This window comes from Colossoma macropomum, unplaced genomic scaffold (assembly GCF_904425465.1).
Source record: "Colossoma macropomum unplaced genomic scaffold, Colossoma_macropomum, whole genome shotgun sequence".
Taxonomy (NCBI): Eukaryota; Metazoa; Chordata; class Actinopteri; order Characiformes; family Serrasalmidae; genus Colossoma; species Colossoma macropomum.
Window position 1 is genome coordinate 45,338,346 of NW_023494787.1, and position 72,089 is coordinate 45,410,434.

General features: G+C 39.6%; 2 protein-coding genes across 2 annotated transcripts; one reads left to right on the forward strand and one right to left on the reverse strand.

The window, feature by feature from the left end:
* Positions 1–4,936: 4,936 nt before the first annotated feature.
* On the forward strand, positions 4,937–8,721 carry sp8a (sp8 transcription factor a). Its single transcript, XM_036567552.1, has 2 exons — positions 4,937–5,058; positions 5,247–8,721. Exons 1-2 carry the CDS (start codon positions 5,038–5,040, stop codon positions 6,588–6,590), a joined length of 1,365 nt encoding a protein of 454 aa, XP_036423445.1. The 5' UTR covers positions 4,937–5,037; the 3' UTR covers positions 6,591–8,721.
* A 5,868-nt stretch (positions 8,722–14,589) lies between these two features.
* itgb8 (integrin, beta 8) lies at positions 14,590–53,979 on the reverse strand. Its single transcript, XM_036567553.1, has 16 exons — positions 53,558–53,979; positions 51,511–51,596; positions 47,605–47,776; positions 44,813–45,059; positions 38,351–38,516; positions 33,686–33,844; positions 31,714–31,809; positions 31,502–31,591; positions 30,287–30,430; positions 26,468–26,663; positions 25,102–25,302; positions 23,174–23,396; positions 22,944–23,047; positions 22,592–22,702; positions 18,087–18,247; positions 14,590–16,545 (listed from the first exon to the last, which is right to left on the reverse strand). The coding sequence occupies exons 1-16, from the start codon at positions 53,646–53,648 to the stop codon at positions 16,420–16,422; spliced, it is 2,373 nt and encodes a 790-aa protein (XP_036423446.1). The 5' UTR covers positions 53,649–53,979; the 3' UTR covers positions 14,590–16,419.
* Between the last annotated feature and the right edge of the window lie 18,110 nt (positions 53,980–72,089).

Genomic DNA, 72,089 nt, shown 5'->3' on the forward strand with positions numbered 1-72,089 from the left:
AAGAGAAAATCTCCTTAAAAGAATGGAAGCTGTAATGAAGGTAAAGAGTGGACACACTAAATACTGCTATTATATTTAGTTGTTAAATATGTTTCTACTTCCTGAAACTCAAAATGAATAATTTGTATTTTTGGCTGTTTTGATTAGAAATGTAATAAATAAAGGGGTGGTCTCTGACTTTTGCACAGTACAGTATGAAGTAAAATATTATGAAAATGTCTTCAAAAAACTAAATGTACAATACTGTGCAACCAAAAATTCTATTGATATTGTCAGTAATTGTGTGTGTTTGCCTGTAAAACACTATACAACAGTAGAGTAATTATAAATAAACATAAATAAGGCAAAACAGAACAAGTTTGATTTGTTTTTAGTAAAGTTATTAATACATTGGTTGAATACAGTTTACAGAACGCAGGTTTGGTTCCTGACGTCTCGCTGCTCTCCAGCCATTGCATGGATTTATTACATCATCATCTGAATTAATGTAATGAAGGACTAATTAGATAAACTAGGTACTGGATGTTCACTGTAAATAAGGGACTTCTTCTAGGTGAGCTTTGGAAACTGTTAAGCTTAAACAATCACACATTAAATCACAACTGATTGTTTACTCATTTATTTTGAATGTTAGTGTCTTTTCTACACAGTAATGCATGTTTCATATACAATATAATCACATCCCATATTTGAGAGGTAACTATTTGTTTCTAATGAAAAGCTCTAACATACAAGTGCAGCGTTTCTGCCCGAACATAACTATGACATTTCTAACATATGAGAGAGTGGAGAATTCAAATAACTACATACATATAATTGTACTTGTTGACATTTATCTGCTCTTTAAACCTGCTTTCACCAAAATTGTTGTTTTGTTATTTTTTTTCTATCATAATAAAACTATTTCTTTTTAACTCTCCCTGTTCTCCTGGAGTCTCTTAAGGAAAAATCAAGTTGGTGCATCACTGCTGTCAATTCTGACACTACATGTCGAGGATCATCAGCAATAAATCACATTAAGAGCTCATCCCATTATATCTGATTATGTGTAAAAGTTTTAATACCCCAGCTGAACGACAGATTTTGTTGATTTTCTTTTTCTTTTATTTATTTATTTATTTTTGGCAAATAAACAGTAATTTTACATTAGTAAATCAACAATCAACAAAATATGTTACATATAATTTTACCAGGGGATGCCCAAACTTTTACTTTTATATATATATATATATATATATATATATATATATATATATATAGGAACTTTATGTTTATATAAATATATGTAAATACATAGACATATGTAAATCTAATATATATTAGATATACATATGTTTGGGTATCTAATATATATATATACAAACATGAAGTATCTATATTTATGTTCATATATATATATATATAGGTAAATAAATTAGGATATATTAGAATTTTTTACATCAGACATTAAAGCCCATATATATATATATATATATATATATATATATATATATATATATATATATATTAGTAAAACAGAGGTAACAATGCATTTTTTAAATAATAATAATAACAATAACAATTAACATTGTTTACTATACACAACGTTTAAAAGCCACTTATAGTTTCTATAAATGGGACTTAATCATTTCAATGAGGGTCATTATGCATTAATATTACTTTTCCCTGCCCGCTGGTGCACGGTGACGTAATCAAAAGTCAGAAGGCGTTTAAGAGGCGGGTGCGAGTCATAACATTTTAATGAGAAAGCAGGAATGTTGTCTTTTGAATGACGATGATTCGGGTTAATAAGTCGAGGGAGATGAACTGAGAAGGTAAATCGGGTAAAACGTCTAGCGTTAAATAAGCTTTAGTTTGAGTTCGCCTTTAAAAGCTCACACTCTGATGCTGGTCAGATGAGCAGGAATGCTCACAGGTTTCTTCGGTCAGGCTTTTCAGCTGGAGTGAACACAGTGTCAGCAGAGCGCTGCACTCTCACGGGCTCCGCGCGAGACCTCCAACAACCGCGTTCAGCTCCTCGAGAACAATTTCCGCAATTAAAGAAATGCGAGAGTGAATAAAAGAAAAAGTTTAATACACGAGAATCACGACTAACGCGCTCATGGAGAGTGTAAGCAGTGGCATGTGCTGTCTGCCGCTCACAGGCTCCATGAGCCCCTTTCTGCTGAAGGGGCTGCGTGTGATATTGTATTCGCACCCCGCCATTTCACAGATTTCACTATTTTTCACCATTTCACGCAACATCGCCTCGGCTAATTTCTTTATGACGGGCAGCTAATTGCACGGCTGCGCGTGATGGAGCAGCTACAAGTGCCTTCACAGAGCGCGCATGGAAGGAGTTTAAAAAAATACCATCGCGTTTGGTTGAGATGTATTAAAAGACAAACAAAACAGACAAACAATAAATAAATAAATAAATAAATAAATAGACAAAACAACGTGCGAGGTTTGAGAGAAATATTTATGATATATATGTTTTTTAGGCAAAAGTATGCATATAAATATAAATAATAAATAAATAAATAAATAAATAAACATGGAATTGCTTCAGATGTATAAACAAATTAATAAAAAAATAAAAATAAACAAATAGGTAAAAATAGAATGTTTTTAACTGCATGTATTTAAATGTGTTTGACTAATTTTAAGGTGTAGCTGAAAAACAATTGTTTCTGATTTATTTTTAAAATTATATTATAAATAATAACCTGAAAACAACAAGTCACGGCAGCAGAGGCGCGCGGGGTAGCTGTGCTGTTGCTGGTGTGCGCGGGTGAGCGCGGAGCTGCACGCGATGCCCGGTGCGCTTTGTCCGTGTCCGCTGGTCCGCGTTAATGCGCTTATTATGGAGGTCAATGGAACAGGTTTGAAACGGGATTTCACACACACACACACACACACACACACGCACACACACACGCACACACACACACACACAGCATACGTGTGGGAAAGGAGCGCGTGAAAAGAAGACCATCTGCTGTGAGGAGCGCACAGACCTGTGGAGCAGAGACTGAGAGTCTGAGAGAGGCTGAGACTCTGTTTATTTACAGAGACTGAACTCACTTTAACAGGCATGTAAACCAGTGAAGGGAAGCTTCAGCTCAAATCCGAAAAGATCAAAGTTTCACCTCATCTGAAAGTCATGCAATCAAACGCACGCGGCTCGATTAAGAGCAGAAATGAAGTTGCCAGCGGCGTCAATGGCCACACAGCATTCAACACTAAGACACAGAAACATACAACACTATTCAACCTGTAGCTGCAGAGTCCTGCAGGCCTGACCCCTACAGAGCAGGGCTGAGACAGATGACCCTCACTGCCCTTTCACCATAAACAATTCAATACAGAAGTATTCCGCATTTTCAGTGCATCATTAGCAGCTAGTATTATTAATAAAAGCCCAGAAGCTCGTTTGGGTTCTGACGATACAAACTACTGTGAAACGTTGTCAGGCCTAAAAAAGCTGGAGCGCCATCCGATAAAGATGTGACGATGTATTCTCGCGCGCTGACTCCAGCAGCGGGACGCGGGAGCGCGCTTTCTCGTTCGCTTTAACTTCGCCTCCTCCTCCGTCCTGCGAACAGCACCGCGCGCGCCACATCAGACAAATAAAAACTAGGCGCGATTAAAAGTCCCCCACTTTATTAAATCTGAATTTCAAATGAAATGTACTGCGTGCGCGTGCACAGCATGCTAATGCGCGCGAGGAGAGAGAGATTCATCAGTCAGTTGTCATTCATCAGTGTAAAGAATATATATATATATATATATATATATATATATATATATATATAATTTGTATATATAATTATATTATATACACTATATTATATATGAAAATATATATTGGAAATATATTGAAACAGACAATTCAGACGTCACAACTACATGAAAGCATTAGATAAATAACACAGTAATAAATACATGACATTATAATAATAATAATAATAATAATAATAATAATAATAATAGGCATAGGCTCGCAAGTCAAATAAGGTCCATTTATTGCTCAATAGCTTTAAAACAAACATAAATAATACATAAATAAACAAGGCATTGCTTCCCACAAGGTCTCTGGCCAAAGAGTCCTGTAAAAGAATGGCAAATGGACAGCGGTCACCTTTGCTGCTGTGAATGAAGTGAAAGCAGAGGGGCAGTGAGGATGAAGTTAATTCCTTCTTTATTTGTGAAGCGCTTGTCCCAGCACGTGCACACCCACTTCCGCCCCTTGGGCTGGTCTACCACGCCCTCGCGACACACGGGCCCTCACTTCTCTGCCCCAGTGTACACTCTGCCCGCAAACATTTATGTCCGCATGAGCACTGGCGCAAAAAAAAAAAAAAAACGGATGTGGAAAAGCAGAGGAGCTGCCAGCCTCTGCGAAGGGCATTTTAGCATCTTTAGCAGACGACTGGGCTCATAATCACTCAGTCTGAGAGGAATCCCTGCATTAGTGTCGCAACAGAACACAAAAGACATCTCACTGGAATATCAGCTTTGATCTATTCACGCATTAATCGTGCGTTATAACAGCTGTGAGGGGTCTTCACAGGCGGGCATCCCCGTCAGGAAAGTGATGAAGAGTTCAGCCCCTCCCACCTGTAGCCTATCTGCGTTACGTCACAGTAGAAAGTAGTTCCGACCGATCCGGTTGGTCCGCGGACGATGGCGTCACAGTAGACTTTATTGGTTAAGAGCGATCCTGAGAAGTGGGGACTTCAAGACGGAGAGGAAGTTTCGTTCAATCTGATTGGTTGAGCCACAGCCTGTGGGTGATGACCTCACGAGTAGCAGCTTGGGCGAATCTGATTGGCTCCAACGGACCTCCCGGGTGATGACGTCACGGCGGAATCTAACCCCAGGGAGCTCCGGCGAACGTGATTGGCCAAGCCTGAGCCTGCGGAACTTCAAAGCCAGAGTGGAGCTACAACTGTGGCGAGGTGGGCGGCAAACATCAGTGCAGCGTGTAGAGCTGAAAAACAGGCGAGTTAACTCATAAATGCAAAGCTATTCTCAAACGCGGACACGTCTGGGATGGCAACTTCACTTCTAGGGGTGAGTGAGAGTTGTTTACTTCGCTCTGCTTGAAGGGTTTAGACGAGGCTGTGCATGTTAAAAAGTTGGAAGCGAAGACGTTTATCATTTAAGGAAGAAGCGACTTCTGCTCTTATCCCAACGAGTTCCTTAGGAAAATAAACGATACTAACACAAGTGACACTCGTTTTCTCCTGCCTTCCCTCCAGGAAGAGCCAAAGTTTGGATCCACTCCTCTAGCCATGCTGGCCGCCACCTGTAACAAAATCGGGAGCGCGAGCCCCTCGCCGGCGCTCTCGGACGGCACGGCGTTCGCCAAAGGCTTCCATCCGTGGAGACGCAGCGGCGCTGGAGGCGGCTGCGGTGCTGGAGGCGTCGGCCTCGCGGCTGGCTTGGTGCGCGCGGACTCCTCTTCCTCCTCCTCCTCGTCGCCGTTCATCGCGAGCGGCTCTCCCGCCGCGTCCAGCGCCTTCTCCCTGACCGCGAGCACCGGCGGCGTCGTCGGAGGCGCGTCGGCGAGCCCCTTCGCCAACGACTACTCGGCGTTCCAGACGTCGTCAGTGTCTTCGAGCGCGAGCTCGCCGGAACCCGCCTTCCACCTCTCCAAGGTGCACGCGCCTGTGGACGGCCTGCAGGGGATCTACCCGCGCATGAGCGTGGCGCACCCGTACGACTCTTGGTTCAAGTCGGCGCAGATGGGGGACGCGGTCGGCGGCGCGTGCGCTGGAGCGAGCGCGGCCGGAGCGGCGGCGTGGTGGGACGTGGGTCCGGCGACGTGGATCGACGTGCAGGGCGCGAGCGGCGCCGCCTCGGCGCTCCAGACGTCGCTGCACCATTCGCCGCTGGGCGCCTACGGCTCGGACTACACGGCCTTGGGTCACGCGGCATTCGGCACCGGCCCGTCGCCGCCGCCGCACCTTCTGGCCGGCGGGCAGCACGTGATGGACGGATTCAAAACTGTGCTTCCGGCCTCGTACCCAGACACGAGCGCCGCTGCCGCGAGCGCGTCGCCCGCGCTCCCGCTGGCCGGTTCGCCGCGCTCGTCCGCGCGCCGCTACTCGGGCCGGGCCACGTGCGACTGCCCTAACTGCCAGGAGGCCGAGCGGCTGGGGCCGGCAGGCGCGAGCCTGCGCCGCAAGGGCCTGCACAGCTGCCACATCCCGGGCTGTGGCAAAGTCTACGGCAAGACGTCGCACCTCAAGGCGCACCTGCGCTGGCACACGGGCGAGCGGCCCTTCGTGTGCAACTGGCTGTTCTGCGGCAAACGCTTCACGCGCTCCGACGAGCTGCAGCGGCACCTGCGCACGCACACCGGCGAGAAGCGCTTCGCGTGCCCCGTGTGCGGCAAGCGCTTCATGCGCAGCGACCACCTCAGCAAGCACGTGAAGACGCACAGCGCGGGCGGCGCCGAGGCCGGAGCTCAGGGCGGCGCGTGCAAGAAGGGCAGCGACAGCGAGAGCGAGCAGAGCGCGCCGGGCAGCCCCGCGTGCCGCAGCCCCGAGCACGCGGGCACCGTGAACGGCCACGGCTCCACCATCAGCAGGACTGCGTAAAGAGAGAGAGAGAGAGAGAGAGAGAGAGAGAGAGAGAGAGAGAGAAACATTGCACATGGAAAACGGACACGAGCGCCGGGAGACGCGCAGCAAAACCCACACTGATGAATCCCGCGGTGCTGAACGGACAATATCGGAGTGAATGGTGTTAAATTCACTACAGTTCAGATTGCTGGACTTGACTGAATTCATTCTTTAAGTGCTGAATTCGCTCTAAAAGTGTTCAGTATTTCCGTTTAATGTGTTGCATCAACAATTCAAAGTGCTAAATTAACTCAGACAGAGCTGTACAAACAAAAGTGCTATTAATCTTTAAATGTTTAATGTTGGACTTAACGCACAAAAATGGGTTGCATAAACTCTTAACGTGCTGAATTATCCCTCAAATACTGAATTAATACTTAAAATGTTGAATAAACACAAACAGTCGAGTTGTATAAACTCTTAAAGTGCTGAATTGTCTTTTAAAGTTTTAAATTAATACTTAAAACCTTTAATTTACGCTTAAAATGCTAAATAAACAGCCCCTAAAGTGCTGAATTATCACTTAGATATTTAATTAATACTTAAAATGTTTAATTTAGGCTTCAAATGTTGAATAAACACAAACAGTCGAATTGTATAAACTCTTAAAGTGCTGAATTAATACTTAAAATGTTTAATTTACGCTTAAGATGTTGAATAAACACAAACAGTCCAGTTGTATAAACTCAGTGTTATTATCCCGTACAGTGCTGAGTTGATCCTTAAAATGTTTAATTTTACGCTTAAAATATTAAAATTAACCCACAAAATGGGTAGCATAAACTCTTAAAGTGCTGAACTATCACTCAGATACTAAATTACTACTTAAAATGTTTAATTTACCTTTAAAATGTTTAATAAATACAAACAATCGAGTTGTGCAAACCCTTAAAGTGCTGAATTATCACTGAGTTAATGCTTAAATGTTTCATTTTATGCTTAAAACGTTGAATTAATACAAACGGAGTTACCTAAAGGCCTGAATGTTCAGTCACAGTACTGATATAATATTTAAAATGTTTAATTTTACGCTTAACATTTGAGTTGCATAAACTCTTAAAGTGCTGAATTATGACTTACAGTGCTGAATTAATACGTAAACACTTTAATGTGACGCGCAAAATATTGAACTAACACACAAAACACGAGTTGCATAAACCTTTACAGTGTTGAATTATGACTCACAGTGCCGAATGAACACAAACGGAGTTGGATCAACTCCTGAATTATCACTTTCAGTGATTATTTTAAGCTTAAAGCGTTGCATTCACTCAGCGTGTTCGTAACTGGGGCGACTATGAAGGCTGTAGATATTAGTTCAGCACTTTCAGCGCTTTCAGAGCGAATTCAGCGCTGCCGGTTCTCATGAATCCACAGTGTACGTGTTAATGCAACACGGCGAGTGTTCACTCCGCTCTGTGCAGTGAAAGAGGGACAATTTGTAACATTCCTACATAAACGAGCTCCTACAGTCCGTCTCCAGCTGTGGAGTGAACTTTGGGGATTTGTCTGCGCGCTGGAACAAAGGAAAAGTGGTTTGGGACTCTCTCCGCGTTAAAGCAAAGGCTGTGGTCAGTTCCTGTGGAAAGGTACGAAACGTGTGACGTGACTAGGGAAAGAAAGTTCACGTTAAAGGGCAATTCCACCATTTTTTTTTAAGTTTCTGTATAGTTAATTCACTGAGATGTAAACAAAGTTATTCAAAGTACTTTGGACTGTGGAGAAACTTTTCTTTACAGTGGTGCTGATGGGAACCAGGGGTCGCCATGACTACAACACAAACATAGCTATTTATTTACTATCCAAAACCATCAGTGAGCCTACACGTGAGTTTTTTTAATGTTGGTGATGATAAAAGGGTATTAAATCCGGAAAGATTTCATTTCTTTGGGGACTATTTTACCTCACAGTGTATCCCTCCGCCACGAACGGCTTTTAAAAATATGCCTTTTAGGCTAAATCTTTACTATCTGAAAACAGTGTCTTAGGCATCAAGCATACAATGTAGGGACTTTCTATGAGGGAGCTTTTAGAGGTGGACGTCTGGTTCCTATCACGACCGGTGTGGGCAGTTCTGACTCAGTTTCTCTAGACCAGAGCATTTCACGCTAAACCACTCTGAATGACTTGTCTTCGTCTTAGCCATTTAATTATGCACGAAATTTGCAAAATTGGGTGGAGTTCCCCTTTAAATTAGCCAGTACGTCTCAGGTGTATTCAGAAACGAAAAGTGTGGATCAGAGACTCTGAGCAGTGGCCACTTCTACGGAGCCATACAGCCTAAGACGCTTCACTAAAATAATGATGATGATGATGTTTTTATGTTTACACTGTATTTCGGAGTTTACCATGAAATGTCTTAATTGATTGAGTTCTATTGAGGCACTTTACTCTCCCTGTGTGCGCGCGAGCAGCGGGTTCCCCAAAAGCAGGGGGAGTCCACTTTCAGACGACGCTGAAGTGATGGTGGGCCCTGTCAACGTCCTCTTACTGTTCTAAAGGGTCCAGTCGTTCCCGGTGTGGTCCTGTACTGTAGTTTAATCCTCTCCGTGGATGGACGTAGTTGACTGTGTGTGAGAGCGCGGCGGACTCAACACGTGTACATACTCGCGCTCTCTCCGCTTTATTTATCCACCAGTTTGTGCTTTGAAGTCTATCAGAGTCGCACTTTGAATTTATATTTATGATTTTAGCATAGAGGCATTTCGATCAGGTTCTTAATCTTTATTGTTTTTGTTATTGTTTTTTTTTTCCTCTCTCTTTTTTTTAATTTAATCTTTTGGTTTTATTTAATTGCGCATGCGTGTTTGCATTTACTGACTATTGATTTTAAGGTTTAATTCCTCACAATAAAGTCAGATTGGGTTTGACTACGAGCACAACTGTTTTTATTTTTTGACTCCTGAAGGAAATGTGTTTCTATACATTTTTCAAAATATGTGTCAACTTTGTGAGTGAGATATTTCCATAAAATAAATCCGTAAATGTTACTATTGCATACACTTCATATACATCTATGTCTTTCAACATATGTATATATATATATATATATATATATATATATATATATATATATATATGTTGAAAGACATCTGTAGATGAAATGTATTTCCACATATCTATCTATCTATCTATCTATCTATCTATCTATCTATCTATCTATCGCTGTTGTCGGAAGAAAACCTCGTATCTCCAAAATAGTAACTTTACAGGAGAAGGAAAAAATCTACTTTACTTTTAATGTAAGTCAGTGGAACCAGACATTTTTCCAAGTCACTTCTTTTAGTCCATTCATCATGAAATTCACACACAATGTAAAGAGCAACTCACAAACTTTCAAAGTGCTTTCAAATTATATCAAAAACTGAAAAACAACAAAAATGGAGATACGTCCGCGCGTTTTTCTTCCTAAAACAGCGATATATATATATATATATATATATATATATATATATATATATATATATATATATATATATATATAACACACACACACACACACATGTATATATATATATATATATATATATATATATATATATATATATATATATATCTAACATAAATTTTACTATTGCATACACTTTATTTCTTTATTTACATGCGTGCATATCGTTCAATATTAAGGTACCGTTAAATATATTTAGCACATATAGTTATATATATATATAAGGGGCCAAAGGACGAGCTCAGCTAATAAACATCTATTAAATTTAATTAAACCAAAATAAATTAAATTCTTCCATATAGCTGCATAACATTGAACCGTTTTATTCTGAAAAACTTATTTTAAGACTTTTCCGCATGTTTACATAGAAATAGTCGTGTAGTTCGTACTATATGCGTCGTAATGAAGCAAAGGTTTCTTTATAATGCTGATCTTTCTTCTGACGCAGAAATTAATTTGAGGCGTAAATATAGTAAATTTCAAAATAAGAGTCTATGAAGCAGCCCATGCAATTTGTTTGTCATATTTCATTTAATATAACAAAGACACGATACAAACCCAAAACATCCACAAGCGTTTGATGATTGACTCTAAAAGTGGTCGATCAGCCAAAGACGTGTTCGGTGTCTGAAGTTGGCTTCTTTAGTTTTATACCAGGCTAATGTAGCTGATGCAGATTTAATATAATAAGATCGTTTATCATATCAAATCTTCTATTAATTTAGCCTCATAGCTCCGATGCAAAACTACAGTCTTTAAAAGGAGGGTTCTTCAAGAGTTCTTTAATAAAGACAATGGTCCTGTAAAGAACCAAGAATACTCAAAGAACCATTTGATGCTTTGCATGGTGAAATAGTTCATGGATATTGTGTTGTGGTTCTTTATAGAACCTTTTTGAAAATGGTCCTATATAGAACCAAAAGGGATCTTCTGTTGTCAGAAGCTTGGCATAAGCTTAAACAATAGCAGAACTCTTCTTGGTGGTATATAGAACCATTTTCAAAAAGGTTCTATATAGAACCACAACACGTTCTCCATCAATCTGAAAAGCAATTTCATCATCCAAAGAATCATTTAAGCATGGAACTCATGGTTCTAAAAAGAAGAACCATCTTTTTTTAAGAGTGTAAAAACATTTATACACCAATAACAATGTCTTTGCTGAAGACTACATTTGAGGTAAAGAGGGAGATTATGTAAATTAGAGTTTTATGCTGGACCATTTCCTCACTGAGGACAGTTGTCTGCTGGAACTGATGGAAAAAAGTCAAAACGCAAACTTTTCTGAGGCGTCCTCTTCCTTTCCATGTGCATTTAGTGCCCCCTAGTGGCGCAGCAATCTGGCCACAATACCTAGCAGTCCGGAGGTATGAAGAGTTCAAATCCATACAGAAGCAAAAGTGAATTAATGACTCAAGCCACTAAAAGCTAACGCGAGAAATACAGTGTCACGTAAGCCCCCCATCCCCTCCTCCCCTGGGGTCTCTATATAACTGAAGTGGAACTTTGCAGGCTCTGTACATCTCTTTGGGGGATCCCTTTGGGCTAAAACTATAGGCCTAATGCTAAACTGAGAGGCAGCACCACAATAGTCCAGAAAGAAATTAAACCAAAAACTAAGTATGATGGACTTAATGTAACCAAAAGCAAAACTACTTGTCTTAAAAATGCACTTGTTTAGAGTAAAGGATGAAATTAATGATATAAAAGTAAACATATTATCATTTAAAAATGCTCAGTCCAAAGTCAGAGTGGTCTGATGTGAAACGCTCCAAACTTACCGAGCTGAAATTGTACACAGTGGTGTTGATGGGAACCAGACATCTGCAGAGTTAAATGGCTTTAATAGCACTCTTTCAGAAAGATATTACACAAAATGAATTACATTATGAATACGCTGCCTGATGTCTGAGACGTTATTTTGTGATGGGTTTGAAATTAAGATTTGAGATTCTTGAGAAAGAAACTTTTGGCCTAACACATAAAAAGCCATCTGGAGCAGAGAGGTACATGTAGGGCATTAAAGGCAAAATAGTCCCCAAAGAAATCATTATTTTACCATCGTCAACATTACATATCAAACTCAGAAGACACATGTATGTTTACTTGTGTTTTTTGATGGTAAATAAAATGGCTATATTGGGCACCAGAAGGTTGCTAATAAGCATTGTTGTGTAATGGTTGAGATATATATAAGGGCAGCACGGTGGCGCAGTGGGTAGCGCTCTTGCCTCACAGTGAGAATGGCCAGGGTTCGATTCCCAGCTGGGCGACCACGGTCATTTCTGTGTGGAGTTTGCATGTTGTCTGCTTGGGTTTCCTCTGGGTACTCCGGTTTCCTCCCACAGTCCAAAAACATGCAGTTAAGCTAAATGGACATGCTAAAATTGCCCCTAGGTGTGAATGTGTCTGTCTGTCTGCCCTGCAATGGACTGGTGACCTGTCCAGGGTGTATCCTGCCTTCTGCCCAACGACAGCTGGGATAGGCTCCAGCACCCCACTGTGACCCAGAAGAATTAGCGGTTAAGATGATGTATGTGTTTATATATATGTTTGTGTGTGTGTGTGTATATATATATATATACACACACAGCTGTCATGAGTCTGTGATGTACATGATCATACGTTTCATCCCTCAACATTCTACAGTCATTGTGCTCTTAAGCAAGGAAGTTAAGCCATTGTCCAGATAAGGTGGCCTTTTTTTTGGCTTCTGTTTGATGCTTTGGGTTCAAGTTTGCACTAATTCACAATATAATAATACATTGAAATAATAATAACAATTGCTTAGATGTAAATAAATGAAAATGTTTTTCTAACATAAACCAGATTTGCTGAAAGTCTAAATGGCTTATTTAAACAATAAATTCTGTGTTAACGACAGACTTGCTATTGTCATATGCTATTTTTAAAGGAATTTTCCGCCCTTTTTTGAAATTAAAGAGTTTAATGTAGTATGTAAGCATCATTAAAGTTTCAGAATGTACCGTTCACTCCAACAGTTTGATTCTTCTATATGTATGTATATATATATATATATATATATATATATATATATGTGTGTACAGGTCATGTACTTATACATGTATATATGTATACATGTACACACACACACACACACACACACACACACACACACACACACACATATATATATATATATATATATATATATATATATATATACATATATGTATAAGACATGATATATGTTAATGAAAATGAACTATAATTGTTGCTGATACGTAAAACCACACAAATAAATGAGGAAAAGATAACAAGAGGCATTAGACAGTATTGAGATTTTTATTGAAAACAATCGCTTTTCACATCAAATGCTGACAGAAAAACAAAAGTGCCATTATTGAATGTAATGCCCAATTGTTCGATGATTTGGCTGCCAAAGATTATCACTGGTTCTGTAGATTATTTAATGGAAAACAATAATCACAGACAGCAGTAAATCCACATTGAGCTGAATTAGTGCTTAAGGCCTATATCTACAATTATTACCACAGCGTATCAAATAGCCCCTCTGGGGTTCTCAGTAACATTCTACAGGACAGCAACGAAACCTCTTCCACCATCAGCGACAAAGAAAAGCAAAAACACAAACTGAAACACTAAGAAACAGAAAGAAATAAATAAACTTTTTTAGTGTTTGGAAGAATGTTTGATGTAAACAGTGGTAAAACTGGTCTACAAGCCACAGGAATGACTGGACTCTCCAGCAGGCCTACGAGGCGCCACTAATATGACAAAGCAGGCCAATGACAGTCTCTATAGTCCATATCTTCGGTTCTGAATCAACTCCTGCTTCGCCTTCTTTCCAGTAAATGGGTCAGTACCATTGCTGGATTTCAGTAGTTTGACATACACAAGTGCAGCTAGCTAGCGTGGTAGTTCACATTGGCAAACAGTCAACACGCTTCTCAAAAATTACACCCAAAGAAAAAAAAAGTACAGTAACCCAGGAGAGGAACACAGGTGCGAGTAACCACAGTAAAATTCCAGTTTCTGGCAGTGCACCTCAGAGTGAAAACGTCATTATTAAGATGGGCAGATTACAGTATGTAACTGCTGTATTTATGACCCATTGTACTTCATACTTTAAGTTCATATGTTTATAAGGAAACTGAGGCAATCTCTGCTGAATGAGGCTTGCTGAAGACCAAAGATATAGTACAGTGCAAAATTCAAAAACCACCCTTCATCTACTTAATTTCCAAACAGTACAGCAAGTTATTCATAATTCAGGAGATATTTGATCAGAGATTTGAATCATATAAGATAATCGACTTGCATAAAGAAGGAGGAAGTTAAATGAAAATTAGAAAAAAATAGGAGTTTCCAAAACAAACTCAAAAAATTAATAAAGCTACAGAGAAAATGGGACTCCTGACAACCACCCGGAAGACCTGGTAGACACCAAAACTACCCCCATCAGATAAACAGCACTGAAAGATTTCATCTTTGAGAGAGAGGAGAAAATCAAGCTGCTTCAGATCTGAAACAATCCATATCCATCCTTCCACTGTGAGAAGACAACTCAGCGCTATGGGTCTGAAAGGATGTGTAGCTGTTCAAGAAGTCCTCACTGAGAAAACGAGACAGACACCTCAAACAAAGATGCTGCTGGTGTTCTCAGGACTGACCACCCCAGAGTCCAGACCTCAACACCACTGAATTTGGGATTATTCAGATGATGAGAAGCAGTGTAACTAACTTCCATCAATTGTTGATACTGTTTTTAGTTTAGTGCGTTTCTGCTTTTATAAAGTAACTTAAAAGCTGTTCTGACAGTATATCACGTAAACAAGGGTGGTCTCTGACTCACATAGCACTGTGCAAAAAATTCTTGGATAACTTTTCTAGGTCATGCCCAAACTGGCAACTAGATGGCAGCAGAATCCCAAGCAAGAAGGGAGTGGTTCCAAGTTGAGGTCTTTCATGGCTACGGCAGAGTAGTGTGGGCTCTTCAACAAAAACGTAGTGTTCCATTTCATTAAACTGAGGCTAAATAAAACATAAATAAAACGTACCAAACACTCAGACACTCGCACATAAATAAAAACTACAGTACCTTCACCTACCACACAGAGGCCAAACAGAACAGGACGCAGAGGTGAACTGTCCACTTTCAGTTCGCTTAACCAACCTAACCTGGAGAGGTTAAAGCTGCTGTCAGGAGAGGCTGCAAACGGCTGACCAGGTTTTTGGTCAAGCTACAAACTCATGCTTCAAGACAAAGCATAAACTATGTTTACTGCGCTTTGTGTTAGTAGAGTCAGCTAGTTCTGGGACAGCCGCAGCACTGTTTCAGCATTCCTGACCGAGGGCTTGGGGTGTGTTCGGACAGTCCTCGTAAACTGGTACATTTGTGAATTTCCGAGCATGCCACAGATTGTGTTCCAAGAGCTGATAAAGTAAACGCAAGTAAACGCATGGAACTTGCTTAAGTTGACTAGTTGCAAAGTGCACCAGCACATTTAATGTATTTTTACAAAAAAATACATGATTGTATGATTGTAAAATTGAAGGGAATTTCTGCCAATTAAAAAAAAATGTCTATGTAACTCCATCATTAAGATACTGGCTTATATCAAGGGGAAGTCCACCATTTTTTCAAAATTCGTGTATAATTAAATGGTTGAGACAAAGTCATTCAGAGTGGTTTGGTGTGAAATGCTCTGTTGTAGAGAAACTTGCCAAGTCTGAATTGTTCACAGTGGTGGAGACGGGAACCAGATGTCCAAAGAGATTAATGCCTCTAAAAGCTCCCTCAAAGAAATCTACTGCATGAAATATATGAATGAATATATGAATGGTGTATGAATATGATCGCAATAGTTGTGACATTAGCTTTTGGCTTAAAATGCAATTTTTCAAATATTATTTATTCAAAACGTATTTCAGTTTAACATTAGCAACTTTACTATATTTGTGTTGTAGACATCATGACCCCTGGTTCCCATTCGGTTGTGTGCATTTTGTTATAAGGACCATCCAAACACACTATTACCCCACATGAACCATATTAGCGAAGATTAAAAAGGATGGACATGAAAGGTTCTCCAGACTTAATGCCTAATATCTACTGAGCATGGATTTACGTTACTATGGTCCACTGTCCAAGCATGTTAGCCCTGTAAATAATATCATTCCTCTTCTCACCCGAGTGGCCGCAGGAGAGAAGAGCTGAAATGCCGTCCGATGCAACAGAACATAACCCAAAATTAAATTACCCTATCAGAAGAAGAAAACGACATCCACAGAAGAATGAAGTGTGCTTGTGAAAACATATGTGCATTAATTCACTTATTGCTCTCGCTCGTCCTTCTCTTCTCATTCATCCTTTCATGGCCAGATGTCGTTCAGAGGCATCTTGGGAACGTGGACATGCATCTCCATGGGGAGCTCGGGGAGGCAGTCCCGTCTGTAGGTTATCGTCTTCTCGTTGGCGGTGGGTGCGTATGATGAATTCTGTTAAAAATACAGTGGATATGATAACAAAGCACATACATAAAACTAAGAGCAAAAAGCATGCAGTGTCAAATACATGCTGCCTGTCAAACACTTAGGGACACAGCTTTTTAAAATGTCTCTAAAAAATGTTTTCATTGTGGTTTTGCAAAAAAAAAATTGACATATTACATAGAAAGTTGTTTAAATCTTGCTATTTTTGTCGCACATCCCTCCGGCTCTAATGCTTCTATGAACTCCATCTCCCAGAATCCTCTGGGAGATCACATGCCTACTGACCTTCCACAGCACTCCAATCATCATTTTCACTCACTCCAATACTAATCTGGTTTACCTGTTCTTGATGTCACATAACTAGAGGTAGTTAGTATAAAGCCCAGGCTTTCAGACTACTTTCCTTGTGAGGTATTGTTTCTGCTGGTGAGAACTACTGAGCATTTTTCTGATAGCCTTTTGTGATATTCTGACCTTTTCTTTGATCCTCTGACTTTGTCTTTTTGTCTTTGCCCTTTTGGATCTGGTTGCCTGGTTATGTTTGTCCTTTGTTGTATTTCGACCTTAGACCTTGATTTGACTATTGCCTGTTCGCCGATGCTGAGTTGAGCCAAACCCCACAACAATAAAGCCTTATTTTTCATTTTTATCATGAGCGTCTGACTGGTTCGGTTTCGTTACAACTTTGAAGTGTTTAAATAGTTATTATTCATAGAAAATAATAATAATTATTATTATATAAAAAAACAATTGATTGGATGAAATCTGTATTTCATACTAAGGAAGACGTTTTGATGAACAAGGAGCTGAGGGCTGAAGCTAAACATACCCAAAAAATTCCCACATAGCTGCAAAACATACAACATTTTTGTATACTTTTTCACTTAATTGAAAAGCAATACTGAAAACTACATCAGATAGAAAGCAATGTGTCCCCAAACTTTTGACAGGCAGTGTGCCCAGAGAGTGAGAGTTTTTTATGGATATTTATCAACATCCAAACTTTATATCAACTTTTTTGAAACAAAAGAGTTTGATGTGAACATACTATACAATCCCCAGTCCAGACACTCCATACAGTGAAAATAAGCTGCATAAATCCAGCTGTTCTGGATTACTTATTTTTATGATGTCACAACATCCACATCTACATTTGTCCGCCTAATCAGCCAACAGCGGTTTAGCCCTGCTCATTCACGCTGAAGGAGTGCACTTTTTGAACGATGCCCAATACAGCGCAGCCAATCAGCACAGAGATCATTTACATGTATCAGCCTTAAAGGCACAGTAACAAAACCAGCCTGTTAAATTCTATGGCTGGAAAATGACCATGTAAAAATGAATAACAACTGTTTTGGTGCATAAAACCAGACAAATGTAATGAGTTGAAAAAATGTAAATACAACAAAGATATACGATATCAGCCCTTTAAGATTAATAGTCGAATAATAATCCCAGAGTTTATGGGGTTAAAAGAAACCGCAGACATGAACTCATGCTAACTGTTCCCATCACTCACTCACACATACATACACAGAATAAATTACCTTATTGTTGTCTTCATACTGCTCACTGTCTTTTACCCTCCGTGACCAGCCTTTGTTCCAGAGGAGCAGACGGATGACAGCCAGGATGCCCAGGCCCAGCACCACAGTGAGGAGGAAGACGCTGAGAAAGGTCTTAAAGTACCGCTGGCTCGACATACACTCTGAAGAAATGTAGAGAACCAAAACCAGAGTCAGACCTAACAGAGTCATATCAAATGTACACGCTAACATGGCAAAACAAAAGTGAAATCTAGCAGGCTCAGTTGTTATTAGCACGTTAGCATTTTGATCAGCTATTCCAGGGGTGCTTAAACCTGGTCCTGGAGATCTACCACCCTGAAGAGTTTAGCTCCAACCCTAATCTAACACACCTTATCCATGTAATGAAGGTCTTCAAGGACATCTGACCACTAGAGCCAGGTGTGCTGGATCTGAACTCTCCAGGGTGGTAGATCGCCAGAACCAGGATTGAGCACCCCTGAGCTATTCCTTTCAATTCCTTCTTTCTTTCTCCTCAAATTTAATTACAGTCTGTGCAAAAGTCAGAGACCACTGTTTTATTTAATTTCCTGTCAAAACAGCAATGAAGTACAAATAATCCATTTTTCAGTGTAAGAAAAAGCCTCAGCTAAATAAAATGTCTATTTTTTTCAGTATTTATTATGTCCGCTCTGTCTTTGTTTCCATTGTATTCAGATGACTCACTTTCAGTTTTTCAAAGAAATCTGCAGGAATATTTTTCCACACCTCCAAAGTTCAGTCTTAGAAGCTGGTTGAATTTTCTGCTTTTTGTGATTCAAGTAATCCCAAACACATTCAGTGAGGCTGAAGTCTGGACTAGGCTTCAGCCTCACTGAATGCTTTGTTGTATAGTTGTATAACACACCCTTTATTTTCTGTTTGTCTGATGGGGACAGTTTTGGTGTTCTACCTGGTCTGTCTACACTGATTAAAAAGCCACAATGGGCGCAGAAAATGGACAAACAGACTGATTCCAGAGAGGCAAATGAGTTAGCCAAGGCTGCATACTATCACCAGAACATATAATGAGAGAAGCAGGACTGGAGGAATCATGAACAAGCCATTCAGATGCTTAAAGACCCAATCTATCCATGCGATTGCCAGGAGTCAGAAATTATTTAGTGGTGCTTAATAATAATAATAATAATAATAATAATAATAATAATAATAATAATAATAACCAGGTTTTGCATGGTTGTTAAGAGTCCCATCTTCTTTGTATCTTTGTAACTCCAGTCCTGCTTCTCTCATTATATGTTCTGATGATATTATGCAGCCTTGGCTAACTCCTTTGCCACTGGGGAATCAGTCTGTTTGTCCATTTTCTGTCCCGACTGCGGCTTGTTGATCAGTGTAGACAAGACCTGGTAGACCACCGAAACTGTCCCCATGAGATAAACAGAAACTAAAAGGTGCGTACCCGTTAAGAAGCAGGACTGGAGGAATCATGAACAAGTCATTCAGATGCTTGAAGACCCAAAGAGAAGAGAGGATATTCTAGAGAAGCACTATATGATCGCAAGGAGTCAGAAATGACTTGATGGTGGTTAACCCTTGTGTGATGTTCAGGTCTGTGGGACCCGTTTTCAATGTTTACCAAAAGAAAAAATGATGTGATTTATTATTATTTCAACCTCAGATTCTTTGGCTTTTGCTCATTTTCTGTGAAGAACACATAAAATAACACATTTATAATGACGTCACACTGTTCACCCCCCACACATTTTTATTACACGTGGTGTTGGGTGAACCCTCGGGGAATAACAGTGTGGAGGTGCTGTGTCTCTTCACTCTGTTCTCCTCCTACATGGCCTGCTGTTAGTGTGTGTGTGTGTGTGTGTGTTTGTATATGTGTGCGAGTGTGTGAGGATGGACAACATGGACAGGCTGCTGACTGGCTACAGCTGCTACAGGTGCTGCGCTGGACACTTGTGATATTTTGAACATCTGGTATTTTTACATAAATCGTTATGGCTGTAATGATTAAAAAAACAATAATGCAGTGGATCCACCAGACCACTGAGTAACAAACACACCAACACCACACAAGTGTTAATAATAATAATAATAATAATAATAATAATAATAATAACAACAACAACAACAACAACAACAACCAGGTTTTGCACGGTTGTTAAGAGTCCCATTTTCTCTTTATCTTTTAAACTCCAGTTTTTCACTTTTTTCACTTTAACTTTCACCTCCATTATGCAAGTGTATTATCTAATGTCCTCAGAAATACCTCCCGAAAAATTAATAACTTAACCATTTTGACTGGAAATTAAACAAATGAAGGGTGGTCTCTGCACAGTACTGGGGATAACATACCACATCTGAAACTAAGGAGATGATTTAGTTACAGTGACCCATCTTGGTACAGATGAGTTTCAAATAAAATCATTCAACTGAAGTCAATAAAGGACAAATGAGCGCCAGAACTGAAAAAAATCCATTCACAAACACATTAATCAAGCAGATGTTTACATTAGCTTCAGTGAAGACATCAGCAACAGCTGGAGAGCGAAGCCCCGCGGGCTTAGCGCCGACATGAAAGCTGGCTGGATAGGCCTTAAATACAGCTGTAAACCAGAGCAAGGTGAGATCCAGCCATTTTTTAGATCTGAAGCCTCTGTTCCCTGCACATTCCCGATTGTGAAATCCAGTAGGCTTGGCACCGGGCCACCAATCCAAGTACAAAGAGGCTAAAGTACTGTATTGACATTTCAGCGTGTTGCCATGGCGATCTGGCAGTGGAGACAGGGAGAAGGACGCTGAGGAAGGCAAGGGGAGCGAGGAAGAGGGGAACAGGGATGCACACATGCACACAATGGCCTACACTGTTTCCAAAACTCAAACCGGGGGTGTGGGGTGCGGTCGCTATGACATTTGCGAGAAGTGAGTTTGTGGGTGAAGAGAGAACATGAGTGACACCAAGAAAGAAGAATAAGCATAACAGCTAAAGAAGTGATGCTAAACTAGAACAATTAACTCCTTAAAAGTGACGGTTCAAACAAAAATCTGTCACACTTTCCCCCAAACTGTGATGTAGCTGATCAGCCAAGACATGTTTGGTGTCAGAAGTTTGCTTACAGCACTTAGTCACCCATTTAGCACTGAGCAACTACAGCCACGCAGTCAGGGGAAGATTGAAAGAGTGTCTTGAAATCTGATTGGCCACCCCAGTGGCCCCATGTCGTTTTTCAGTTTAAATGTTCTGGTCAGACGCAGCTGTGCTCTGCCCACACATACATAGTCAGAAGTTTCACTTGCAAGACTAAACGCAGCTCAACTGTGATGGCGTTTTCAAGTATGACTGATATAAAAACCACCACAACAATGTTTGATCAGTACCATTGTTTTTCAAAGGGCAATTCCACCAATTTGTCAAATTTTCTGCATAATTCAGTCATTCAGATGTTATTCAGAGTGGTTTGATGTGAAAGGGTTCATTGGGGTGTGATAGGAGGACCATGAGTTGTGATGTGTACAATGCAAATACAGCCATTTTATGCATCACCAGTGAACCTACATGTGTCATCAATGACTTGGAAAAAGTCTGGTTCCACTGACTTAAATTAAAAGTAAAGTAGGTTGATCATGATAAAATAGTGGTATATCTGAGATTTATTTTGCCTCAAAGCACCTTGCTTGTACCTCTCTGCCAGTGAAGCTTTTAAAATATATGTTTTAGTCCAAAAGCTTATCTCAAACAATGTCTCTTTCATAACCACTGCATCTGATGATGTTCTGCGAGGAGCTTTTAGAGGTGGACATCAGAACAATTCTGACTCAATAAGTTTCTCTAGAATTGAGCATTTCCAACCAAACCACTTTGAATGACTTTGTTTACATCTTAATTTAATTACGCAGAAATCTTTCTTTTGCTTCATGGTTTATTGTACATATGAATGTATGAAACAAATGAACAAAATATATATTTCATGTTAAAAAATGGTTAATGTTGTAGACCAGATAAAGAGAAATGGCTGGTACAAAAAGGTTTAGCCAATCTTAAACACTGTTACTTACTGAAAATACACATTTAAATAATAATTAAATGATAGTAAAATCAAATTCACTACTGTATCCTTGCATTAAATTGTAAAATAACACTATAAACATGACTCTGGTTGTAACCATGATATTGGAATGGATTCATGATGTATTTGTGCTTTGGCTGAATCGTGAAATGTGTCAAACTATTGTGTTTACACACTTTTGATCACCTGACATTCATTAAGTCTTATTATATCATGGCCACATCACCTTCATGTCCCACTTCTGCCCCCCAAGTCATACTGTAAACAGAAACATTAGCTTCATTGAGTATTGTACAGGAAAAATAGGTCTAATAACTGAACAATAACCCATATAGCAGCATATGAAGAGAAAGAGAATGAAAAAGCAGCTCAGTGTCAGCGGCCTGTGGGCTTGACAATGTGTGTGGGAGGACAGAGGACAGTGTGTGGAGCTCCGAGCCTCACCGGCATGCCTGCTAATGTGCAGCTGGGGTCCGTGTGTTGCCAGCTCCATGTGGAATCTGAAGAAGCACTGGTCTCTGCTGTGGTACAAACAGTACTTCCCTCTGATTAGCTCTGAACAACACAAAGCACAACAGCAATGGTCAAAAGCTCTCTTCAGAACAAGGGTCAGCAGCTCTGAGTGCAGTACGGTTCATATACATGGGTAATAAAACCTGTGTTAGGATGGCTGTGGATCTTTTACATGTTATAAATGAATTGATCCATTTAACATTGACCCTCACTAGTCTTGCACATGCTTAAACATGACTCAGCCAATCAGATTTCAGAACTGGATCCATCCTCATCAACATACCAGTGATGTCATCGACATATGCCACCAGCGAGGTGCAGCTTTTATTGCATTGCTGCTCATCGTCCCGTCCAAAGCCTTTAGACAGGTGGCAGGCCACGCAGCTCCTAAAGGCAATGAGAGGAACAATAAAGAGGGAGAGAGGGAGAGAAAGAGAGAGAGAGCTTTAGTTAGAATAGGAGTAAATGTATGACCAGTGAACCAATGTATCAAAGAAAGTTAAATTTGTTTACCAGTGTGACTGACAGGAGTTTGAGCAGGTGGGACATTTCTCACAGAACGCTCCAGAATGCCGGGGGTCATCACACACACACTTGCCGCACACACATTTTCCTTGGCCGCTGCACACCAAGCCGTCTGCAGACAAGCAGCTCTCTGTGGACACCGGGCAGCCACAGTTTTCTCCTGTCCAGCCAGGCTGACACAAGCACTCCCCTGAGACACACTGACCATGACCTATTATCATACACATACATGCAAGAGATGAGGTTTATGTGGAGAACTGTGGCTCACACTTTATTATGATGGTCCCTTATGCATTTAAAAGGCCCATATCATACATTATTCTTGCACTTTTACATTTTCCCTACACTTTTGTGCTGTTTTATGTACCAAAAACAATCATAATTCATGTTTACTTCATTTTCGAATGTCTTTTAACCTTTACAATGAAAGGGGCTATTTTTGTTTCTGCGCCTTTAAGACTAATTTATCACCATCATAAAGACTAAATACTGTATCCCCATTTTTGTCGTTTTTCTTTTTTTTTCTGCATTTAATTTAATAATTCCAGCTGCCCTTTACTGTGAGTGAAATTAAATTACATTAAATTGGCAGGAATGTAGCATTAGAAGCCCAAAAAGTGCTTGAAAAGTGCTCCTTCATGTAGAGAACGTTCATCTAAAATCCAGCAAAATCTAGCTCAACAATTACTTTATCCTGAACTACTAGTCTAAAAATGCTCAAAATGTGATCAATATTTTCAGTCTACGTGTATGAAAGATGTATTAAACAGTAATAGCTACTTGCAGTTCTGTTATTTTTATTTTGCACAGTAGTCAATGGTGTGTTCGTAATTTCGTATTATTTGCTTAATGGAGAGATTAATTAGATTTCTGTTTATACAGCACATCCAGTCAGAGGCAAACCATTTTATTTATCATTTTTCACTTCTCATTTTGTCATTGTGACATACACTCACTGAGCACATTATTAGGAACACCTCCTTGTATCTACATTCATCAGCTCCACTTACTATATAGGAGCACTTTGTAGTTCTACAGTTACAGACTGTAGTCCATCTGTTTCTCTGCATACTTTGTTAGCCTCCTTTTACCCTGTTCTTCAATGGTCAGGACCCCACAGGACCCCTGCAGAGCAGTACTTCAGCAGCACTGCTGTGTCTGATCCACTCGTACCAGCACAACACACACTAACACACCACTACTATGTCAATGTCACTGCAGTGCTGAGAATGATCCACCACTCAAATAGTACCTGCTCTGTGAGGGTCCATGGGGGCCTGACCACTGAAGAATAGGGTAAAAGGGGGCTAACAAAGTATGCAGAGAAACAGATGGACTACAGTCTGTAACTGTAGAACTACAAAGTGCACCTATATAGTAAGTGGAGCTGATAAAATGGACAATGAGTGTAGAAACAAGGAGTTGGTCATAATGAAGCGCTCAATGAGTGAACAACAGCTTTATAGGGCATCTTTTTTATACATTCTATGCTGTGTAGCTCTTTGCATGTATTATTCATTGATGGGAGGTAATGCTGATTTGTCCAATAGTAATCAGCACAGGGGCCGTAAAAATGCACCAGTGCATTAGCCTGAGGGTGGCAATTCAACTGCATTGATTGTGGAATGTTGATTACAATCAGTTATAACAATATTCAATAAAGCATGTGCTCAAATTGTTGCTAAAAAGCAAAGAAGAATGCTATAAATAAACAATCTATATTGAAGTCACATTTGTGCATTCTTTGCATATTCACTGCACCAAAAGAATTTAATTAATATTTGATTATTAGATTTATCTCCTTACTCATTACAGTAATAAGTGCTGATTTTAGCTGAGACTGTGCAGCTTTGGTATTTATATTATATCAATATAAAATAACAACAAATTCTAAATGATTTATATTATATTAGTACCTCCACACACTACACCCCTGTCATAAGGGCATGAGAAGTCGTCCTTCTCGCAGAATCTTCCGTAGATGGTCCCGAGTTTGCTTTCGTCACATACACATGCCCCACACACACAGGCTCCCCTGCCGCTGCACACCAGGCCACTGCTTTCCTCTCGACAGCTGTTCATCACCCTCCGCTCGGCCACAGGACTGGCTGCAGGAACTAGGGATGGGCGTGGTTATTCAAATAAATGGATATTCAACCTCATTTTAGCATTTGTTTGATTACTGCAATATTTTATTGCAGTTGTGTGTAAAAAGTTGTAATAATGTAACACTTTCTCTACAGGGAACGAACTTAAATCTGTTATTTTTCTGCACAATTGCTGTTTATTTAAGTTACAGAATAGACTTAAGATACTATTACTGGTCTATAAATCGCTCAGTGGTGCAGGACCAGCATATTTATTTTGCAGCGATATGATTTGAACAGAACTCTCTGATCATTAGGAACTAGTCAGTCAGTCCTGCCGAAGGTGAAGACTAAACATGGAGAAGCAGCGTTTAGCTACTATGCTGCTCTTAAAAGGAACCAGTTGACAAAGAGCATTAAAAGAGCCCCGACACTGGACACTTTTAAATCCGGGGTTAAAGTGTTCCTATCTGAGCAGCTTTCAGCTCCATTTAAAACACTGTTAGTGTTTCTAGCCCTTCTCCTCTGTAACGGCACCTTATTAATTTGATTAATTTTTAACTATCCTAATTTAATTTCTAATTGAATTTTTAATTGAACGATTTTCTCTTTTAAATCTATTGCTTTTTGATTATGTTTTATTCATGTTTTTAATTTCTATTCCCTTTCCTCTACTTTTTTAAACGACTCTGTATTTTCTCATTTGTACAGCACTTTGAATGACAGCAGTGTAAGTGTTGTGTGAAAGGTGCTATATGAATAAACTTGCCTTGCCTTATTTGCAAAAGCTATGGTGCATTTTATTTTTTATATTCTACACTAAAAAGTGTAGAAAGACGTCATGTTTAAGTTCCCTGTAGAGGATGTGTAAACCTATTTTCACTTACAAAGTCAACAAAATAAGTAATTTGACCAGAAGTGTTTAATGTCTGCATACAACTGTAGCTACAGATGACCTCTAATTCTAGCTGCATGCATTAAACGAACACATTTCTTCTTTTAACCTAATTCTCCTAGTGATTAATGGGGGAGACAAAGGGTCATCCTGCCCACCAGACTTCAAGCCAACTCTCAGACTATCACACCAACCAGAGGCCCCTTTTCTTCATTGTATTCTACAGCTTAACAGTTTAAAGAATGTGTAAAAGTGCATAGTCTATTAAAATAACAAAACAGCTGAAATGCCATTCTCTACCAGGTGTGCAGATGGTATGTTCTGGATCCTCATGGCAGAGTCCTGCCTCACCACAGCTACAACCACAGGCCTGCTGGACACGCACGGTCACCGACTCATTAAAGCCCACAGGCTTCACCACCACGAGAACCTCCTTCCCTTTCTGCAGGCCCTCCGCCGGACATGACCGCATTCCCACTGTGATGTTGAAGAAGACCTTGGAGAGGGGCAGATCAGATAAGTGTGGAATCTTTCTGAAGGAAGTGCAGCACAATCAGTTTATACAAAGCATTTTCCAGTCACACTTCTGGAGAACCCCTGCACAGTCCAGCCTGGTGGTTTCACATGTTGTAACAAACGTGATTTGACTCATGAGTCAGACTCATGTGAGTTAGAGAAGAGAAACAGTAACAGATCAGAAGTACTTCATATTACTGCCAAGCCATTCATGGTGAGAACATAAAACAAAAATCTATTTACTGGCCACTTTATTAGAAACCCCCTTTCTTGTAGCTCCACCTTGCACTGGGCTTGGCTTTATGGTACAGTTATAAACCCTTGATCATGCATTTTGTCATCCTTTCTACTGCCAAATGAGCTGTACTATATCTGAGTGCCCTGTGCTGAATTTAGCTACTCTTCTTGCTGGGGTACCAGGAGAGCAGAGCCAGAATGTATTCTGATTGGTCAAACCCACTTGTCACGGAATCCTCACTGGAATTAGATGACCCCAATAAAAAAAGCAAAAAAAAAATCCACTAACTAGCCAGAATTCCTGTCTCACATAAAACCAAATGGAAAGTACAACGTCCATCAGAGCTTGAAGAAATCATACCAGCCAAAGAGAGCCAACTTTCACACTTCGGTTGTGCTATGACTCGGACTGATGACTGTGCGGTACTGCCCCATAGAAAACATCAGAGACTGTTGCTCGTCTGCTGATGCACAGTTTATGTTAGCCCTCTTCTAGCCCTTCATCAGCGGTCAGCTTCTGACCACAGAGCCACTCTTGTGTATTTTTGAGAGGTGGACCACACTCAACCTAGTATGACACTGAACGTGTTAAACTCCCAAATGCCAGTACCGCACACACTACCATTAAAGTGTCACTGCTGTGCTGAGAATGACCCACCACCCAAATAACATCTGGTCAGTGGTGGTCCTAGGGTGGTCCCATTCCATTGAGGGGGGGCTAACAAACTGTGCAGCTACAGATGAGTTACAGTCTGAAACTGTAAACCTACAAAGTGCACTTTTTGATAGGTGTACCTAATAAAATGACCGATGTATGTACATTAAGTTTGGATGATACAGTAAATTTAGACATATGATTATCATCTGAATAAACATGATAAACAATATCATTGTGATCCAAATTTAGTCACGTGTGAGTGTTACAGAGCTTCATAGCGTGCATTTTCATCCATTTTACTCTATACAAGAGAGTTGATCTTACGCACAGTTTCTTTGGTTCATTTACATATTCTCCAGCATTCTTTGCCACAATTTATGTTATAATCTTTTCAAATGATCTATAAAGTATGCATATGTATAATTAGCACAGTTGCTGATGTTCTGTTTGTATAGCCTGTAATTAAGGGCAATCTTTTATACTGTATTCATTTTTTAACTACATGATTGTACAATGGGAATTGTCAAAAAAGGAGAAGCAATAAAAAACAAATCTGTCACATATGAAAGAATGAAAGAACGTTAAAGGCTTATATCCTACATTTTTCTTGTATTTTATTTCTTTATCCAGTTCCACTATAAGTTCCATTTACAATGTTGTAACATCTTGTCCAGTTTTGTCTGTCCCTGTTTAAGCCATGTGCTTTTTGTTTGTTTTTCCATGTGCTTTTGTTGTTTTGGTTAGGTCTCCTCCCTGGTCCTGCCCCCTTATAACTGTGTTCATCTGTCTGTAGCCCTGCCCTCTATTTTTCGCAGGTGTTCCTTGTTTTCCTTGTGTATTTATAACCCCCATGCTCAGTTCAGTCTTTGTCTTGCATTTTCTCTCTGTTCCTTATTTTCTGCTCCCTGGTTTCTGTTTTTGTTACTTTATGGATTTGTTTCTTTTGTGCACTTTGGTTATTCAGTTTTTTGGACTTTGTTAAGTACTGGTTTTGTAAGAAAAGCAACTTGCACATGCGTCCAGCCTCTATGCTATTTTTCTTTAATATAACAAAAACATGCTAATTTTTAATGCTGATATATGTAAATGAGCTCTGTTCTGACTGGCTGCCCCTGCATTGTGACTCATTCAAAAAGCAGTCCAGGCAGAAACACTCCTTATAACTTTGGTGTTAATGGGTGGAGCTAAATTACTCTAGGCCTAATAGGCAGACAAATGTAAATGTGTTGGTTTTCTTCATCACAAAAACAATGAATTCAAAACAGCCTATTTTTACAGGTAAGTTTCCATGTATATATATATATATATATATATATATATATATATATATATATATATATATACACACAGCTTGGGGAGTGAACAAAAAAGTTTACATAATAGATCAACATTTAAAAAAAGTGAGGATAGGTTGTAGGTTTGCCATGATAAAGGCCGTTTAATGTCCATAATCTCAGCACTTGTTTCAAAACCGGCCATGTAAAATAAGCAGGATTTCTGTTTGACACAGATAAAGGTAGTGCTTTGGAGTTATGTATAACAAATGAATATATTATGCATTAATGCATGTATTCTAGGGATTTTGGTGTTTTCCATGTTCTATAATGTCATGGTCAGGTGAGGTAGAGCAGGCAAACACTAACTACTGCAGAACTGAGGGTGGGGAACAAGAATATAGAGAGCTGAGTCACTGAAAGGGCCTCTCCCTGAAAAATGACTTTGTAAAATGTCACTTTCAGATTGTTTTATCTCATAAGTTTCAATTATCTGAATGACTGTCAGTTGAGGAACACAAGGGGCGATTCAGAACTCAGAGGTCTCAAATGTCTTCGTATTGTAACTCTGCTATAACAGCCTATTGTAACACTGAAGGCGGCAAAACACTTTGTTTCAGATTAAATGTCGTGTTTGTCATAGTGAGAGTTTGTGTTACATCAGCGTCATGTGATTCCAGCGCATCGGGTCGTTTCCTGAAAACGGGATTGTAATAATCTGCTCAGCCCAGTTTAATCACCTCCTCCAGTACACAACGTTCTCCTTTGAGAACTTGCCTTGGAACTCACAAACACACACACATATAAAGAAACACAAGTGCATAAACACATGCACAGGTGCACGTCTACACATTCTCCATCAAAAGCCTTTGTAAGAGGTTTGCAGTGCCTGTATCTTGAGCTGTGAAGGATGTTAAAAGCTCCAGGAACTCCAACAATATCTTGTGGAGTGCAAAACCAACCTCTCTCTTTTGTGCCATTCTAAGAAACATATTGTTCACACTGGTGGTGATAGGATCCAGGCATCCATGAAACGGTTATGAATGCATTGCCTGATGCCTGGGACCTTGTTTTATTATAGTTTTGGTTTAAAACGTATTTTTATAAAGTTCTTCATAGCAGAGAGGTACATTCAGCTTTTTTTAAAGCAATACAGTACCCAAAGATTTTTTTTTTCTATTTTACAATCATCAGCATTACATATAAAGACTCGTGTAGGTTCACTGGTCGTTCTGGATAGTACATAAAACGGTTATATTTGTTACTGGGCCACTACTTTTAGTCCATTCATCATGAAATTTACAAACCATGCAAAGGACAACAGGCATTTTCAAATTATGTCTGAAACTGACAAAAATGGAGATACAAGGTTTTCTTTTGACCACAGCGATATGCAGCCATGAAATCTGTGTAAGTAATAAGACTTTTACATACTGTTTGTTTGGGTTGGACATTGGAACATCTGCCATTTCTTGCTATGCTGGATCCGTTTGGGCAGATCGGCGTCACATTGACCCAAAATCTGTGAGCCTCACTGTCCTCAACTCCTACCTCCACCCCAACATCAGACAGGAGTTTCTACAGAAAGAGAGAGAGAGAGATGGAAGGAGAGAGAGAGAGAGAGAGAGCGAGCGAGAGAGAGAGACAGAGAGAGAGAGAGAGAGAGAGAGAGAGAGACAGAGAGAGAGAGAGAGAGAGAGAGAGAGATGAGGGGAGGGGAGGGAGAAAAAGAATGAGAGAGAGAAATTAAGAAAGACAGAGAGACAGAGAAAAAGATACAGAGAGAGAGCAAGGTAGAGAGAGTGAGTGAGAGTTATAAAGAGCAAGAGAGAAAAAAGAAAGAGAAAGAGAAATTGAGAAAGAGAGCAAGAAAAAGAGTGGGAGAGATAAAGAGACAGAGAGATAGAGAGAAAGGGGAAGAGAGGAGAGAGATGCGGGGAGAGAAACAAAGAGACAGAAAAAGAAATACAGAAAGAGAGAGACATAGATAGATAGAGAGAGATGGACAGAGAGAAAAAGAAAAAGAGAGAGAGAGAGAGAAAGAGAGAGAGAGAGAGAGAGAGAGAGAGAGACGTTATTCATTGTCAAAGAGCCTCCATTGTTCCAGCCTGTAATCAGTCTTGTTAAGCAGGTTTACTCTGAGAAAAAAAGCAGTAGATCTAAAAATAGCGGTTTTCTATTGCTGTTTGTGTGGGATACGGCGGAGTGTCACCGTGGCAATCTGAGCGCTTTGATAATGCACGTCTCTGTTCGGCAGGATCTGCGGGTTTTTCAGATTCGGGGAGGAGGACAATAGATTTTTGTGCCTTCGCACAGATTATGGCCTTGCTTTGCTGAATGCCAACAGCACAAATTCCCCGCTTTCCACCTCAGCTCCCCCAGCCAGTGTTTTTCCGCTCCGACTCAGCTGCATCAGTGAGTCAGACAGGGAAACACTGAGCATCTTTATGGGTGCCCATATGCAGCTTTCCACGTGAATCCGAAAGGAAAGCACCAGCTGGGGGGATGGGGGGTGGGTGGTGAGTGTTTGACACACATGAAAGGACACCACCTCTGCACTTGTTTAATGAGTAGTACTTACAGAGCGTTTCCGTTGTGTAAAGAGGTGTGCAGAGTCAAAGTGAAACAGAAAGGGCAAAGTTTGCTTACCTTATAGGCGTCCACCACTAAGTTTGTGAGATTAGAGGCTTTGGGCAGTAATTTGCCCAGATAAGTGCCTGGAAGAAAATCCACCAAGTCCTGTTCGGAGACGGATAAACACAAGAAAGAAAAATGCAATAAATATGTGCACTTGTTCTGAGCCCCTAGTTAGCAAGGCCGCCTAATAAAGACAGTCGCAATCTTGGTTTGAGAGAAATTACCTCATACCACTTATATTGCATCTGATCCACGGCAAAGATGGAGTAAATGCTGTTTTCTAGAAGCTTCTCAGCAAGCTGCCCGACAGTCGGGTGCTCCTGGAGGACATCAAGAGATTGGAGCAAAATGAAAACAAAACAAAAAGCACTACTGGCTCAGTTGTGATGGTCAGTATGGCAAAAAAAAAACATAGTTGACAGCAGTGTAGGGTCTGCTTTATAAAGAGGTTCTAAAATCTGATTTTAGAACCTCTGAGACACATTTGAAGCTGCTGTAAAATACTTAAAATGCAAAATAGCTGTTGTGGTATACCCAACACATCAATTGGATTAAAGCAATAAGCCATTCAAGGCCATGCTTTTGCATGAAAGACACAAATTGGAGTTAAATAACAACAAAAACAAAAACTCTCTGGATGCTTGTGCGCAGACTGATTGGCTTTCTGTAAATTTCGAGTCATCTATTATATTTTTCTGTGTTCTTGTTGTGGGTTTAACCCCTTAAATGGACAGGGACTGCCAAAGTTTTATTACACACTTCTATAACCTAAGAACAGCTCAACTAGTTTGCACTGAAGTCCTTGCAGTTACTGAATAATAAGCCTTAGTAGGTAAAGTAAGATTTAATGTGGCCTAGAATTTAATGCAGCCTCGGATTTTATAATGTAGCATTGGCAAAATGCTGAGTGGTGCGCTGTGATATGCAGAGACATTGAACAGTCCTGGAAGTTGCCTTTAAGCACAGCCTCAAGTGGCTTACTGCTTTCATAAAATTACAGCATACACTATGAAAAATGAACACATTGTTATTAACAATAATCAATAAACAATTCTTTCATTCCAAAACACATTTAGCTACACTACTGTTGCCAAGTAACCATGGACTGCAGAATAAGGACAAGAATGTTCAGTTGACCATCACTGTACATTGCATTTTACTTTGTATGTTTAATATTACATCTTTATACAATACATAATACATCATATATTAAATATTACATTGGGTAATTATGAACATATTGTAATATAGCAGTGTTTAATGCAAAACGCTTCACCTTATAAGTAGCTTTTTCCTAAATTACCACTGCAACGATAATGCTAATTTATGCTAATGCACCTAACTTCCTGTATTTTGTTAGCGTCAAGCTAACAGTGCCACAAATTCATTTTGCTGCCTGGATTTCCCTTAGATCCCTTAATTTTGAAGCCTAACATAACACACTGTTTACTTTGTATGTATGAAATTTTACAGTGAATCCTTGAATAAATGCTAATTCAAAGCTTAACGAATACAGAACAGACCAGAATAGCTGATCACCAGCAAAAACAACATATGTTGTGTTTTGGATGCTGGTATGTTTGTCAAACAGCATGACCATACTGGGGTGACCAGCTAAACCAGCACTAGACCAGCAGAGACCAGCTTAGACTAGCTTAGACCAGTGTGTTTTTTCAGCAGGGTATTATTAGAGGAGGCTGTTAGCCTGTTAGCCATCTGAAAGTTGATCAGCTTAGTTCTATCTGTTAAGAAAAGAAGTTTCTAAGTTCTTATGTAGGTCATGTTTGGTACTGCTTGGTACTGTTTTGGGTAATTTCCTTTGTACATATGCTGATAGTCCCATCTATCAATACAACATAATGGCACATTAACACAAAATTCAATTCATTGGTGTTTTTCTTCAAACATTGCTCAGCCAATCAGATTAGACCAGAACTAACCATTTTATAATCTGATTAATCTACCAAGTTATAAAAACCCATAGTTCTCATTGTTCATTCGCATTACAGCTGTAATTTTGCTTGGCAATCACAGCCTACTGTTAACAGACTACATTGCTTAGCAGAAGAATTGTTTATTGCAATTGTTAATAGTAACCAATTAAATTACTTATTGAACTTTGCTGTATTTTATCATTTTATGTATTCTCATTGTTTTAGTGAAGCAATAAGCCTTGGCAAAAATATCTTGGCTTACCATGTTGGCAGACTGGGAATAGGTGTTGTCCACTAGGTGACAGCGTCCATCATTGGGCATCACAATGCCGGCCAGTTTGCTGTCCAGGGCCAGGTGGGACGGCTGGTCGGTCATGATCAGAAGGAGGTGTTTAGCCTCAGGACGCCAGCCAATGTCCTTCTGCAAAAGAGATGCCTGATTGTAAAATCTACTTAAAGCAGTAGTTTGGCGAAAAAAGAAATGTATACAATTTTCCCATTACCCCTAATGTAACCAATCAGCCAAGACGTTGTTTGTTGCAGTAGTTTTAAGTTCAATCTATTTAATATTATGACCACCATAAAGCATTGCATGGAATGGTTAATCCAAACTCATTTCTTACTTATGTGCTTTCTCTGTATGACATACTGTTAACTATAAAAATGGACAAAAGTGTGAACAAAAGTTCAGGCTTCAAGTTGGCCAACGCTTTGTAAGGTACAATATATCCAGTTTTGTAAAAAAAATCATAAAAACACGTCATATAGTGTCAGAACCAACATGAGAAAGTCAATGTAGATATGCCGTTTGTACAATATCCATTTGTGCTACATAAGCTGCTATTACTAGCTTCATTAGCCTTATAGTTCCAATGCAAAACTAAAGAAAACAAACTTCAGACACCAAACATGTCTGGATCGAATACACTTGAAGCAAAGGGGAAAAACATGTAAATATGTTGAATATATAGTAGTTCGTTAACAGTAACAAACAGATTTTGTGTTGAACTAAAACTATGCTTAGTGAAACATTTCTCAGTGTACTGAAAATATGGTGAAAGTCTGTGTGGGCCTTGGGGCAAATACTCTCAAACATATCTGACCATGTGTGAGGTCAGGGTTAACAACTGGGTTTCTGGTTAGGATTACAATAATGGTTTGGTTTAGAGTTTATGCTCACAAACAAGGATCATATCAGCGGAAGATCTAGCAGCCTTGTGCAGATCGTATGGCCTCACTCAACAGCATTCAGCACAAGCACTATAATTAAGCTGAAAAACTAAGCGCTGCTTTTAGAAACACGTGGGAACCCCTGGCAGGCATGCAGCGATCCGATCTGCGTGCAGCTTTTCTATTTCCTATTAAATGCTGGCTTGACGATCTCTGTTTCGAGACCAGGCCATTGCACATAACCGAGCAAACAGAAAGAGAAAGGAAGACAACAAGAGTCCAGTATTAACTACGGTTTTTGTTATTTATTCTCAGACTGGCCCGCTAATACAAGTATTTCATTAATCGTAGTTTGGTTCCACTTTCCGTTCCGCTGTGGCAAAGTGAGATAGTAAATGATCCACCCTGCTGCTGCTTCAAGGTCGTGTCTGAAAGGGTTGTAACAAATTAGACAGCAGCAGTATGCAATGATTCACGGAAAAAACAAAGAGGCTGATACAAAAAGACGACTCTGCTGCTATAAACCTAGTCAGCCTACTAGTAATTACTTACTCCCCGATTCATTGCTGTGAATCAGACCCCACACTTTGCATGTGAAGTTTAAAAAAAGCTGGCATAGGCCTCCTGGGCCTTACTCATGATGTCAGTAAAAAGCAATGCCAGTGTGAGTGACACAGAATGACTCAGACCCCCAGCATGCTTGACGAAGGGGCTGCTTCTACTTACATTCTCTAAGGTGGAGGGCAAATCAACTTCAATTCCCATGCATTGCTCACGAGCTTGTGCAGTGACTGTGGTCTAAAGATAGTCATTCACATTTGGCTGAAAATCAGATTTTAAGACTTTCCCCATTTCCCCCCAATCCCCTTTCACCAAATGTAGTCCATCATCCAAGATATATTTGGTGTCTGTTTGCTTCTTTAGTTTTGCACTGGAGCTACAAGGCTAATGTAGCTAACAAGTAACATCTAGCATATATCTTTTAGGTCTGCATTGTGCAAAAGGAATGCCTAAATCATCACATACACGCCTCAAACCATGTCAGGTTGTCAAGTAATCATCGACAAAAGCTGACTGTGTGATGTGCAGTTTACACAATGCTAACCTGGTGGTGCTTGCTAGCTACATTAGCCGCATAGCTTCTGTGCAAAACTGAGGAAATTGGACACCAAACATGTCCTGAGGTAAAAGAAACATTATAAATTAGATTTATAGGCCAAACCACTGCTTTAAGATTTAAAAAAGCTTGTTTATGGAGAAAGATTCACTGTGTTTACATTATGACGGTAAATTATCAACGGCAAGCCAAATGTTTCATATATTTCAATGAAGCGGTGAGAATTCAGAAACCATCAGTGTCAAAGTGCAGCGTACCACAACAGTCAGTGGAGTGTTCCATCAGGAAATATGACAGAATTAATATTAATTAAGATTGGTTGATTGTTGTTGTTTGATTGTTGGAAGGAAATATTAAAGAATTAATATTAATTAAGATTGTTTGATTGTTGTTGTTTGTTGGAAGGAAATATTAAAGAATTAAAATTAATTAAGATTGGGTGATTGTTGTTGTTTGATTGTTGGAAGGAAATATTAAAGAATTAATGGAATGGAAAAAGTCACCACAAGCTGCCGTCACGTTTCCATGGTAGCACGTTTATAGTTTGGTTCTGAACATTGAACATATTAAATATATTGTCATGCGATGAATACATGACTTAAGGATTTGTGGTGCAACTAAATTCAGTAAAAGGATATTTTAAAACTAACTGGTATTAACTAGGGACTTCACTGTCACCATGGCAACACTTTTACGGCTGCACGCCGCTGTTGGTCACATCCATGACATACTGAATGACTTTTCTCAACTGCAACAGGTAAAAGCAGCATGAGACTAATCCTGAGTTAGGCTTCATCCCCAACTATGGGCCAGACTCATAAAATGCACAGCCAGATTTATTGTGACGTTAAGAGCAAATAGCATCATGGCAACATGCTGCTCATTCACAAATGAGGATAACTGGCATGTTTTGCCGCTTGTGTGATGTGAGGCTCTGCTGCACTTCTCCTGAATTTACAAGTGACTGTAGTGATTAAATTTTAGCTTTCATTCCCTTTTTTCAATTTATGATTGATTTTATAAAGCAATATAAGTTTTTCTAGTCAAAATTTAATATTGTAATATTGTATAGTAATTAGAATTTCAGTAGGTCAATTTAATTTTTAATTCTGTGGAAAAAATAACCCTGTTATGTCATGTGATTCATGTAAAAATGGTTACTGCAATTATATTGAATTTTAAAAAAGGCTTAAATTCTTACTAATGAGAAATGGATTTTTTATATGTCATTTTTTTCTAGTGTCAACAGAAAAAAATAGTTTATGATAAAGAAACTTTGTTTAATGATTACAGGTTAAAACCATATTCACCAAACAACTTACTCTTATCTGCCAGCCCTTCTTCTATTAAAATTCATAGCTCTGTTTCCGAGAATTTTGGTTTTGTTTTGTTACTTTATTTTTGTATCTTTCATCATATCCATTTTGGCAGCCAAGAGGAGCTTAATGGCAGGCCTTATGTGTAATATGTATGACTCATGCCTATTTACATGCTCATTTTAATTGGCTCTTGCCAAAAGTGACTTTATGAATAGGTTCTATTTACTGTGCTGCACATTTTATGGCCCATTACCTTTTAGCAGAGAGACTCCAGTGTAGGACTCTAGGTTTAAACCATGACCAATCTGAACCACAATAAAAGGCCAGATTGCAAACGCTCTCTTTGGGTTGGATTTCTGGTCCCAGCCTGAAAAGGATTACCGATGAAAAATCTGCATTAATCATGCAATTTGGCCCAAGACTAGAGGGTTAACTGGGCGGCCAGAAGACTGACCCCTCCAGTCCGGCCAACCACAGCATGACTGTGTAGGATTCTGAATGGAATCCCACACACTTGAGGCATCCAGAAATGCTTTTGAACTTGTGTTGATATGAACTTCTTCACAAACCAGAGGAGCCAGGCTGGTGGACTTTCTAAGGAATGAATATAAAGATAGATAAAAGAACACCACATACCCCAAAACAGTAGTAGCCTGAAGCCTGGACTTTGTCTGTACTTTTGTCCATTTTTAGAAATAAACAGTAAACCACAGAGTAAAAGCCACTTAAGCCAGTGTAGATGACATTACTAAACAACTCGATGCAGTTTGAAGCAAGTGAGGGGTGACTTAGGCATGCTGTGTACACAATGCTAATTGGTAAGCTTCCGTTACTTGTTAGCTACATTAGCCTCGTGGCTGAAGTGCAAAACTAAACAAGGTAACTCTGATTAACTACATTTAGGTTAAGGTGAAGATTTTTTAGTGAACTGTTCATCAGACGTATCACAGAGAGTCTTTGCCCAATGTGTGGCCTGTAAGGACATTTGACATGGCCTGACAGGAAGTTATACCTCACCCCCTCACCCAATGAGAGATATCTAAGATATTTTCATACTTTATATATAACTTATTAAACTCTTATTTTCTTTTTAAAATTGTGTTTTGAAGCATTTACTAATAAAATATTGTGTAATGTTATAAAACACATTTCCAAAGCTTGTTTTTTTGGCCCTCGGCCCACCACGGACATTACACTTTGGCCCCCAAGGACAAAAAGTTTGGGCTCCCCTGTGACAGATACTGCAGAGAAACAAAGAAATGAGAGGGCAGTGATGGTACAACAGTGTCACAGGTCACTGAAGTCACACTCATGTGTTCACCTGACACACGGCTGCCTGCAGCATGGCATCGAAGCCCCCCTCCGGCGTGTCCATGTTACCGGAGATCTTCTGCTGCTGGATCACCTGCTTAAAATCTGTCATGTTCTCCGTCACAGGAAGGACGTGGATGAAGCCGTGAGCTGGTCGGCAATGAACCTCATAATCACTACAAAGAGAGAGAGAGAAAGAGAGTGAGAGAGAAAAAGGGAAAGAAAGAAAGAAAGAAAGAAGAGAAAAAGAAAAAGATAAAAGAGGGAAGAAAGAGGGGAGAGAAGAAAATGAGAGAGAAAGAAAAACAATAAGAGGCAGAAAACAGAGAGAGAGAGAGAGAGAGAGAGAGAGAGAAAAGAGATGGAGGAGGGAAGAAAGAGGGGGAGAGAAGAAAGTGGTAGAGAGGGGAGAGAAAATGAGGGTTGGAGAGACGCAGAAAAAGAGAAAAAGATGAAAGAAGGAAGAGGGAGAGAGAAAGAGAGAGAGACATGATGGAAGAAATAGAGATGAGGAAAGAGATGAAAGTAGAAAGTGGGAAGAAAGATAGATGAGGAAAAAGATCAAATTAAAAAGAAAGAGGAAAGAAAGGGGAGAGAGAGTTACAGACAGAAAAATAAAGCAAGGAAGAAAGATAGAGTGAGTGAGAGAGAGGGAGATGAAAGAGTAAAGAAAGGATAGGGAGAGAGAAAAGAAAGAGTGATGGAGAAGGGGAGAGAGAAAGAGAAAAAAAGAAAAAAAAAACAGAAGGGAAGAAGGCAGGGAAACAGTAGAGGGGGAGAGAGAGGGAGAGAAAGACAAAGAGAGAGGGGAGAGACAAAGAGAGAAGCAGAGAAAAAGGGAAATAGAGGAGGACAAAAGGACATAAACAAAGAGAGAAACGAAGGCTATAAAGGGAATAGAGATTACATGAGCCTCTCTGGAGCAAATTCCCACATTACAGTGAATGAGATCACCCTGGAATGTGCTGGTGTTCCCCGGCCTACTTCAGCCAGTTCACAGGGTTAGTCAACCGAGCGGTGACATCTTTCTGCATCGCTCCAAAAAACCACTTGGAGCCTTAGCGTATGTGATTATTCAGAAAATGTATAAATAAATAACGAACCATATAAATATCTATTTCATATAAATATTGATTTGTTTTGTCTTTATTTGGAACTTTTCTGTCTGCATTTGCGGTTGTGTGGTTAAAGTGGATTATTCATGTGATAAGATACTCATTAGTCACCCGCTATAACAGTCAGTATTAGACATCACTCTAAAAAATGCTGACAAAAGCTCACTAACAAAAACTGGCTTTTCCAAAATGCCTAAAACACGCCTGGTTCTCAGCCTTGTTTCCTCTTTGTTGCATTTGACAAAGAGGTCATTGTACATGGTTAAAAAGTAAGCTGTTCATTTCTGAAGGATTAGCCTTCGCAAGTCGGCCACCTTACAAAGTCCAGTTCTTATGTAATTTAGTTTCAGTCAGTTAAGATTTATGAGCTAAGATGACTTCTGTATTAGATGTAAGAGGTGCTGGATAGTAATGTATTTTGTTACTGTACTAACTCTGTTTTGAGTATCTGTATCTTTCCGTTTTATGACACTTTTACTTTCTTTAGATTTCAAAGTAAAATACCTCACTTTTTCACCTTTTTTTCACGCAAATGTGTCGCTATATGTTACTCTATATGTATATATGTAGCTATATGTATTTTAATTTTCTATTGATAGTAGCTCGTTTCACAATGCACTGTACTACAGTCCCCAGCATGCACTGCGACATAATGTGCACTCAGACTATCCTACTCCAAAAACAATCTATGGGACAACGGTTACATGTCAGTTCAACACACTTCTACACAATTCCACACCAGTCATATCACCAAACGCACTACAGTTCAGCCAATAAAAGCATTTAACATTAGCTCAGCAGCTCAGAGATTTAGCCCAAGTGTTAATTAACTTGCAGCAAAGAAAAGATGCCAGGTGTCTAGTTCAAGCAAATAGGCAGGTTTAAAAGACCAAGCACCTGGGGACATTTAAATTTTGAATATTTCAAGTATTCATGTAATATTTCAAGGTCTAATACAAGTGCCCATATTTTACTGTTGAAGTTTTTGCGTATTTTGAATAAACAATGTTCAGTTTAAAGCAAAATGTTCATTAAAAATGAAATAAACCATAGTTGTTCTCTGGCCCACAAGTTTATTGAGGTTTTTTAATATGGCGTTTTTATTGGTTGAGTTTGACACCCCTGCTCTAAAATGAGTGAAACTGGATTTTTTTAAATATCCAAAAAATATAATGCACTTTCAAACTGAAGCAAACCAATCATAACACCTTTTACTAAACCTCTCGCCAAAATCGTCTAATCACACATTAGCAACCGTAACTAGGTCTGGGAACCTCAAGATTTAAAGGAGAATTCCATCGATTCTTCCAAATTTCTTCATTTTCAGTGGTTTGATGTGAAATGGTTCAGTAGATAAACTGACCGACACTGATTTCTTTACAGTGGTGGTGATAGAAACCAGAAGTCACAATGTCTACAACACAAACACAGCTGTTTCATTTAATGACCAGTGAATCTACACGCATCTGCTGATTTTGAAGTAATGTTGATGATATAAAAAATAAAATAGTGTTTAATCTGAAAGAAATGCATTTTCTTTGGCTACCATTTTGCCTTACAACACCCCACACACACACAAAAAATGTAAAAACAATATGTTTTAAGCCAAAACCTAATAGCAAAACTATCATTTACACATCAGGCATTGCATTAGTAAACATTTCATTTGATGATAATTTTTTGTGAGGAAACTTTCAGAGGAGGAAGTCTGGATCCCATCACCACCACTGTGAATGATTCTGACTCAAAGTTTCTCTAGAGCAGAGCATTTCACTTCAGAACACTCTGAATGACTTTGTTTGCATCTTAGCAATTTAGTTATTCAGAAATTATGAAAAAATCCTCTTTAACAATATGGCGATGGTGTGTGGGAGGTTTTTAAATGGTGTGCCTGCTGATATTCTAAGAGTTTGGAGGGCCGAGTGAAATATGAACCATTTCCTGAACTGAAGACGCAAGAGGAGAGGTGTAGGATGTGGATTAAACAGTGTGCAAGGCCACGTCACCCCTCAAAAATCACACAACACAGGCACAACCGTTCTAAGGCTAGATTAGCTAACTGCTGTACAATGAGGCTACTCCTTTTCTGACTGATATCTGTGCATTTCATCTTTATCCTTTTAGGCTGCCACAATATTTCAGTGTTTTGTATGCAGTCTTCAAATGCACACTGGACATCTTTTTGTCTACTCCTTTCTGAAAATTTGGATGTATCCAAGGTTAGATCGAAAGAACTAAGAATTCCACAAGCTAAATCGTCATCTATAGGGATTTCATTGCCTTAGTTGCTCAATAGCTGAGAAACAGCGAGAGAATGGTCAGCTGAATGATCTGCTTGACCTGTTGCACCCATACAGAACATAGAAAGCTAGCTATGGCTGTGCTGTGTGGGTGTCTGCTCTTTTCTATGGTGTTGTGCTTCATTTGTGCTGGGAAAGCACTATTTTGTGAACTGACCATTGATCTTTCCCAGGATGCATAAGCAACAAAAGCAGTACTGTTATTTTGAAATATGCAAATGTAATTTGTTTCTGATTAATACCGGTTTTTAATAAACTGGAGCATTCGCCTGTTTCTTTTTTTTTATCTCTGTTTGTTCATCAAAATATTGTATATAAAATAGCCAGAATAACCTACATTTACATTTACTTAAGTACACTTAAAAGCAAACTTTCATGCTTCAACTCATTTAGAGCATTTCTACTTGTACTTAAGTTATATATAACCAATGTGTCTCTAATTCCACTTAATAACAGGAGTACTGGACCTAAACTGTTAACAGGCTTATTCATAATGATCTCACTCCTTAAATGCCTTGGAGTTACTTAATCAGTTTGCATTGTTTTCCATGTAGTTACTGAACAATAAGCCTTGGGGTGTAGAAAAAGTAGGGATTTTAAGAGGTTAAATGGCTCAGAATGTTAATAATTCATGTCACATTAGCAGTATTTATGTATATTTTTTCAAATAAAAGCAATTTGGATGCTTACATAAAGCTTTTATTGTATTATTCTGGATGTCTCTTCACCTTTAAAAAGAACCATATTTAACGGCCAAAGTAAATCTAAAATGTTTTTATCGGGCAAAATATTAAAAACAGAAATTAAAAATATTTGAACAGATGTTAATACTACTTTCTAACAGGCAAAAGTGTAGCAAAAACTATTCGGAATGGTGTTTCACGTTTGAAAGCCATTTGTCTCATATGCACCTCTGTTACACTCAAGCTTGAATGTACGACTGTCAGACACTGCTGGAATTTAGTAAATATTATAAGCCATTCACACCATCAGTTTTGAGGAGTGGGGAGTGCTATAGGTGATGCATACGGAAAGCCGGCTAGTCTCCATGCTAAGATAACAGCTAATAGCTCACCCCAAGAGACTGGCTTTTCCTTCCACTTTCTTTTCCCTGTTAACTCATTAACTCACTATAATCTGATGTGTGCTCCTTTGACCATAAACTGGACTAGCTGCAACTCACTACACAAGAAGTGGGGATCAGCGCATGTTGCACTGTTTGTACTTCACATCATATGCATTTACTTGCATACTGGTATTACCTTAAAAAGAACTGAAACTGGTATACCAGACAAACTGGTTTATCGCCCACTACCTTGTCACAATGGTCAAAATCCAGCACTGAATGCAATTGGCTTGTCTATGCACAGGGACAAATGAAGACAGCAGCAAAAAATGGTATTGACAGAACTAACAGAAGAGTATTACTAATATATCTATCTATAATACCAAGGTTAGACCACACATAATGTGAGGACACACACATGGTTACTGTGAGATCAATGACCACCTCACTCTGCCTCACTTCCATCAGAAGTGAGACAGATTTCTAGCTTAGTACACAAAAAGGCTGTCTTTGTTTAAAGCTAACCAATCACACCCCTGTATACTGAGGGTGGGGGAAAGAACCTTGGCTCACCTTGCATCTGCATCTTAATCCTTTCGTTTTCTCAAGAACTTCTCTTTTATAAGGAAAACAACATATCTATGTCTGCTTTCCAGGTTATTTGGAAAACACAGATGAAGATAAACTCTTTTCATAGGAAAGGTCACTTCACCTTTATAACAACAAAATAAAGAACTGCATGTTGCATTTGTTTCCATTTAACCAATTCTATAGTAGGTTTTAACTGTCTAAGCTTAAAGAACTGTTCATTTTTTAACACAGACATTGCAGCAAATCTTGAGTTCAAAGGCATGAATTAAAACTATGGATGCATTGTTATGGGAAATGGGATGCTGCCATTTGATAGTTTTCATGTACGTATCTGCTGATGCCTATAAAGTAACACTTAAGTAACACTTAAGTACAAGTAACACTTATGACGTAGAATTTGGGTCTTGATTCACCTGATTAGCATTACAGGGCTACTAATGCAGTTACATGAATGAAATGCAGACATTTTAGTGGAGTAGCCCAGTGCTGCACATTCTGCTCTTCCAGAGTGTAATAAATACAGCACAAAACATTAGTTTGAAATATTGGTTAAATCTAAACATCTGTGCTGAAAATTCTGCTTTTTATTTTGCTGATATGAGGATGATTCTAATATCATTGGGCATCCCTAAAAATATGTCAATAATATGTGCTTTTAAATCAACATTTGTTAAATGGGAAAATTACAAATTATGCATTGATAATTACATTAAGCAATTATGAGTGAATTTGATACAATTGCACAAACTATAGTTTCAAAACATACGTTCAAGGTTTTGAATGTATGTTCCACACAGTCCATATATAGAAAATTAAACTGTAAAAACATCCTTTGTTTTGGTGATTTCATACATCTGCCTATTCACCCTACAGCAGTTCACATTGAAGTTATAAGGAGTGTTTCAGCCTAGACTGCTTTTTGGAATGAGGCACAATACAGAGCAGCCAATTAACCCTGCTGTATTTACATATATCAGTCTTAAAGGTACAGTAACAAAAACAGCCTGTTTAATCAGCCCCCTATTAAAGAGAGAGGTTTGAAAATGGTCATGTAAAATGAATTTCGAATTCTTTTTGGAATTCACACAAACATTGTAAGTGAACATCAAGCGAAATCGAAAAATACTAGAAAAATGTGAGATATGCCAGTTTAAAGTGTGATTAATCATGACAAACTACAGAAAATAAAGATTTACTTTATCGTATTTGTTGTTTGATGCCACCATAGCTAACATTCGTGACTGTATGGGTCTGTCTTCAGACACAAGATCAAGTCCTGCCCACAAGGAACGTATGACTGAACATTTTACTCAAGACTTTGTTTAATCTGTGTATTTATACGTACTTTTTAGAGTGAACAATCTTGAAAGGATTTCACATAATGGCATACAATGGCTTACCTGCAAGGGTTAATGATTTTAGAAGGGTGCACATCAATGTAGGGTGAGACCGGCTTGTCCACGAATGACCCGAACCCCACTCGAAAGTCGCTGGAATGCTCCCTCATGCGGTGAGAAAGCGTCACTCCAACAGTCTTCAGGCGGTCCAGGTTGTCCTGCATGGAGGCCGAGACGTCCACCAGGTAGTACAGGTCCACAGGATAGCGCTCCAACTGCTTCACCTCCACAATGAAGCTTGCCTCACTGCCTGAGACAGGAAATGACATCATTACCAGCCACTTATCAAAGGAAACTAAAAAAGTCTAATCTTAGTTTAGGACAGTAACGAAGTAAATGTAATTCGTTACTATACTTAAGTAGTTTTTTTGTGTATCTGTACTTTACTGAACTTTTTCCATTTTGGGTGACTTTTTACTTTCACTCCACTACATTTCAAAGTCACATTTTTACTACACTACACTACATATTATGGAAAATCTGTTGTTCCTTTTGGCTTATGTGTGTATAAAAATGTAGCATGTCAAAACGAAAGAAGCGCAAAGCAAGAACACCAATCAGGGCACAGCGCGCACTTTGTTTTGAGCTTGTTTTGACCTGTTGGACATACCGACCCAGTGCAAGCATACGGTTCAACGTCAGTGCAGCAGCGTAAAATTTTGGAAGTGTCTATTCAACATAAATGATGGAACTAAGCTAACTTTGTGTAAATAGACCACAATATAGAAATATGTACACATATGCAGTTGTGACTGGCGTGTCTTTTTTCTGAATTTATACACTTTCATTATACATAACACATATTTCATATTTATTTATTTATACATTTGTTTTTGCTAGTTCATGTTTATGAACAGAAACCTACAGATGCAGTTTAGTAAAGGAAAACTCATTTGTGAATCTGAATTTAAAGCAAGTTTTTATTAAACTCAAACTTGTAACTAAGTTGCAAATAAATCTTAAACTGAAACTTTGCTTGTTCACAAAAGGTGATTTCAGAGCCTCTTGGTTCTACCTAATGGAAACTGTTTGCCTTCAGTGTTTTCTGTTTATGATAATTTTAATAGACATCAGCATCACTAATTAATGACATTCTATTAAAAGACTGGTTCACCAAGAGTGACACTGGAGTATTCTCACCTAAAATGAGTTAATGAAACAATTGTCTTGTTACTAAAACAGTAATAGGACATTAGTCATAGAGTCATAATTAATCTTTTAGTACTTTTACTTTCAATACTTAAGTACATTTGAAGGCAAATACTTTTGATCTTTTACTCAAGTGGAGGTCTAAAGGGAGGACTTCTGCTTTTACTGGAGTAATATTTTACCTTTGGTATCTCTACTTTAACTCAAGTACATGATTTGTGTACTTCATCCACCACTGTTAATTTTGGACACAGATCAAGAGAAGCCTAATACCATCGGCTGCTCTAGTGACAAAACCTCTGATGACCCAAATTGTAACTTTATAGAAGAAAGAATGATTCCATTCATCAGTGCTGTCTCACTATAATACCCAGCAGGCATTACACAAATACATCATACAACCATTGAGGATCCCTTTGGTGTCAAACAATCCTGACTGCTAACCCCTAATCTGCTGGTTAATAAATACAACCATGCTAATAAGCCTTAGTAACGTAACTCTTACTTGGCTTCTCAAACAAAATCGTAAAGAAAACAGCGACTCCATCTTTATTCTGAACAAAAAGGTCACCAGAGTCAAGTATTTCACACATTCAGCCAGAGAAAAGAAGCAAAACTGAGGTAATGTATCTATGTAGCCAGAGTCCTTGCTAATTTTAGCTTTTAGCTTGTTGTCCTCCTCATCTGGCGAGCCATTTCTGTCAACTGAATAATCCATTTTCTCCATTGTAATGAAAATCTGAAGACAGCTGCTTCAGTTATACAGCATTATGTAGCATTTACCTCAGTCGTTGAACAAAACTGTAAAAAAAACAGTAATTCCAAACAAAAATAACACCAGAGACAAGTATTTTCCACATTAAGCCAAGGAAAAGAAGCAAAACTGAGGTAATGTATCTAGGTAGCCAGAGTCCTTGCTAACTTTAGCATTTAGCTTGTTGTACTCCTTATCTGATGAGTCATTTCTGTCAAATGAATAAGACATTCTCTCCATTATAATGAAAATTTGAAGACGGTTACTACAGTGTGGCATTTACCTCAGTCGTTGAACAAAATTGTTAAGAAAACAGCAATTCTAACTTAATTCCGAACAAAAAGGACACCAGAAACAAGCTTTTTATCCTTTCTGTCAGAGAAAAGAGGCCAAACTGAGGTAAGGTGTCTATATAGCCAGCTAACATGCTAGCTTTAGTTTTTTGCTTGTTGTCCTCCTCATCCGACATGTCATCTGTCAGCTGAGTAATCCATTTTTTTCCATTGTAATGAAGATTTAAAGACAGTTACTTCAGTTATACAGCTGCAAAAAGATAAGTTCCTCCATCTGCACCCAGATTCATCAGAAAGAGGTTTCCCTAGTCTTTAAACATGAAAATCTCACTCTGGAAACTACCACGGCACCACTGTAGGATGTGATTAGGCATGTTTACAACAGATGTAGCCACGGTTATGTTTTTCATGTTGGCCAGACCATCCTTTTAACTTCATTGTACGTCGGTCTCTAATGTTTTCCCAAATTTGACAATTCATCATGAAGTGTTCCCACTATACTCAATGTAAAGGGCAGCTGGAATAAATGCAAGAACTGAAAGATATTTACACTAAAACTGATTATGTTAGAAGTGTTTGCTTTGTTTCCTCTTCCTTACCTGGCCGCAGCTGGATAGAGATGTCTCTGGGGGCCACCTGTGAGCTGCTCAGGGTGGCGTTCACCTCCACTTTCACTCTGGGGTTCTCTATAAACTCCTCCCCACAGCCTTTTAGCAGCAGCTGAGCAGCAGAATCACATCTTTCGCTTACATGTGCTCCATCCAGAAACCTCTGTTAGGACAGGCAAAAAGTCAAGGATTATTAATGAATGTATCTCTACTATCACAAAACCTCATGTATTGTATGTCCAAAAGTTTTCAGACACCCCAGTAATTAGTTTTGAGTTGAATAATGAGGTGCACTCATTGTTGACACAAGCAATAAGTTGTACACAGCTTGTACAGGGAGATTCACTCGAAAGAGTCCCCGAATATTCTGTTGTAACTCACGTTAGGATGAAGAAATCTGAACCAAAAAAATACGTATGTGACGTATGTGTAATTGATTGAATTGATTGCTTGAAATTGATTGATTACATACAACGCTTGAAGTGATATCCGTTTTCTGCCAGACACATGAAGGGGTAAGGGGGTATGCACCCAGAAGTTGCAAACGGAGGTTAAACCTTGCGATGGCTGTCCGGCACCTACCACATCACTATGACGCAACGGCATCCCAGCTTGTTTGAAGCTCCATATACTGAGGAGCACATTGCATGTTGTTTTGTTCAGATTGCTTCATCCTAATGAGAGTAATTATAGAATATTTGGGGCCTCTTTCAAGTGAATCTCCCTGTATAATCTCTATTGAAAGCATTGCCATTAGAATAGGATTCTGTGGTGCAGCTGTAGAAGTTAAAGGTCACAATGAGACCTCCAATGCCAAACATCAGCTAGACGGGTATAAACCTTCCAATATTTGTCTGTAGAGCAGTGGAACTGTGTTTTTTGGAGTGATGGAGCTCCATCCAATACCTTTGGGATGAGCTGAAGCACCGTGTTCCAGAACGAATCAATCAACATCAGCACCTGACCTCACTAATGCTCAATCAAATCCTCACAGCAATGTTCCAACATCTATTGCAAAGCCTTTACAGAAGAGTAGAGGTTGATACTGCAGCAAAAAGGGGTACTGTATTTTTTTTATCTCTCATATTTTGCTCCCACATAGTTGTCCAGTGATGCTCAATCCCATTCCTGGTAATCTACTACCCTGGAAGTTTAGTTCTAGCACATTTGGTTCTAATATTTAGACTCTGCTGAAGGTCTTGAGTAACTGGATCAGGTGTTAGATTGGGTCTGGAAATAAACTCTGTAAGCCGGTAGATCTCCAGGAGCAGAGTTGGGTAGTCATGCTCTTGTCTCTTAGTGTTGTATGTCTCATGTCATGACTTTACCCTTTAATCTGACATAGTCATGGTCAGCTCACGCCCTGTTATATGTATGTGTGTATGTTTATGAATCAAGCAACCCAAAACTTGCCAGACAGGAATGATGAGTGTGCCAGAACACAACTGCGGAACACTCAATTATCACGTGACCAGACCCAGCTGGCACACTGCATAGTGACTTAGAGACAGAACATGCTGTCCTTTCCCAATAAGTTCATGGCCAGTTGTGTCTTCAGAGAAGTGCCATGAATTACCTCAAAATGGCAGACCTCTGTATTGGTAAGCAGTGATTTTCCAGAGTCAGACATTAAACACTTCACCTATGGAAACAATCATCAGACACAAAACCCCGCTGGTGACATTATAATAACTTAAAAATAATAACTTACTAAGGCATATGAAGATAATCTTAATATGTGGCAATGAATAACTAAAACAAGATAGTTAAGTTGTGGACATGACTTTGTTAAGTTGTGGCCCGGACCTAGTAAGATGTGGGAATTAGATAATTAAGCCCTGGCCACAACTTAGTAAGGCATGAGGACGAGATGGGTAAGTTGTGGCCATGACTCGGTTAAGTTGTGGCCCTGACCTAGTAAGATGTGGGAACAAGATAGTTAAGCCCTTGCCACAACTTAGTAAGGCATAAGAATGAGATAGGTAAGTTGTGGCCATGACTCGGTTAAGTTGTGGCCCTGACCTAGTAAGATGTGGGAACAAGATAGTTAAGCTCTTGCCACAACTTAGTAAGGCATAAGAATGAGACAGGTAAGTTGTGGCCATGATTTGGTCAAGTTGTGGCCCTGACCTAGTAAGGTGTGAGAATGAGAAAGTTAAGCCCTGGCCACAACTTAGTAAGGCATAAGAATGAGATAGGTAAGTTGAGGCCATGGCTTTGTCAAGTTGTGGCCCTGACCTAGTAAGGTGTGGGAACGAGATAGTTAAGCCCCGGCCACAGCTTAGTAAGGCATGAAAACAAGATAATTAATTTGTGGCCATGACTTTGTAAGCTTTGAGAATGCGATAGTTATTGCCATTAGTAACTAAGGTTTGGGAACAAGATAGTTGAGTTAAGTAGTTAAGTGGTCACAATTTAACTATTACAACTTAATTATCTTGCTCCCAGGCCTTAGTAAGCTGTGGCTACAACTTTACTGTCTTGCCATACTAAGTTGTGGCCCCAACTTAAAAATCTTGCTGCTAGTCATTATTAAGCTGAGGCCATACATTAGGAACCCGTTCTCTTGCCTTACTAAGTTGTGGCCACACATTATTGTTAATAAGAAGGGATGTAAACAGCGGGGCTCCGTATGCATAGACATTCTTTATCACACCATTTTCTATACATGAATTCAACTATTTTAAGGTGCACCTATCACTGACACACTTTGCGTGTATAATCTCCAAAGAAAAGCATTGCCTATAGAATAGGATGCTTTGGAGCAGCTGCACATGAGCCTAAAGTCACCGTGCTCAATGCCAAGCATCAGCGAAAGTGGTGTCAAGCCCACCAGCACTGGGCTGTGGAGAAGTGGAACTGGGTTCTCTGGAGTGATGGAGCTCCACCTAACATCTCTGGGATGAGTTGGAGTGATATTTGTGATCCTAATCATCCACCATCAGTACCTGACCTAATTACTGTTCACTAGTGCACTAATCAAATCCTCATAGCAATGTTCCAACATCTACTGTAAAGCCTTCACAGCAGTGGAGGACAAACTCCCTATTAATACCCTTAATATCAAAGGAACAATGGATAATCAGGTGTCTACAAACTTTTGGACATACACTTGGTCTATTTACATGAAGAAGTGTATACTGATCACAAAGGACCTGTTCAATGTTGCCATGTAAACAGTGACAATTTGCCATGTAAACACTGAGGATTAACTGGAAATGTGGATAAAAAGGGGGGAAAGCATTGCTTCACAATCATCTGAGTGATGTAATTAATGGGCACAGACTTTAAAGACATATGACCCTCTTTGAAAACACAGACATATAGATGATGGAAAACACTGCCAAAAACTTTCCATTAAAGAAATAACAGCTCTTTTATCGATTCAGTGGATGTGTGTAGGAGTAGAAAGGTTACTAAAAATAAGTGAGAAAACATACCACTTAAACTCCATCTGGCTTTCTGAACTGAGAGAAGTATGTCTTTCGTCATGGGCCTTCTCAAGAGGTCAAAATATCTGTCAAAGCGTGAAGCCCCATCTCCCAGCTTGAGATAAGAGGGCAGTCATGGTCTGTGTGTGGGCTGGGAAAGCACCTGACTTTGCAGCCTCTGTTTGTAGACCTCTCAGCCTGAGGTTTTATAGGTTCCCACAGCCACTCCAGCTCTAAGCAGCTTGTTTAAGAGGGTGCTGGAGCTTAAAGGGGCCCTGTGGATGTAGGAGACCAGGAGACCAGGGGACCAATGGGCGTAACGCTGGAAGGGAGGGGGGCTAGGGGCAGCAAGACTCCTCAGGGTCGTTGCAAATCAGACTAAACACACCCAGCCTGTTTGATAATCAGGAGCTCTGTGCACCAAAACACAATGCAACAACAACTGACGGCAAAGCCTTCACATTACCTTCTGAAAGCACCAGGCGCATTCCGGGCCACGGCTCAGGCATTCTCCGCACGTCGAGACGAAGGGTGACGCACAACGCTTCTCCACTGTGGCGTAAGGAAACATAGAGCGACACAATTTACACATGAATAAGGAGCAAGCGTCACTTTTCTTTTCTGAACCCTTCTCCAGCTGCTGTGGTTTCCAAAAAACATTACGCATGCCCCCCTCCTGAGAAACGGCCTGGCACACTGGGTTTCAGGAGGTCAAAGCACACAGTTCAGTGAGGAGGAATGGAAGCTGTTGTTAACACTTGCACCTGTTATGCTCAGGCTAAAGCATCAGATCATTGTAGCTGTAATGGAAAGCAATAAGCAGGAATGGAGAGTATAGATGGCATATTGAGATTAATGAGATGATTATCAGGCTGACATCAGCAGAAAACGCTGGAAATTGGGGGGTAGAATGAAACTGAGAATGAAACACTCACTCACATCGTGTGATGTCATGTTTTCAGCTATAGTCATCTGCAAAGGTTTGAACACACCTGGTCACATTACGTTTTGTTGAAGTGAAAAAAGTTCGTCTACAGGTTTCTCTACAAGTTTTAGTGCATAATTTAGCACAAAAGTAAAAAAAACAAAAAACAAAGCATGCCATAACTTTTGCACAGGCCACATTTTATGTTTTGTTTTTCCCACTAGGTTACATTCAGCTAATAAAGAGTAATTGTTAATTGTGCATTTGAATGTGCAGAAGTGTATTCTCTGAGGAAGTGTTAACAATGTTCACAGAAAAAATATGTATGTGCACAGAGGTGCCAAAACTTTTGCACACAACCATATGCATTGTACGCGTTTGAGTAACCTACTTTCAGATGTTCATCTTGAAGTGCTTCAATTAAAAATGAGCTCATTTTGAAGCTTAGTAGTTTCATAAGGAAAAAAATATAGGTGGGTATCGGTACCAGCCGATACTCGAGGTTTCAATATCGATATTGGCAGTGATGTAACTAGGATCAATACGGGCCCCAGTGCAAAAAATTTTCAATAAATGAAAGTGATGATTTGACTTACTACTGTAAGGCACAGCACTCCAACAGCTAGCATCTAATGTTAGCCTATCATATTTAGCCATATTGAGTCATATTTAGCTGTCTGAAATGTCGCTGCTTAAATAAGGTGTCATGGATTCCTGAGAACCTTTGCAGTGCAACGTGCTATCCAAGTTCTGATCAAATGCACAGTTGAATATATTATTTGAGTGATTTTAGAGCTATAAATAACAATAATCATATGGCGCTGCAGGTTGTGAAGGATCCCTTTGGAAACGGTAACCATGGATACGTAAAGAATAAGAAGGATGTCAGGGTCGTCTGTGTAGTGTTGATGGAAGCTGGTGTTAATCCACAAGCCATAGGTGTTAGTATCTATCTGATGGGTCCAATAAAGACTTTAGGGCACTTGCTCCACTGCTCCCAGTGGGCAAAATGGCAAAAATATATCATAAGAAAATTTTCTCAATATTTCTTTTTTCTGATAAATTGGGGCCAACAGAAAAAAAAACAAGTAGGGTCACATTTTAAACAAAACATGTTACCAAAAACTATGACTTTATTGAATGTTTCACACACTGCACTGGGCTACATCCAGTTAAACCTGCCTAATTATGCTCTATTTGTAATAAAACATGTAGCTGGTCAGTGTAGTACTGACGACATCTACAGTGTGCTCAGAAAAAGGCATGCTGTGATGTGATATATGACGATAACGATAAATATCGTCCCATTGCCCAGCACTATGCCCTGGTGTGCCCTCTGGCAGTCTGGTTGCATTAATATCAGCAATAGAAAAAGTGGTGCCATCTCTAATGGGGGCACAAGCTATAGCCTCAAATCAATCACACTGTCCAGCAGAAATGCACAGCAGTCCAGCAGTCTGCATTCTGTGAGACAAGTACAGCAACCAATTCAAGCTCATATCTGCCCTTTAATTGATGAGCATCAACATGGACCACCAGGATCAAGCAAGCGTTAGCTTCAGCAGTGCAGTCCCCTCGTCACACTCACCCGAATGATAGGACGCAACGGCTGACGCAGTGAGGATGACCAGCACGCTCCGGAGGGTTATGCTGCACTTCTTACGCAGCCAGGACGTCATAGCAGCATCGAGGTTCACAGAAGAAGAAGACCAGGTAGCTCGTGAACGCCAAGAGTTCGTCACGTCCGCGCTCTCCCGAACAAAAGAGAGCTTAAATCCCGCCGCCTTCACATCACACACATCTCTCACACACACACACGCGCACACAAACCCGACCGAAAAAAAAGAAAAGAAATCAGATTATCACTGCAAACCCCCCCAGCACCGAAATCTCCTTTGCTTGGGCCGGACGAAAGCATGCGCGCTGCGGGGCGCAGGTGGGGCGGCCATGGCCGGGCTTCCTCACGGCCATCAGCAGGCTCCAGTGACCGGAACTGTCGGTAGAGTTCTCCAGTGACGGTCCGGCCTGCGGACGCATCGGTTCGGTTTGTGTGAGCCAGCGCGATGTGGCCGGCCCGCCTTTATTCAGGCTGAAAGGAGGGGGGAGCCGAGGAGGAGAGACTACCGTGCAGAGTGCTGAGCTCAGCGAGTAGGCGGGGGGACACGATATGGGACTTTTCTCTCTCTCTCTCTTTCTCTTTTTTACCTCACATACGTCGTTCCTTCGTCTTTTGTGACTGAAACGGTGTGTAGGTGTGCATAGACTGACTTATTTCCACTTCCATTCGCTAAAAAAAAACTTCCTCGACGGTTAACAACACCGTGGAGTCGCCTGGTTTAGACTCTAATGCAAGCCAGGCTTGTAACAGTCTGCTCCAGAGCCTCATTAGAACAAAGCGCAGCTGCTGGGAACATTTGGGAAACGTAGCATGAAAGAATTCATAAACACAAGTTCAGCGGACCTCATAAAAGGTCCACCTTTGTCCATGTAAGTGAGGGCACATTAAAGGGCAGATACCACAGAAGACTGAAATTTCCTCGTTTCATTTAATGTTGGAATGAAAGAGTGTGGTGTAGTGCGTAAACACCATTAAAGCAAAACGGCCCACTTTTCAATGGCTTTGTTGTGATGTCACAAAACACATCCGCATATCTAGCCTACAGGTGTTTAGCCCCGCCCACTCACACTGAAGTTTAAGGGGAGTTTCTGAGGCGCAACACGGGGCAGCCTATCAGAACAGAGCTCATTTATATTTTGCTGCAGTCGGAACAAAACCTTGTATCTCCAAAATGGTAACTTTACAGGAGGAAGAAAAAACCTACTTTATTTTTAATGTAAGTCAATGGAACCAGACTTTTTTTCTAAGTCATTTGGGGCCCTTTCCTTCAGTCCATGTATCATGTCATTTACACACAACGTAAAAGGCAACAGACATTTTCAAATTAAAAACTGAAAAATGAGATTTTGTTTCCGACAGCAGTCATATATCAGTCTTAAAGGCACAGTAACAAAAAAAACGTTTTAAGTTTAAGGGGTAATAGGAGGTTGGAAATGGTCATGTAAAAACATACACAAACCCACACAAATGTTCTAAGTGGATTTTGGATGACTAGAAAAAATATAAGCTAATATTGGTTTTCAAAAGTTGCTTTATTGTTGTATGGATGCGGCTGTGTAGCATCACAATAGCAACAGAGGTTGTCTACCTGAACTGAGCCTGACATAGAACGTGCCTACATACATTGCACACCCTCTCTTTCAATTATGGAGAGTATACTGTAGTACAGGGGTTGGCAACCCAAACGTTAAGATGAGCCATTTTGTCCTCTCAACAAAAAGCAAACCACCTTGGGAGCCACATTTTATGTCCATTTTATTAATGTTTTACCATTTTGGCTGTAAATATGTCTCAGTGTGTGCTAATGTACTAGTATAGGCTAAAAAATGTAATATAGACAAAAACGCAGACTTACTTTGCTCTGCTTTAAGCTTTAGCTCAGCTATAGTTGCTTTTCTAACATCTCTGGCAGGAAACCTTTCTGCAAAAGTGAAGTAGTTTCTTGTGAAATGTCTCTCAGCGATTTTTTTACAAAGAAGTTGAAGTCTTCTTTGAAGTCGCTTCTCATTCACCAGCTTCTTGTTCAACTTTTCCCATTCCACCTTAAATAGTGCCTGAGTTCGCAGAATGTAACTCCTACACCATTTAAGGTGGAATGGGAAAATTTGAACAAGAAGCTGGGGAATGAGAAGCTGACCTCAGCTTTGTGACTTTTTAGTGTTTGACAGTTTCTCATTGCAGATTAAACATATCAGGAAACCAGCTGGAGTGATTATAAACACAAATAAGTCAGTTCATCTCCAAATTATCGAGGTTCGTCTTAAATCTCTCTTTGCCTTTCGTTAGCTACTTGGTGAGATTGTTTCCTGCGTTGATATGGTGACCAGCTGTCTGCACGTCAGTCTACAGGGTTTAAGGGTGAATTAGCAGTTATACATTAACTCCAACATTTAAGACCATTTATTGTTAAAACTGTGTTGAATGATCAGCAGAGCTTTATTTTACTGCGAAGGAGGATTATTTTATTTTTGCTTAGAAATCTAATTCTGCTGTGGAGCCACAACAGGGCAGTAAAAGGGCCACATTTGGCTCTGGAACCGCATGTTGCCAACCCCTGGTCTAGTATGTACAACTAACTGTTTGCAATGGACAAAATAAAGCAAGAAAGCTGGCTAAAGGGGAAATGTTTCAAATTTGGGTCTTCTTTGCATAAACATTACAATCTTTTTGTTATATCAGATATCAAGCATGCTGGATTACCGTGTAAAAGCTTGCAATAGTATTTTGAGTTGTGATAGCAGGAGGCCGGCATGTCGTCTCTTCAGTAGCATGTTAATTGTGGATGCAGTCGTTCTACAGGAGCTACTACACTCTCAAATAAAAAGGTACTAAACAGTCACTGGGGCAGTGCCCCTGTTGTCACTGGGGTTGGACCCTCAAGGGTACGTCTCAGAACCATTAGTCAGGGATGTTTTCATAATTGTACCATAATCCATTAAAATTATATTTTCTAAGCTGTACTGACTCCACACACCCCGTCTCGTCTCCAGGCTTTTATTTTATTGTTCTGCTTTAAAACATTTGGTTATGAAAAGGTACAAATATGAACTTTTCACCTGGAAAAACTTATTTAAGGTACACAACTGGACCTTAAAACCACTGTTGTACCTTTGAGGGTACATTTACATTGTTTGCACCTTTATGAACAGGAAATGTACCAGCACAGAACCTTTATTACTAACAGTGTAGCTACAATCAAATATCAACGTCTAAGTCCTCCCTCGGACCAGTTCAGTGTCGGCTACAGCAAAAGCTCAATGTTTGAATTAATTTTTTTGTAGATCAACTTAAGTAAGAAAGCGAAGCACTGTAAAACTGTCTGTGATAATTAATCTGTAAGTGAGTGCAAACGGGTTTAGGTCAGACCTGGTCGATTCTCAGAGTCGCAAGTGCAGGTCGGGTTCAGACTTCAATTTCCTGCCTGCGCAGAACTGTAATAACAACACAGTATGAAAATGGAACAGGCGTCTTGCTAGATGGGCCCTGAATTGGGTCAAAATATATTTTAAGAAAAGTCTGCAGAATTCTCAAGGCGACTACATTTTTCAAATGTGAAAAAAGTACTTTTTAATAGCTGCATTTTTAGGGTTACTTTTGATGTTTAGTACTTTTGCTTTAAAATATCACACTTACTTTTATGGATCTTGCGTGTGAAAAGAGAAAAGATGCTGCAATTTACAAAACTAGTACATTTATCATTAAAACCAAGGTTGGGTTTTTTGCGTATATGAATTTATTCTGGTAAACGCAGTTATTTTTAATTGCGCTTAAACTTTTTATTTTTATGTATAGTTAGTTTAGTTGTCAAGTTTAGTATTTGAATAAGGCACATATAGCTTACAAACAAACCACATTTTCCTCTCTGGGAACACAAAGAGAACAGTAGTGTGGCTAGACGGTTTATTTATTTTTTCCTTATGACAAAGTGCTAGTAATACTTTATATAGCTTGAAAGCTCTAACTTGTACAGACATGATTCATTACGTTTGCTCATATAATTATAAACTACTTGGGTCATATATAAACATAAAGTCTAACATGACCCGTGCAATAGTATAACTTTACAGTGTCTTTTGTTTATCTGTCCACCAACAAACCCTCCAGGCTTCAGTGTGAAGCATTTATCCAGTGCCAACAGCCTTTACACCATATAATTTATGTAACACAAACCTTTTTTCACAAAGTGGGAAAATGTCAAGCAAATACGCCCGAATGGAGCTCCAGGGCCAAGATGAGTCCTGCACCACGCAGGGTGGAGACGGAAGACAATAGTCTCTCCTATTCCCCATGGAAACGGGGCTGAATGGTGGAGCTGGGGAGGGATTTAGGAACGAATCCAGCCTCGGACGATGCGTCTGCGTAAGGAGAAGTATGCAGGATGATGTGGAGATGGCCCCTAATGAATAAAAGAGAGCGAGGGGAGGCTGCTGTGCTTTGCCGCCAAAAGCAATGAGGGGGTAATGTAGGTCATTGCCCTGGAGCCCTACATTCATTGTAAAGGCTTTTTTTTAGGCTTTGTTTTTTTGGGACTAGTAATGCTTACGTTGGAACAAACTTGGCATGACGTCATTAGCCAGGTTTGAGCACAGCGATTAAGGCTCCTCTTTTATTTTATTTTATTTTCTAAAGTGTGTTCTTTGTAGTGCTAGACTAGGCTTAATCTGTGTCCAGAAAGCGACCCGAGGGATTTGAGTCACTCCTGAGCTGAGAGGCAAAAGATATTGGGTTTATAAACTCGTAACTTGATATAGATACTTTGGAGAACACTCATCAAAGTGAAAATGAAGGTTCCTAAATGGTTCTTGGTCTTCTGGGGATAAAGAGCAACAAATTGTGATTGGTATAAAACCTCTATATTATATGGTGGTTCTTTAAACTTCGAAAAAGTTCGTCCCACTCAGGTATTTTCAAATAGATCATTTACAAAAATGGTTCTTTGAAGAAAAATTCACTGAACAAACTCTCATTTACAGTTTTCCACTTAGTCGATCAACCAAGGCATGTTTGGTGTCCAAATTTTGCTTCTTTAGTTTAGAACTGGAGCTATGGGGCTAGCATTGCTAACAAACACTAGAAGGCAATAGTCACCCAAATCTTACAAAATCCCCAAAACTTCTTTCAAACTAGCCAAACCACATTCAGGTCTTTATTAAGGTGGTGCAGCCTTGTCAGTGTGATTTAGGACACAGTATGAATTACTGTGGCCTATAAAAAATGAAAAGTGAACATTTTCTATTATTTCTGCTTTTCAATCAATTATCTTTAGTTCCAAACTTCATGATTAAACAGCTGTTTACAAATAGGAAAAACAAAAAAGTGAGAACACGCTCTGCAGCATCCATATGCCTGTGTAATGTGTGGCAGAATTCAGTGCAACACCCCTGTTGTATTAAAAGTTTGCCTCCAAGTTTTGTTCATTTTTATAGTTCATTATATTGTGTCCTGAAACCTGGGTTACAATTTCTATGGTCTGAAAAGCGGTGGTGGGAGTGGGGGGGCTCATGTCCTAAACCATGCCTAAAAAAGAGAGAAGTTTTGGGGATGTATTTACAAAAAAGAATTTGGGTGACTATTGACTTCTAGTGTTTGTTAGCAATATTAAACTCACAGCTCCAGTTTAGAACTAAAGTAGCAAAATTTGGACACCACACACATCTTGGCTGATCGACTAAATCTTAATGTTTTTTCACTGAACCATTCCTTTAAGTGTGGAGGTTTTTTGAACCCATCTCCACCCTGAGTGCCCCCCTCCCCTTCCGTGTCTGTCTCCCTTCACTCTGTTGTTCTTACTGCTCGGCTGGGCTTTGGGCCATTACTGGTCCTCTTTAATCTCCCTGCCACTGTGCATCACATTCCCCTGGTCTGTTTCACCATACATCTCCCCTGCTGGTGGTGCCTGTTGACCTTCAGAGCCTTTCTCCACGATCCAAACACGCCGACCTCGAAATGGATGGCATCTGAGCTGTCTGCTTTGTCTGCTTAGTGCTGTGAGTTTTGTTAAAGCCTTTAAAAGGCCTGTTCAGAGTGGGCGGCGAGTGAGGGCGATAGCTGAACCACAGAGCAGTAGCGCAGACAGAAAAGTGAGTGTACTGACGCGTCCATGTCATTGTTCCATGAGATGACCAATCATGTCGTTGAGGTCAGAGGTCACCTTGAGAATGTCCAGCCATCCCCAGTAGTTTCCAAGCCTCGCATGACGGTGTAACCAGGGGTCAGCGCCAGGGTGACTCCATCGTGACAACTCTGATCCACTCACTGGCTGTTGCTGTCTTTTCTGTACAACAAATTATGAGTTGGCCTGACCTTTGAGCCATATGAAAACAAAGACGTAGCCGTGGTCTACAAACAGGCTTGTTAGCAGAATCAGAGGTGCAAGGTTGGGGCATTTGAATAAAAATAGCCCACCTTCTGAAAGGGCTTATAAAGAGCTGGATCACAAAAACAATCAGAAAAGAAAATCAGACAGCACTAGCGCAATTTGCCTAAACGTTCATTTTACAGTCTCACAACACGACTGTTCTCATGCAGTCCTCATTTCTGCTGTAGGGCCGAACAGTTCCGAACAACTGTTCTAGTGGTATTTCCATGCAGAGATGGTTTGACACGGAATGCTTACAAACCATGCTAATCGCAGTAATCCCAACATGGTCAGCTAATCATGCTCAGGGCCATAGAACCATTCTGTGGGATGACATAGCTGTCCACTGATTTTACGTTTTCAATCCGAAATGGACGGAGGAGCTGGTTAGTATGAACTTAGCTACCTTTTGCCACTGGACAGGGGTTAGCATGGGCACTCTGACTGGTCTGCAGTTATGCCGCAATGTTGTATGTTGTGACATATTCCTCCCATAACCATCATTAACAATTTCTGTGACTTGTGCCACAGTAGGCCCTCTGTTGGTTCGGAGCAGACGGGAGAGCCCAACACCCTGTTGCTGGTTTGCGGTTTGTCCCTCCTCGGACCACTGTCGGTAGGTACTCACCACTGCTGACCAGCAGCATCTCTGAAATGGTAAGGCTGGTGGGGTGCTCCTGGTCAGCAGTGGTAAGTACCTACCAACAGTAGGCTTTCTGTTGGCTCAGACCACATGGGAGAGCCTTCGTTGCCCTTGTGCATTGATAAGTGCCCAACACCCTGTTGCCAGTTTGTGGTTTGTCCCTCCTCATACCCACCACTGCTGACCAGGAGCACCCCACCAGCCTTACCACTTCAAAGATACTCCGACCCCATCGTCTAGCCATAATAATTAGGCCCCTGTCAAAGTTGTTCAGGTCTCATGCCTGCACATTTATCCCACATCCAACACATCAACTACAAGAACTGACTGTTCACTTACCATCTAATATATCCCAGACCTTGACATGCCCTGTTGTTACAAGATAATCAATGTTATTTGCTTTAACTATGAGTGGTCATTATGTTTTGGCAGTATATTGGGGCAACATAATTTAAAAAAACACAAAAATGCATTGAATTTGTTCAGCGCAATAATTGCTGATATATTTTATTTATTCTTGAGAAAATTATGTACATGTTGGAATCAAGTAAACGAAATGCATAAACTTTTTTTAGTGAATTAACATTTTAACATTAACATTTTAGGCCATAAAAGTTGCTCACTTTGACTGCCCACGCTGCAGGTTACTCATGAATATAATGATAAAGCTAGCCAGACAGCAAAGTATAAGGTAATGTTATGTACAAACAACCTTTGGCTGGGTGACTAGCTGACCTACATTCGGCACAAACGTATTCCACTTAGCACTGGATTCACCTCAGATGGAATCCAACCTACACCTCACACATACTCAGCTATGAAAGTAATTTGTTAACAATCCAAATGATTAAAGCTGAGTAATTGTGAGTAGTTAACACGTTTCCTAAAGGGACAATGTGCAGTGGAAACTAGAGTACTGGGCAAACAGTTACTGTACTATGTACTTTGGTTAAAATCTTCAATCATTTTATCCACACAGAGTATGACAACAAAAGCACTGTACTATATTGATGTAGAAATTTATTTAGGTGCTTTTAACTGTTTTCCTAAGATAGAAAACCAGCGTCTCCTGCCTGATTATGCTAAATGACGCTCTCTCAATTACAGCCTGCACTAACGTTTACTCAGACTGTAACTGACTACACAGGGGCAGATGAGTTATTACTGAAAGACGACTGACTGAGCCATTGAGGTAAGGGGATCCCATTAGCGTGTTTTACGCTGTTTGTATCTTGTGTTATCTGGTGTATTTTTGACACTTGTCAACTTACACCACCGACGTGTAGCTAAGTTTCATCTACTGGTGCCCATGTATGCAGAAATTGCTTTGTGTTATTTTTTATAGGTATCTGTATCCCCATTGCATTTCCTACTGCATTTAAGTGCTAATTTCGCTGCCGATACCGATACATACCACCCTATTTGTCTGTATGTTAAGCCTTCAGTTAATGTGTAAGTAGCTGTTACAGTTGTGCCCACTGACCCAGTGAAATCAGTTCTTTCAAAGTACGTCAAAAGACTCAGAATTTAGTTTAATGTTTCACAGTGTAAAACCAACGTAAGATCACTATGTGCAATGCCAAGCATCAGCTGGAGTGGTGTAAAGCACACCACCACTGCACTCTGGAGCAGTGGAAATGTTTCTCTGGAGTGATGATTCACACTTTGCTATCTGGCGATCTGATGGATGAATCTAGGTTTGTTTGATGTCAGGAGAATGATGCCTACCAGAATGCAGCGCCAACAGTAGAGTTTAGTGGAGGAGGGATAATGGTCTGGTGCTGTTTCTCAGGATTTGGGCTCCAGCTCTTAACTCCAATGAAGGTAAATGCTAATGCTATAGCATACAGAGACAGTTTAGGCAGTTATATGCTTTATGGCAACAGTTTGACCTAAACACCATGGAACACCTTCAGGATGAATTGAAACATCGATTGCAAGCCAGGCCTTCCTGTTGAACACCGGTGCCTGACCTCACAAGTGCTCTTTCGACTGAATGGGCACACATTCCTAAAGACAAATTCCAAAATCTTGCAGAAAGCCTTCCCAGAAGATGGTTTTGGAATGGGATATCCAACAAGGTCATATAGGTGTGATCGTCAGGTGTCCCCATACTTGTGGCCATATAGTGTAGCTTTGTTTTGCACCTACGCTTTATGCTACAACAACAATCTGTGACTGGTTATTTTGCATGCCATTCAAACGGCCCATTCCTGTTAAAGTTAGCTGTTTTCAGCAAAGTTAAGGGATAAAATGACTCTCTGATGGTAACTAGAAGTCTGGCTTCCTTGCTAGTTGTTGTGATATCTTAATAAATTATGCTAGTCTGACTTTTTTTGACTTTCACTGCTGTTGTAACAAAACCTCATATCTCCAGAAACATTGTTTGTAACTTAAAGAACACAGATCAAATTTCTTTGTAATTGCAAAGAATTTGATTAGTCATGTTTAAGTGGATTTGGTGCAGAAACATGGAACAAAAGTCTGTTTTCATAGTATAATAAAGTATTACAGCATATAATATATAAAATATAGTATAACAAAGTATTACACTATAATATAGTTTTTATAGGCAGGATTTGATAGTATTTTAAATATGAGCAGTACTGGTTCTGTTTTGTCAGTTCCAACTTACAAAATCTCAGAGAAACTAAATATTGTGAATCTTAATGTTTTATTCTTGTTCCATTCCTATCCCAACTTGATCACAAATTAAATGTAACAAGTCTTGGACCATTTCTATTGGTCCATTTCTCATGAAATGTAAAGCGCAGCTGTTTTCAATTGGTGTAATCAGATAAAAAAAAGACAAATCACTCAAATTATGATATTTTTACATGACAGTGATGACATTTAAAATAACAATTAGAGATCATAGTAAGTTTCGGTTATATAATTCGTCACTGACTGGCAATGGTTACCACAGCTCTTGTTTTTAGTGTCTGAAGTGACTTGTCAAAAAATCCCACACTGTCTCTTGCCACATTCATAAAATTCTTTCTTAGGAAACAAAAGCTAGACTGCAATAATAGATATTATTATTTAATATTATTTCCCAGGTAATTTTGGGCCATTTCTGTTGGTCCATTCCTCAGGAAAGTTCATACAATGTAAAAACACAGCTGGTGTTTTCAGTTGGTGTAAAAAGACAGAAAAGAAACAATAATTTGTGAGATTTAACATTTAATAAGAACAACAATACAGCAGGGCTGCGCCACAAAAAATAAGAATTTAAAAGTCCATATCATGGAAAAAGAGTTTTCACTTTTTTTGAAATAAAGAAAGATTGATGTGGTATGTAAACAGTGTTAAAGTTTCAAAACATACGAGTACATACAGAGGTGGTCGGAAGAAAACCTTGTATCTCCAAAATAGTAACTTTACAGGAGAAGGAAAAAACATACTACACTTTTAATGTAAGTCAATGGAACCAGACTTTTTCCAAGTAATTTTGGGTCATTTCTGTTGGTTCATTCATCATGAAATTTACGCACAATGTAAAGGACAATGGCTACTTGCAAATGATGTTAAAAACTGAAAAATGACAAAAATGGAGATACAAGGTTCAGCAGCGATATGTGGAATATAAGCTGAAATGCAGTCTGCTTATAGTCAACATATAACCACACAAACAAAAAATGTAGGATATTGGGATATTAGCCCTTTATATATATATATATATATATATATATATACATATATATATATATATATATATATATATATATATATATATATATATATATAACCGCTATTATAATACAGTAGAAGGTAGGATTATAGTGGGTGGTCCTGTTAAATTGAAAAGAAGCTGGTCCATTCCTCAGGAAATGTTCACACAATGTAAAAAGCAGTTGTTGCTTATAATTGGCATAAATAAAAACTGAGAGAAAGAGTTTGACGTGACTGCGAAGAAACAAAAAAGCAATTAGAAATCATAATAAGTAAGCTGTGGTCATGTAATTAAAGGCACTGACTGGCAGTTGTTACCACATCTCTCATTTTTTCGTGCCTAAAGTGACTTGTCAAAAGTCCCAGACTGGCCACATTCATAAAATTCTTTCTCAAGAAACAAACCCTAGGCTGCAATAATCACATTTGAGGGGCTTTTACACATTTAAGCCTTTGCTTAAGTTAGCTTAAATGACGGCCACTTTTGGGGGTATGATGTTATAGTCATGCAATATGTGCATTTTCCATGTTTTTAATCTAGTGGAAAAGCCATATGGCAACTGAATTCCCCTGTCACATGTAGATAAGATATCATAGTGTTATATTTTTGTCTAAGAGTATCTGAAATGACCTCATATCGTCAGACTGAAAATGAAAACATGCCCACACAGTTTGAAGGTTAAACAACAATTTATGAGCAGGTAGGCTAGATCGTCTCCAGTACGTCAAAACACACACACAGAACAACAACACCAAAAGTAGCGCGCTGATGACACATTTACGTCTCTGAAGTAGCTCATTTCCTCATTCTCATATAATGTTCCTCTTCCAGACGTGGCAGCGTTTTCATGTTTATTTCCTTCTTCTTTGCTTTGATTCTGCACATATCAGAAGATCAAAGTACAGTAATGTCACATTTACAGTTACATTACCAATATATTTTATTAGTACTATCATAAGTCCACCATTCTTTCATTTAATTTCTCAAAATGACCATTAAGTACAGGAGATACCTCTGAGAATATTTGAGTTTTCAAAACTGAAGATCAGAAAATGATTAAAAGCTACAGAGAAAATGGGACTCCTGAACAAACAACCACCTGGAAGATATGGTAGACACCAAAACTGCCCCCATCAGATAAACATGCCCTCACTGAGAAAAGGAGAAAAAGAAATGGAACAAAGAAACCGCTGGTGTTCTCAGAACAATGGACTGACCACTTCAAAGTCCAGATCTCGACCTCACAGAATGTGTGTGGGATTACTTGCATCACAGGAAACGTCTAAGACTGAACTTTGGAGGTGTGGTAAAATATCTGTGCAGATTTCTTTAAGAAACTGAAAGTGAGTCTCCTGAAAAGAACGGAAGCTGTAAAAAAAGGTAAAGAGTGGACACTAAATATTGAAAAATACACATTATATTTAGATATTAAGGCCTATTCTTTTTTGTCAAATTCATAAAGTTTTCTGATTTAAATTTTTCCCTCATGTACTCAGTGGCTGTTGTGACTGGAAATGAAATAAAAGGTGGTCTCGCACTTTTGCACAGCACAAAAAAGCAGCTGAATGAATCATGATTCTGTTTGATGAGTCTGTTTCTGTATCCCCTCACGTCACTCTGTAATGCAACACCAAACAAACCATCTCATTTCTGTTGCACAACGGCTCAGTACGAAGTCCCAGTGTGGTTTCCTATGATCGCATTTTGCTTCCAGCGTACAAAAGTCCAAGTAAACCACCAGCTTCCTCGTTCTTTAGCCCACTCCAATAGCTCTGCGCTAACAGACCCTGACCATTCTGCATGAACGATGCGGAAAACCACCAAACCCAGCTTTCTTTCAACCACAACCCACTCTTCCCATGGTAAGCACACAGTGCAATGTCATTCACACAGGTCATTAGTGGTAAAGACCACGCTGCACTATCTACAAACGGCCATAATCGCACCATGACACGGCCACAAATTGTGGGACTCCACAGCTATATTATGACAGAGACCCTGCTGCTAGTAGGCCTCATTCTACTCCTACGTACATGTAATCACAACGGACCACAGAGGTGTGACTGTACTGAAGAGCACTGAGGTCCTCAAAGTTTCAGAATGACCACAGGAAATTGCATGTATAGTAAACAGGTAGTGGCTGAACCCACAGCACTGTGAGTTTTGGTGAACATGTGAAGTACATATGAAACAAGATGCTGCAGACACATTATGTGGGAAAAGCCCTGACAGTAAGATTGAAGCACTTTTTTCTGTGAAAAAATAAAGACACTTTTAATGAGAAATATAAAACAGCAGGGTTACAGAACATGAAAATAGGCATTTAAAGGGCCCATATCATGGAAAAACACAACTTTTTAAATAAAAGAGTTAATAAAAAGAATAAGAAAAGAATGTTTAAATCAATAAAAGACTTTGTTGTTAAAGTTTCAAAGCATACTGTCCACAGTCCAGTCCATGCAGTCCACATATGGAAAGTAAGCTGCAAAAAAAATAATTCTATCCATGATGTCACAAAAGCCAACACATTTATGTACCAGTTTAGCTCCGCCCATTCACAGTGACCTTACAAGGAGTTGTTTCAGCCTAGTCTGCCTTTTAAATGGGGCACAATCAGGACAGCCAATCAGAACAGAGCTCATTTACATAAGTAAGTCTTAAAGGGTCCATGTAATAGAAAACTTACTTTTTGTTTGTTTGTTTTTTAATTGAGCTTGTAAACATTTTTAAAGTGTTAAAATGTACCATTCAGTAACCAGTCCATACATGGAAACTAAGCTGCAAAACCAGCCTGCTTTGAATTCACTTTGTTTGTGATGTCACAGAAGCCAACACGTACTTACTTACTTCCACCTATTCAGCCCACACAGGTTTAGCTTCCTCCATTCACGTTGACATTATAAGGAGTGTTTTAGCCTATTCTGCTTTTTGAATGAGCTCACAATTCAGGGCAGCCAATTAGAACAGAGCTCATTTACATAATTAAGTCTTAAAGGGTCCATACCATGGAAAACCAACCTTTCCCAGATTTTTAAAAGATTGATGTTTGAGGTAGTATGTAAACATTGTTAAAGTGTTAAAATATACCATTCAGTAACCAGGAAACTAAACTGCAAAAACAGCCTGTTTTGAATTCATTCTGTTTGTGAAATTTGTGTATTTCCACCTATTCAGCCCATACAGGTTTAGCCCCACCCATTCTCACTGAAGTTATAAGGAGTGTTTCAACCTGAGTGCTTTTTAAATGAGGCCTGAAAGAGAGCAGTCATTAACATACAATCTTAAAGACACAGTGACAAAAAACAGCCTTCGAGCTTCAAGTACAGCTCGGCTGGACCCGCCATCCTTCAAGATACGTGGAAGACAAGCTTTAAGACTTTTCTCTGTCCTGGCAACCAGGTGGTGGAACGAACTCCCACTGGCTGTCCGAACGGCAGAGTCCCTCGCGGCCTTCAAACGCAGACTAAACACACATCTCTTTATACAGCACTTAAATGAGTACTGAGTATTTATTGTAATGTACTGAAATGTATTGCACTGCGCTGTGTTTATTTCTGTTCCTCTTTCTCTGGGTATCAACATGGGCTTTTGCTTCTAGCAGTATCTGAGCTCAGGACTAGTTTTTTCTCTAACCTATTTGTAACTAGCAAAGATACTTTCTCTAGGTAGACAAAGCACTTTTTGTAAGTTGCTCTGGATAAGAGCGTCTGCTAAACGCTGTAAATGTAAATGTTCAATTCCAAGGCATACAGGGAGATAGGATGTAAATAAAAAAATAAAAATAAAAATAATAAAAAATTATGAGTGGAAAATGGAGGATATGGGCCCTTTAATAACAAAGCAAAGTTTTAATAACTACTGTAATACAGGAGGATTGTACTTCTGCAGTGCTTTTAAATTAAAAGAAACTTCTAATAAATAAAAAACTCCCCTGAAACTACGAGCGGATGTGTCACTGCTGTATGTTTTGCAAAGCCTTTTCCGGGAACTAAGGCAGTCCAGTTACCTTATGATACAGTCACCTACCAAACATAATCATTAGTGGTTTGTCCTTCCCTCTAGCGTCATATTTCAGCGGAAGAAACCTGCGGCTTTGAGACAAAAACATGGGAATTCACAGCTGCCACAGTGCGGCTTCTCCCTGGAGAATATGCTGGTGTGGTTAGTCAGCTTTTATGCAGTATTCACAAGAAGCACATCAAGCTGTACATATTTCATGACTAGCATGCTTCAACCATCTCTGCTTTAAAATATATATATATATATATATATATATATATATATATATATATATATATATATGTTTAAAAAAAATTCACAAGCTCTAAGACTTAAAAACATTGCATTAGATTCCAAGCACACACTTCTGTGTGACGAAGACTCCGCCCAGACTTAAAGGGAAATTCCACCAATTCTGCAAAATGTCTGTATAATTAAATGGTCAAGAAGTAAACATAGTCATTCAGAGTGGTGTGACGTTGAATGCTCGGTTCTACAGAAACGTGGCGAGTGAGAACAGTTCAAAGTGGTGGTGATAGGAACCAGACGTCCACCTCTAAAAGCTCCCTCACAGAAAGCTATTACGTGAAATAGTTATGAAAACACCACCTGAGTCACTCTTGTGCGGTAGATTTACAGTAATGATTTAGCCCTATTATCGATGACTATATTTGTGCTGTAGACATTGTGACATTTGGTTCCTATCACCACCATTGTGAAGAAATCAGTTTCTCTACCACAAACAATTTCGTATCAAACCACTCTGAACGACTTTGTTTACATCTCAACAAGACTGAATTATGCAGAGATTGGGGAAAATCATTGGACTTCCCGTTTAACAGAAATACACTTCTGACATTTTAGACTATTTCAGAGTAGCACTACAAACATCTGCAAAATATCTGCATGTGACCCAAGTTTCAACCCATGAGCCAGTAAGAGATTATATCATTGCTTATTTAGCATCTGTTTATTTTTTTTATTTTTTTTTTTCTTTGTTATATTGCTGCGTGAATCATCTGCTTATATTACACAATTTCTTTCCTGGGAGGCACATATTAGTTTATTTTACTGAAAACAGTCCTGATCTTGCCCCCACGCTCGCGAGGCTCATAAGGAGCCGGATTAAAAGCAACAAAGGCTGGAAGTAAAGAGAAGAAAGGCTCAGTTAACAACTTCGATCTCCTTTCCACTACGCCTGCTTGGGAGGGCCCTGACCTAGACCTAATTTCTGGGACAAATAAATGCCTGTTTTGTCTGAGTGGCTGGAGTTTGGGGGACTTTCCTTGGAAGTCGATACGCGGTCGGTAAAGACAGAATTACAAATCTCAAGGACGACGATGCCACAGAGGGTACATACACACACACAGACCACCAGCCCTGTGAGTGATGAAAACACTGCGCTCAGTAGCGCAACACGGTTAACCCATACCTCGCTGAAGCCTTGCTCCGAACTGCGCATGCGCGTTACGTGTCTACTGCGCCAGTGTGTGAGTTAAACTGAAACCTTCGCCCTCGTTTACAACCGAGTGACCACTAGATGTCTCAACTCATTCATTGAAGAACCTTTTTTTTCCACACAGCACATTCAAACCGAGAGCTGAAAACAGCTCCAGGACGAGATGAAGCTGATACTGGCTTCATAAAAATGCAGGAAGGCGGGAAGAGGGGCTGCTGAGGGGGCTGCAGTGGTGCCAGATTTCAGGACTGTTCGACTGCAGCTGCTAAAGATTATTAAAAAGAATCAATCTTTAGAAAAATAAAAAATTATATACTTTATATACTGTACTTTCTAAATCTGCATTAGTGTAAATTATTATGTTAAAATGTTTGTATGATATTAAACTTGAGTGTTATATTAATCATCCAGCAAAGATTGAATGAAAAATTAAAGATAAATATGATAAAACATAACTTTAAAATCACTAATCAGACCTCAGAACTGTGTGGGCGTGGCTAGCTATCAGCTTGATTGACAACTGGGGGGCGTGGTCGCTTTGGGGCACACGTCTAAGTATGCAGTGAAAATGTAACTTAAAAAATTCAACAAATGTAATACTGTCCCTACGGAAGTCCAGAGAGGCCATAAAGGTAGTCATAATTTTCCGGATTGTTATCTTGAGATAACGAGTTAATTATCTTGTTATCTCTAGATGACAAAGATGTTATCTTGAAATAATGGGTTAGTTATCTTGTTATCTTGAGATAACTAAGTTGTTATCTTGAAATAATGAGTTAGTTATCTTATTATCTTGAGACAAAAAGTTATCTTGAGATAATGAGTTAATTATCTTGTGATCTCAAGATAACAAAGTTGTTATCGAAATATAATGAGTTAATTACCTTGTGATCTCAAGACAATAAAGTTGTTATCTCAAGATAACGAGTTAATTATCTTGTGATCTTAAGACAACTAAGTTGTTATCACAAGATAATTATGTCGTTATCTCAAGGGAGCAATCCAAAAAATTATAGCAACAGCTCATGGCCTCTCCGGACTTCCTTAGTCCCACATTTTTAACACATGTATAAATAAAATTAAAGACTCAGGGAAGCTACATCTGTTTTCTTCCTAATTAGGTTAATCTTGTTCTTGCAGGCAAACAGGAAACATGTACTAAGTTTACTTTTTGTTCCAATAGCTAATAAATGATCAATATCTTTCATCATATTTCTCTCCTCTTGTGTAAACTGGGTGGTCCTAATCCTGGGTAACGCTTCCATAAGCCTTCCCTTGACCAATCACACGCCTGACGTCTCCTGCCCCACCCACACAAAACAGTTTCAGAGTCAGAGAAACTTAGCAAGCAAAAGCTATCCTGACATAGCCAAAAGCTAGCAAGCTAGACCACCCATCTGTAGCTGCCTGTCGCCATCACATAACCGCTGGATAATGATTTGTATGAGTAGCAGGCTTGCAGTGATGGACAGAGAGCTGTCAATCAAGCTGCTCATTAGCCACAGCCACACAGTTCTCAGATAGCTCTGATCAGCGTTTTAAGTGTTTTATCATATTTCTATCTTATATTTTTATTCGCGGTTGCTAGATGTTTAATATAACACTCAAGTTTAAAACCACACAAATGTTTTAAATATTTTACTCGCTGGGACTTCAAACCATTATGTCTTCTACTCTGTGTGCGTTCGACTGCCCATTTCAATACCAGTTTTCTTGAGGGCCGTTCCATTACTGTACAAGCTCAAGTGAAGTCTGTTAGGTCAGCCCTCGGAAGGTCGAGGGATCGAGAGAACAAAGTGCTAACTTGCCCAGAAGTCACTGTGATCTGATGCGTTTCCCTTTTCAAACCCCAAAGAATAGCAGACAAAGTTAGTCAAAAGCCAAAGCAGTAAACGACTTTAAACTGCATAATAATTCATAACCACTACACTTCGCTGGGCTTTAGGCTGCAAACCGTTAATACAGTATTACCACTTTTCAGTGCTAGCTTGCTAGTTAGCATGCTAAAGGCTACACGGCTAAGGCTGGCTTTGCCAAACCAGACAGTCATGCTAAAGCACAAAGTAGGGGAGTGTGGGGAACCTAAAGCAGGGCACACATTAACACTGACTTTTTATATTGTTACAGAAGGTCAAGCAGCGTGTGCTTCTGGCCACATTACCACATTTCCTAACCACGGTCTCCCACCAAAATTCAGAGACATTCGTCAGTGTTTTAAAGAGATCTGTGCCAAAGAATGTTTTCAGGGAGGGTTAGTAATTTTTTTGGTTACTGAGCTGTTTGTGTAGTTTCAGATGTTTTTATTTTGGTTTTAAATAAGTATATTAATGAAATTGACATTAACTGTTGGTAAAGCTGTAGTTGTTCAGA

Coding starts and splice junctions, on each gene's coding strand:
- sp8a (XM_036567552.1), top strand. CDS start 5,038: ATGGCAACTTCACTTCTAGGG. Junction 5,059..5,246: donor TGGCAACTTCACTTCTAGGG/GTGAGTGAGAGT, acceptor CCTTCCCTCCAG/GAAGAGCCAAAGTTTGGATC.
- itgb8 (XM_036567553.1), bottom strand. CDS start 53,648: ATGACGTCCTGGCTGCGTAAGAAGTGCAGCATAACCCTCCGGAGCGTG. Junction 45,060..47,604: donor CTCTATCCAGCTGCGGCCAG/GTAAGGAAGAGG, acceptor TTCCTGTCTCAG/GCAGTGAGGCAAGCTTCATT. Junction 33,845..38,350: donor TGCAGGCAGCCGTGTGTCAG/GTGAACACATGA, acceptor TCTCTTTTGCAG/AAGGACATTGGCTGGCGTCC.